At 32.0% G+C, this 66,511-nt stretch overlaps 3 protein-coding genes across 8 annotated transcripts; all 3 read right to left on the reverse strand.

Annotated features, from left to right (window-relative positions):
• Positions 1-974: 974 nt before the first annotated feature.
• LOC123691188 (serine/threonine-protein phosphatase 2B catalytic subunit 3-like) lies at positions 975-3,978 on the reverse strand. The gene has a single exon (XM_045635473.1). It carries the CDS (start codon positions 3,748-3,750, stop codon positions 2,263-2,265), a length of 1,488 nt encoding a protein of 495 aa, XP_045491429.1. The 5' UTR covers positions 3,751-3,978; the 3' UTR covers positions 975-2,262.
• A 4,658-nt stretch (positions 3,979-8,636) lies between these two features.
• Positions 8,637-16,989, reverse strand: LOC123691189 (protein RER1). The gene is made up of 5 exons (XM_045635474.1): positions 16,747-16,989; positions 16,336-16,440; positions 15,759-15,855; positions 14,887-15,110; positions 8,637-8,822 (listed from the first exon to the last, which is right to left on the reverse strand). The coding sequence occupies exons 1-5, from the start codon at positions 16,819-16,821 to the stop codon at positions 8,739-8,741; spliced, it is 585 nt and encodes a 194-aa protein (XP_045491430.1). The 5' UTR covers positions 16,822-16,989; the 3' UTR covers positions 8,637-8,738.
• Positions 16,990-18,422: 1,433 nt separating this feature from the next.
• On the reverse strand, positions 18,423-40,883 carry LOC123691173 (TOX high mobility group box family member 3-like). Of its 6 annotated transcripts, none has more exons than XM_045635447.1 (14): positions 40,709-40,862; positions 25,169-25,243; positions 24,868-24,996; positions 24,361-24,470; positions 24,047-24,263; positions 23,631-23,708; positions 23,327-23,457; positions 23,105-23,240; positions 22,954-23,034; positions 21,487-21,759; positions 20,912-21,142; positions 20,400-20,678; positions 19,933-20,051; positions 18,423-19,770 (listed from the first exon to the last, which is right to left on the reverse strand). In XM_045635447.1, the coding sequence occupies exons 1-14, from the start codon at positions 40,772-40,774 to the stop codon at positions 19,701-19,703; spliced, it is 1,995 nt and encodes a 664-aa protein (XP_045491403.1). In that variant the 5' UTR covers positions 40,775-40,862; the 3' UTR covers positions 18,423-19,700. The 6 variants fall into 6 exon arrangements, with proteins under 6 accessions (XP_045491403.1, XP_045491404.1, XP_045491406.1 ...); XM_045635448.1 differs by lacking the exon at positions 40,709-40,862 and adding an exon at positions 31,709-32,012; XM_045635450.1 differs by lacking the exon at positions 19,933-20,051 and having other exon boundaries at positions 40,709-40,883.
• Between the last annotated feature and the right edge of the window lie 25,628 nt (positions 40,884-66,511).

Here is a 66,511-nt window from a genome sequence, read left to right on the forward strand (position 1 = left end):
CCCCTAGTGGGGTAAGGGGCAGATGCATTATGCATACATCTGTTTCACTGATCGATTTTCTTTAGGGACAAGTAGGTGATCAGCCTTCTGTGTCCTGCCAGACCGAGACATTTTTTTTTCTTCGTCTCCACCGGGAATCGAACCCAGGACCCCTCGGCTCTACGCTCACGCGTCAACCACTGTACCAAGGAGGCGGTCAGACTATTGATAAGAAGGTATGTATTGAATTTTTCAGAATTTATTATAAATCATCTTTCACTGTGCATATGAATGGAATAGATTATTATTGCTTTTGCATAAGTCGAAGATATATAACTGAAAATATACGTTATGTGTATGAAGGCAACGTAATATCTATACCTAAGCGAATGTGTCACTTAATTACATGTTTTTATTTACATAAACATATCTGCGTTATTTCTGTATTTATAGAACCAAGTCTTTTAGGAATAGAATGGATCATTGCATCTTACGGATCATGTTATTATATTATGGTCGAAGAAACAGTAGGTATTATAGGTACCTACATGACACAAATATAAATAATTAATAAGTAGATATGTTATTTGTAAAATCCTTCCTTTCTGATAGAAAATAACACAGATTTTTATGCGTGTGTTTCCGTTGCTTATTATGTGTCAAATAACTACTTCAAATTCTTGTATAACTTTAGTAAAATAATTTTTAAACATGCAATGCTGATCGCATGTTACAAGACATTTTTTTTGTAAGAAAGTAGGGTAATACATTAAAAACTAATAATATTTTAAATTGTGTGACAATAATTAGTTATTACTTACTCACGTTACAATTATGTATAATATTGCGACAGGCGACCATTGCGGCATTGTTCATTCACTTTGAATTCTATAAAATAAGTACCAAATATTATTGTTATATTATGGTATTTGTGTGAATGTCGTAACCTTCATGCCTTAATCTTTCAATAAATCAATGGGACATTGAAACTATACTTTAATGGAGCTCAATGTTAATATATTTTATAAGGATAAAACAACACTTCCCATGATTAGTACAAAATAAAATTAAATATATTGTTAGTTTTACATAGGTAGAATTTATTTAAAAGTACAGAAACATATGAAGGACTACACACCAAATTGAGATAAAATACGTCTTAGTAACTGACTTTGAAAGTTATGTAAGCCACTTGTAGTATTCACAATGTTAACTTATTGCATCAAGAATATTTGGCAGACCAAAAGAGATTTTCCAACAGTGCATAGGTCATTAAACCTTTATAATTATTAATAATTAAGTGAAATATGAAATAGAAGCTGTAAGAAAATCTGCAATTAGACTAGCCGCTACATCTTATATACCGAAACATTATGACTAAGAAACTTTAATATGTGATGTTCCAGCATACAAGTTCAGCTGCATGCAGGCAACAAGGAGCCAGCATACATCCAAATATAAATTAATTTAAGTATATTTTAGATAGTAATTTAATATATTTTGTACAATAAAATACAATTAAGTACAACTTGTAGCAAAGATATTAAAGAGAGTAATATTTATCTCAAGTGTTAAAGCTGCAATAACGTGTGTGTACGCACAAGGCATATTTACACAGCACACACGTTCGGCAACAATACACCATGTGCTGAACACTATAGTACATAATTATTTATTACTTAATAGATTATAAAGACACGCCCAAGCTGAGAACTTCACCACTTACTTTACAATTTCAATGCATGATTAGCCAATGAACATGCCTGTACTCCCCTAGCAAATTGCTATTAAATAATACATTGATCTTCGCTTAATATCACAGCTAATTATGCTTTGAAAATTATAGACATGTCTAATTTTCACTAATGTAGATAACAATGTAGAATATAAGAAGATAATCTGAATAAATTTATATTACAATATCATGTCTTTTCATATGAAAAATTTAAAATTACATTACCAAAAATTAAACAGTGCAGCGCATTATAAATAAATGTGCAACCTTATTATTTAATTGACTAAACAAATTTGTTGCCTGCAGATCTGATATATTTTAAATATCGAAAGATAATATCTTAAGAGAAATTTTAATTTTATCTATTGAAAAAAAGTTAAATCCAAATTTTAAAATATTTAGTATCTATGACAATTCCCTTCAAATCCACCTAGTTATCATGAAAGTGAAATATCATTCCAAAGCTTAAGTCTCCTTCACACATATTTCACCACCACTCCTATTGTGGACAAACAAGTACGGATCGAAGAGAAGCATCAAGGAGCACTTCACGAGTGTGCATTGCTGTTAACATGTGGTTTCTTGTCCTGTACATCTGGTGTGCGCTGACCGTCACGCCGCGGTGGCATACGCTCATTAATGGCATCCAACCCTTTAGCCTCAGCAAAAGAGGTAATCTTGTGGTTAGGAGAGAAGCCCTGTAGAGCATTCTTTAATGAAGTTTTTCCTCCAGATAGGGCTCCAAGAGGTAATGCACCAGTAGGTGTGAGCCCTTTAAGCTGGAGTACAGATTCACTTTCTTCACGTAGCACAGAGAACACATGAGCCATCTTTCCAATGGCACGAATTTTGTTACGTATGACTTCTTTCCTGAGATTGGCTTCCTCCAATGCATCATCACCTTCTGACATAAGCTCATCATCAGAACAAATATTTAAGACATTGACCAGCATTTCTGTAACTTTCTCACCAACAAATGGAAGAGACCAGGTAAAAACGTCCATAAAGTTGGGTAACCAATATGGATGGGGTGAGCAGTTAAATTGCCTGATGTTCATGACATTATTCTCATACTTGAGAACAGCAGCTTTGTTATTGTAAACATCCAAGTAGTTAGGAGCAGAGAAAATGGTGATAAGACTTGGAAAGCCAGTTGTTTGGCTTTTACGATACATTCGGTAGCCAGCATCTTGGGCTTCATGTGCACGGATGATAGATAATAAATTATTTCTTTGGAGAAAATCACAACAAGCAGCATAGCTATAGAAATATGAACAACCTCTCACAGAGTTGTGCGAAAAATGTTCAGCATTTTTCTCATTTCCAAAATCCTCCAAAGGATCTGACCACAGCAAATCACACATAGCTCCAAATGCAGGTGGTTCTTTGAATCTATCTAGTTTACGAATATCGTCTAAGCTGTTGATTTCTGGAGATAGCCCTCCATGTACACATAGGAACTGCTGGTTCATAAGAGCAGCAAGAGGTAAGCAATCGAAAGCCTCCATACAAGCATCGTACACTTTCTCTGAGTACTTGATTTTACATTCTTGTTTGAAGGTAAAATATTCTGTCAAGTGTCGACACTCGTGATTGCCGCGTAACAGAAATAATGTCTTCGGGTAACATAATTTCAAAGCCCAAAGGTAGAGTACACATTCTATACTAAAATAACCTCGATCGACATAATCACCTAAGAATAAATACTTGGTGCATGAAGGAGAACCTCCCACTTCGAATAATTTCATCAAATCGTAAAACTGGCCATGGACGTCCCCGCACACGGTCACCGGTGAATCAATTTCGATCATAGTTTTTTCTGATCGCAAAAGGGTGGCACCATCTTGAATAATTCGTAAAGCCGCATTTTCCTCAATCCTACCCTCTAAGATAAAATGTTGCTTCAGTACATCTGGTAGAGGTTTCCCAGTTTTCTCATCGAATACTTCAGATACAGTGAGCTTATGGCTGGGAGGGAAAGCAACACTTTGGATCATACGCTGCGTAGTCGAAACTTTTTCATTGCTCCCGGACATATTTGTCACATAAAAAACACTAGGTCTAATCCATACACGCCACTATTTTCAAAATGGCAGAATAGATATAATACTAAATCAGAATCCCGATTTCACGAGAGAGAAACTACTGCGCACTGAAAAACAATGCGCAAACATCTGGCGAGTGGTCAATAAAATAAACAGGGATATCGAGCGCGTTTTATTACTTTTGAACATATCACTGAAATAGTAACACTGGCAAAATCAGGTAGGTGTTGTTGCCAGTATTTTTGCAATAGAATCAATGTTGCCATTTCATAAATGCTTATCTAGGTCGAATATAAATGTTTTACGAAAATAATTTAAATAAATATTATATCTAACTTAAGTACCTACTGGTTTCTTAATAAATTTGGTAATTAGAGAGCTGCACATAGAATATTTGTATTTTTATGAAATATTAGAACGTAAATTGTGTAGAGAATTCAAAAAAAAGTTATGAATAAGAACTAAAACTATTTTAAATAGTTTTTATGTAAATTAACATTCACGTTAAATGTGACCTTGAACTGCGAACAGTGAAATTTATAGTGTTTCTCCTTTCTAGAACATTTTATTTTCTACCTCATATGTTTGATTATATTTTTTATTTTCACGGCGTTAAAATTTATAACATTATGGGGAAAAATCATGACTTAAGTAAGTAATAACAAAATAATAATTTTATTCCTAAAATATTAGGTGGAATATTGCCTTAATACCTACTGAATGAATGAATGAATGAAAACGCTTAAATTTACACCATTATATCATTACAAATAGGAAAAAGACATACATCCACGAATGAGAGAGACATGCACAATTGGCGGACTTAATTATACCTTTATTAGCCATCTCTTCCAGGCAACTATACACTGTACGTTTAATAGATACCTAGGTAATAGGCATGTAATGTAATTAAAAATTGCAATATCTCAGTTTATTAAATAGGTAATTTATTTTTTATTTTTACTAGGGCTGATTCTTCAATCATTGGTTATAACTTATTCATCGAATAACGTATTAAACTACGATTTCAAAAATGAATTGTAATTGTCCGTAGTCAGTTTACAGGTGACATTTTAAAATGTTCGTGTAATACTTTAATGGACGGATAAATTTTAACCAAGGATTGAAAAATCGGCCCTGTCGTTAAACATCGTAAACAGCTTATTACAACAATGACTCACTTTCATGAAATGTATGTAAAATTTTCTTTGCGTAGGTATTTTGTAATTGTTATACCTACCTTACCTCAGATACCTTACTTTCAAACTTTGCTGTATTAGTAACATTACAATTGTAAAGGTGTAGAAGTATTTATAGCAGTATGAAGTAATCATTGTAATTTATAGCACATGAATATGAAATGAGGCGGGAAAAGAATAATACGAACGATCCACGGATGAGTTCACGAGTCACGACTCGCACAAATAAATTCAGCGTAGATATACTTTTGTCTTTTTAAAATAGGTAGGTTGGTTGGTACCGAATAACAATTATAAGTATGTATTGGTTTATAGGTACCTAGTCTCTGTCTACTCTTTCATACGCTGCAGCTATATGTAGATATTTGCCATTTGGACAGTATTTTTGAGGCCCTAAAGTGGGTCAAGAGAGATTGAAACTTGTTTAATTTTTATTATTGTTATACCTTTTTTCATTAAATTTTAAATCATTAACAATGTGTTCAATAGGTACTAACACAGACTAATAATAATATACTACGTATACAAGTACTAACTATAATTACTTGGAGAATAAAATTCCCTTCTATATTCAGATGAACTCCTTTTGAAAACAATTAATACATACCCATGAAGGAAGGTTTTATATGGAAATTACATTACAACTAAGTACATATATACATTACTTTTATTTGGAATATTTCTTGAACGATTGGAAGGTAACTGGAAAAAATGGAATTCCTGCACATGAAATATAAAAATAACAGATTTTTAAAAATTGCATAAAAAAAATTTTGTCTGTCTGTTTGTTCCGGCAAATCTCAGGAACGGCTGGACCGATTTTAACGAGACTTTCACTGACAGATGTTGTTAAAAGTACCTATATTTCCGCAGCTTTTGAAAAATATAGGTAATGAATGTATTGATCTTTAGTTTTTTGCAGTGAAACTTCTTAGGGTGCGGTAAGAGTAAAATTTCAAGGTCGCGTCATGGCAGTAACATCACGTCATGGAGCAAGGCGACAATTTTGGTATCTTTGAATCTTGCCAAAGAAGTTTCACTTCTGACACATGTTCTCGGTACCTACGCTCTTTTTTGTACAAATTAAAGCGTAGACTAACGAAATTTTACTAAAGTATCAGATTGCACAACTATCCTATAATTATGTGAATGTAAGTATATTTAACCGCGGTTTAGCAAAGCAATTATTACCCTAGAGTTATAAATAGCCGCTAAAGATAAAAATACTACACCACATTGGACGACGTATGATAACGCTAACAATCGTGGTTATCATAGGAAAGATGTAACGGAGCGACAAAACATCTCTCTCAAATATTTGAAAATCTTATCTTGTATTGTTAGCTGAGCCAAGTAATGGATTTAGTAGCCTTATTTTCGATCATTAATAGCAATATGAATACAATGTGCATGAAACGTGTTTAATCGTAGAGTGATTTTTATACTTAAAGAGAAATACCAAATGTATGCTACTTGTAGGATTATTGAAATTTAGAGGTTTAGGCGGGTATATAAGTTAGGTACTAGTATTTTATAACGATGACTGTTGTCGATATAGTCACGAGCTTGGTGTTTTACAAGAATCATGTCCATCCATTGGATATTCTCTTCTAATGCACGTACTCTTGCTTCTTAGGAACCTGCTCACTCACGGTTTTAAAAGCTTTATATTTTCGTCTTTTTTGAATATATTTTTTAAAATTAAAAGAAATAATTATTCGCTTGAAAAGCGACCGCAAGCCAGGTACATACCTAGATTATCTTTTTCTTGTAATTAATATTGTATGAATTATTTATTTTTATTGTTTTAAGTAGTTTTCACTACCTGGGTCACCTGGATATCGTCCGCGTCGTCGTCAAAGAATATCTTATCCTAATAAAATGTTTTGCTACCTATTTCTATTTTGAACTTCAGCATTATTATCTGGTTCAGAAGAAGAAATAAGTACAAATTGTAACAACTCAATAATTTATTTTTATAACTTAAGTACCTACGTATTATTGTTCTCAATGCATAAAATATTTGTATTTTCGTAAAAAAATCGACATCCGCAATTATTATTAAATAGGTACATAGTAACTATATAATAAGTATACCTAACCGACTTATGATGTAGATATATGCTTATAAGGATTATTTTGTTGTCGAGCATATTATAGTGGTGCATCGTGCACACACATTATAGGTACCTATTTAAATGGCTATGATTTAAAACAGAAGTTGTATATTGTAGTAGTATTGGTATTTAAAAAATTACCTCTAGATTAGAACTGACTAGGTAGTATTCTCTGTGAAGTATTAATTTAACCAAAACCTCTGCTATGGCCACGGGCTTAATACTAAGTGCTTAGTGCTTGGCACCGACTTCAAACCTATATAAATAATTAGTAATTAATGATATCAAATCTTTTTTATTTTTTACTTTTCCGTTTTTGAAGTCGGTTGTTTTTAACGTAGACTTTATTTTTATTTAATACTTTTTAGACTTTTTAGTGTATTTTTCAACACGAATCAAACGATCCTTAACTCGATTAAGTTGAGTCAATATATTACTGAGTTCCTATGGCCACCTTGCGATTCCATTATCAAATCAGCTCTATGTCATGATAATGTTTCATCGCTATCCAATTTATATACGTATACAAAATTTCAGCTCAATCGGTTACTAGGAAGTGAATCAAAGTTACTTGCTACATTTCAATTAAGTCATCGAGATTAGACAAAAATGCTCCTAAAATAAAAACTACTGGCCCTATCCGAATAAAATTTTTATGGGACCATTTCGACACCATCCCGCATCAAACAAAAAAAGAATCATTTACGTGACGGTTCAGAAACCTTGAATAAAAAAAAATATACCGGCCTAATTGATAACCTTTTTTTGAAGTCTGTTAAAAATAGCACAAAATACCTACAACATTAAAATTATGAACTTCTTAAAATCGATTGATAATGAAAGCTTATACCTATGTACCTATTAGTTTTATTTTTGGTCAGGTGACCATTTTCCCTTGTTTCGGTTTTACACATGAAAAAATCAGGAAAGATGTAGGTACAGGAAAGATATATAGGACAGGGTGAGCATGTAAAGGTCAAACTGTTGCTCCGCATCTAATTTACGCATGATTTGAAACCACGCCCATATATATTTTTATATTAATTAGTATGCTTTTATAAAAAATATCGTTTCTAATGTATCCAAACAAACTCTTATTTATTTAATAATGAATAATGATATTATTTTATCTACAATTTCCATAAGTAATGATTCATTCGTGTCTTCGTTAGGCGTTTCGTGTCTAGATGACTTCGTTATTTTTTAATCTAATCATAATACTTCCATTTATTTTATAATAAGCAATAACAACATATTAAGTACCTAGTTAATAAAATGCTATAATGAGTCAACATGAAATATTAAAAGTATGTGCAGATCTTTAAAAATAATACTCAATTTAATGGAATGCATGTTTTCATTTCTTATTATTTTGCTAAAAATATTCTTCTTTCCAACGTAAAATTATAATAAAATATTACAGTAACATTGATTTACAAACACAATATAAATCTTAGTTTAATATATTTATCTATATTAAGCTATGATATTCGACTTTTAAAATAAACCATAAATCATTGTATATAAAACTAATAAATAATAATTAAATTAAAAATGAAAAAACATTACAATATAAACTGTATTTCTATAAACATAAGTCGGTATACAACAGTTTCAAGTAACTCAACTCGCGGCACTGTGTGAGGAGTTCGGATTCACGTCGTCAGTTCACAGTTACTGTTGAATCTACCGTTTTGTATTTGGGCTTGCTGTGGGTGAATGGCAAGTAGCGGTACTTGATCATGTGCTGTAAAATAAAAACAAATCAATAAATTGATCATATACAACCCTATTGAAATGGTAAGTGATATAAAGAGAATATAGAATTATATAAGACCAGCTGTTTCCCGCGGTTTCACCCGCATTGCTTCGCTCCTGTTCGTCTTATCGTGATGATATATAGCCTATAACCTTCCTCGATAAATGGGCTATCCAACACCGAAAGAATTTTTCAAATCAGACCAGTAGTTCCTGAGATAAGCGCGTTCAAACAAACAAACAAACTCTTCAGCTTTATAATATTAGTATAGATGTATTTATTCATTGAACATGCTTTATTATGAATTTATTTATGGATGTGAAGCTGCACTGGGTGAGAGTTCAACTCTATTAAGAATCGGTTGTAATTAAGAAGTTGATACTTGAAATATATTTTTTGAAATTAAACTAGCATTCCACCGCCATATCCCGTCATCAAAGGAAAACGCGCATATTTCTCGTTCGGGATAAAATTATCCTTTATCCTTTCTCAGTTCACAAACTATATTTGGCACACAATTTCATAAAAAAACGGTTCAGTGGTTGAGGCGTGAAGAAGATGAGACAGACAGATATACAGTTTATTACGTTTTTATAATATAAGCGGGCATAGTTATGTTTTACTTGATACTGATAATACTACATATTTTATTTTCCATCATACGAAAAAAGAATGTATCTAACTTTTTATATATCATTAATCAAAGTATCTTCCGGACTTCCGGTTCCGGTGTCCATACTGTAAACAAGTGCGTCACGAAGCTCCGTAATTAAACATTTAAACTAGTGGTAAATAGTGATCGAACAGTTGTGCCGAGTCACAAAAGTATCACAGAAACACAAATAAGCAATATCCGCAAGTGAAAAAAGTGCAAAGTTACAAGTTTGGGCAAGAAAATATCAAATTTCATTTGTCAACACAACCTAAAAAGTGATAATCACGATAACTTCATAGACAAGAGACGATCTGTCATCAAACTGTCAAACGTCATCGTCACTTGTGAAGTTGCCAGTAACAAATTCCAAAAGCTACCAAAAGTAGTGTGGCCACATCAAGAAATAAAATTACCCCAAAAATGGATGCAAACATAGAACTATTATTATTGAAAATGGAGGAAAAGATGAAACAACAAACTTTAGAAATAACAACAGCAGTGACGAAAAGCATTATGGAAGGGATAGATATAAAATTTAAATCCCTAACAGAAGAGAACGAAGTCCTGAAAATTAAAGTAGCAACTATGGAACAGAAAATTAACTTGCTTGAAAAAGATAAGAGGAAGAACAATCTAGTATTCTATGGAATAGACGAATCAGGCAAAACAGAAAACGAGTTAGTAGATTACTTAAAGGAAATTATAATCGAAACTGGAATACCTATGGACAGCCAAGAGATAAGCAATATATATAGAATAGGCCAAAAGACTCAGAACAAAAACCGCCCGGTCGTTGCTACAGTCACAACTATTTGGAAAAAACATACAATACTTAAAAATAAGTCGAAACTCCCACCAGGAATTTATGTAAATGAGGACTTTCCTAAGGAGGTCCTAGAAATAAGGAAGCAACTGAAGGAACAAGTAAAGGAAGAGAAACAGAAAGGAAATATTGCCTACATTAACTTTGATAAACTGGTAGTGAAGAAACCTTCAGACAAAAACAGAGAAAAAAGAAAGCGAGGTGAGTCAGCCTCCCCAAACACACCAATACAGAAAAAAGTGACCCTGGAAAGTGAACCAGTATTACTACAAGCGGGAAGCTCAGCAAAGGAAGTGATAAAACCTAGCATACTCAAATATATTAAGAATGGAAGAACAGCTTCACCTACAGAAATTCCAAAAAACTAATGATGGGCATAGGCACCCGGAACCAAAATATGTCAAAATGCACAAACACGTCAAAACAAACAAACAAAAATCGCATCCCAATCCGGCCGGTCACCGTGGGAGAAGCAGACCAAAACCCTCCAAATACAAATAGAAACAACAACATATTATTATACAACTTAAAGACACAAACACAACAGAATACAATCCGAAATGGACCTGTAGTGTCACCAGCCCGACAAACCAAAAGATGCGAAGTATTCAATGTAGCAACCCTAAATGTGAGAACCCTCAGGACAAAGGAAAGCTTGATGGAGCTGGAAAAAGCACTAGAAGACATAAGACTAGACATATTAGGCATAAGCGAAATGAGGAGACTAGGCGAAAAAATTGAAGAGCATAAAGATTACATTCTATTTCAAAAGGGAGAAACGCCAGGCCAAAGAGGAGTGGGCTTTATAATCAAGAAATCTCTAAAACAATATATACAAGAACTAAATGGTATCTCCGAAAGGCTGGCATTGCTGATCATCAAATTCCCAGGATACAAGAAGCAATGGGCAATAATGCAAGCATACGCACCTACAGAACAAGCGGAAAAATCAGCAATAGATGCCTTTTACGAGGAAATTTCACTAGTAGTAAAAACCAACTCTGACAAACACATAATTTTAATGGGAGATTTCAACGCTCAGGTGGGTGGAAGGCAAAACAGCGAAGAACATGTTCTTGGAAAGTATGGACAAGGAAAGAGAAGTCAAAACGGAGAGAAGCTAATCAACTTTTTAATGGAACACAACTTAACTGTGATTAACTCAATTTTTAAGAAAAAGATAAAAAATAAGTGGACTTGGATCTCTCCGGATGGATCTTACAAAAACGAGATTGACTACGTAATAAGCAGCTACCCAAAGGCTTTTACAGATACCACAGTTATATCTAAGCTCAATTTCAACACAAATCATCGAATGGTAAGAAGCTCTCTCAAAAAACACCCAAATAAAACTTCCCGGACGCATATTAAAAATTCTGTGATAGAACAGCTGAAAGCTGACTACAGCAGCTTTAACACAAATTACCTAGAAGGTATGGAGATCAGTGGTGCAAATAACGTGAGAGAAAAATATAGTCACCTTGAGAAACAGCTACAGAAATATGCGACCACAAACAGAAACCAAAACCACAACAAATATCAACTCAGTGATAAAACTCTAGAACTAATCAATGAAAGAAAAGAACTAATATCCAACCAAATAGGGAAAGAAAACATAAAATTTATAACAGAACTAAGCAAGAAAATAAGAGAGAACATAAGGAAAGACCGAAAGATGAAAAGATTACAAACCTTAGAATTCCATATATCAAGAACAGGAGGCGTTAAAAAAGCATTAAGTGAATTAAAAGAGACAGGTAAAGAGTGGATAACAAGACTGAAAAAGAGATCAAAGACCACCTCGAAGCGAAAAACTATCAAGGATGCAGCAACAGATTTCTACCAACAATTATACGCAGAACAAGAACCATCCAAAGTTAGTAAATGTTGCAATATAGATGACGAAGAAACTATTCCTAGCATCTTACAGAAAGAAGTGGAGCAGGCCATTACAAGCCAAAAGATGGGAAAAGCACCAGGGCCAGATAAAATAACTAACGAATTAATAAAAGGAACAATGGAAGAGTTAGTACCAGTTCTGACCAAGATATTCAACGAGATCCTGACAAGTTGCTATATTCCAGAACAATGGACCAAATCCCACATAATATTATTATACAAAAAAGGAGATAAGGAAGACATTGGTAATTATAGGCCCATAAGCCTAATGTCAAATGTATACAAGGTTTTTGCAAAACTCATACTAAATAGAATCACCCCAATGCTTGACGAACAGCAACCGATTGAACAGGCGGGATTCAGAAAAGGTTTTTCAACTTTAGATCATATCCACACAGTCAAGCAGGTGCTGGAAAAATACAATGAATACAACAAAACCTTATATATAGCCTTTATAGATTATGCCAAGGCCTTCGATAGCATAAAACACGAGTACATATGGGAGACATTAAAACAACAAGGAGTACCGGCAGTATACATTAACATCATTACAAAAATCTACTCAAACAGTAAAGCCAGAATCCAATTAGAGTCTCTAGGTAGAGAATTCAACATAGAGAAAGGAGTGAGACAGGGCGACCCGCTCTCACCCAAACTATTTTCCGCAGTTCTTGAGAATATTTTCAGAAAATTAGACTGGGAAAATTTCGGTCTAAATATAAACGGAAAAAAATTGAACCACCTCAGGTTTGCGGACGACTTAGTCCTTTTCGAGGAAAATCCCAAAAATTTAGAAGTCATGATTCAAGGCCTAAACAATGAAAGTCTGAAAGTCGGATTAAAAATGAACGCCGAAAAAACTAAACTTATGACAAATGACCAAAAAACGAACATAAAAATTGGATATAAACATCTCGAATATGTCGAACAATACACATACCTGGGACAGGTTATTTCTACCACGGAACAAAATATAAAAGAGATAAATCTGAGAATAGCTATTGGGTGGAAAAAGTACTGGGCCCTAAAAGAAATAATGAAGTCTAAAGACCTTGGAATGGCGATAAAAACAAAAACTTTTAACACATGTATACTGCCGTGTCTGACTTATGGCTGCGAGACCTGGTCATTGACCAAATCGCTCAGGGAAAAACTAGCCATATGTCAAAGGGCAATGGAGCGAAGTATGACAGGCGCACGAAGACAGGATCGGATTAGAAACACAACCCTAAGATCGAAAACGAAATTGATAGATATACTCGAAAGAATAGACAAACAAAAATGGCGATGGGCAGGGCACATGATGCGTGACAAAAATGAGAAATGGAGCAAGGCTACAACAGAGTGGTACCCAAGAGATGGAAAACGAAATAGAGGAAGGCAAAAAGTAAAATGGGAAGACGATCTGAAACTGACGGCAGGTGCAAAGTGGAGAAGGGTGGCAAATGACAGAAACCAGTGGAAGTTTTTGGAGGAGGCCTATGCCAACAGGCACACTGAAATTAGAGACATATTGTAAAATAAACTAAAATTTATTTATGTATAGTGTTAGATTATGTTGAATTGTTTACTGATTTCAGAATAAAGGGCTTTATTATTATTATTATGTGTATCTCATCCATAATACTCGGGTACCATCATAAGGAAGGTACCCGGTCTTTTGGAAGGCTTACGTGGGGACACGGATCCAACACGCAGAGGCCCTTTAGAGAACTTTACTGTGTTGTGGGACACCAGCCGCAGCCTGCCCATGACTGCACTATAGAGATACAGTCCTAGGCAGTCCGCGGCCGATGTAGGACTATTTCGAGATATGGAAAACAAAATAAACTGGGCTATGGAGTGGGATGTTAAATGGGCCTGTATTTGGGGACTATTGGAAACTATAGCACCTGCCTTTCTACTAAAAGAAAGTAAAAATATGTTGGCAGGTGGTGACTCGCCCTCTCACTGTATGGGCCCCCGAAATAAGTCGCTGCAACAGTGCGACAAGGGGGCAACATATTGTGAGCAGCTAAGGGTGGAGAGGCGTCCCTGGACTTTAAACGACGATCACGCGCTCCCTGAGGGTCCAGCATCACGTGCCCACTCGCCACTTACGCTTCGCATCCACCCTTCGAGCTAAAAGCTCTCGCGACTCCACTCTGGCCGGCCGGTTAAGGCAAGCCAGAGGTGGGGGTCCTGTCCTCGTCAGGCTTCACTCCGACCGGCCGGTGAAGGCAAGCCGGAGATGAAGACAGGGGCCTCCCCCGGGAGCACTCGGTTCCCGCGGGGTCGCTACTCCCCGACACCCCGCCACAAGGTGTCCTGCGGGTTGACTGATTGCACGGGTGGAATATCTATTATCACGTAGACAATAGATATCCCAACCGTGGGCGATGGGGTCGTCACATCCCTACGCCCTTATTATTATTATTATTAATCAAAGTATCACTGATCAATAACTAATAACTTGTGAAAATGTAACAGAGATAAAAGAGATAGAGATACTTTCAGATTTTGATATAAGAAAGCACAGTGAAGTTGTGAAGTTGATTAGTTTTTTATGACTTCTTAACTCAAAGGTAATAAGTTTATTGTAATTTAAAAAACTGTTTTCATTAGGTTCATGCATAATTTGATAGGAACTAAATTGAATTAATTATGATAATATTTTTATCAACAAAATTTCTCACCTTGATTTGCCTCTTCATTGTAATACAAAATAGAGTTATGAAATACATAACTAAAATAGGCCAGAACACTGGTATATTAAAGGCATCAATGAATGTGCATCCAAAGGCAAATATGGTACTTTTGGTTACAGATAGCCAAAATTTAAACTCAGGTAATCTTCGGATAAATGGCCGAAATTCTTCTGTGGATCTTGTCGGTAGAGCTGGACCATTCTCATCATCTCCTGAAAAAAAGAACATAAGACTGTAAACTTTGTTTTCCACAAAGTCTTTAAATATCTTAACCCATTGAGCCCCCAGCGGCCCGATCGGTCCACGACACATTAGATTTTCTATTGTGTCTGTGATTCCGGGGGCTGAGTTATTAATTATCATTAAGCCATTTTAAATAGTTCGTTTAGTAATAATGTTCATTAGTGTTCTAAAACAGTACTACAGTACAATCATTACTATACAATATACATTATTACTATCTAAGCATAAAATAATTTTATTGATAAATCATGTATCAACTGCCATCCACTTGCTTCTTGTAAGTGTGAATAATTTCAATTTTGTTTACAACTTTATCTTTACAGATATCTAAAATTTTAAATACTTCATAAAAAATCCACCAAACTTCAAATAAATTATTGATGAAACAGACTTAAAATACTATATGCAGTTGAAATACTCACATAATAATATATGCAGCAGGGGCAATATTGCGATTACACCCTTAATTGGCTCCTTATGTGTATAGGTAAGCAGGGGCAATTTAGAGAATAGCTGAAATTATTGCTCCAACCGCCGTGCAACCAATATTGCCCCTGCTGCAGGTAGTTTAGTAGCCAGCTTAATTATGGGATGCATTTAATAACACAATAACTTACCATCAAAATCCATGGCTGGATCAATCTTTGGTGTCAAAAATGCAATAAATAAATTTAAATGATAGATTCCTAGTGCATAGGTGACTATATACCATCCCTAAAAACAAAAAACATAATATAAATTATAAATATCAAAGTTATGCAAGGTCCTTATGTGTTCAGTCTGTATACTGATCAGACTGTGTTCAGTATCATCTGTTTTTGTGGTGGGATTTAATTTAATTTAGGAATTTTTATTTTTTGTATTGACTAATTCATTACATTACACGTTGAGTAGTGTTATTATGTATATTTCATACATCAAATAACATAATTTATGTAACAAGAAAAAACTGTCCTCTGTATATATGAATTACTAACTTGTCCCCCAAGACGGAAGACCTCACCCACATAGTAAAAGAAGAACCCACACAGTTCAAGTTCCCGTGGGATTTCTGGAATAAAACCTATCCAATTTATTTTCTCAGGTCAAGCTATCTATACACCGAATTACATCTAAATAAGAGACAGACAATAGAATGTGTATAAAATTTTCCACACAAGTTGAATGTTTATGTAGAATTGCAACAATACTCACTTGTTTTAAGAATACTCTGAGAATGAATACTAATATAAGTAGAATAGCTGCTGCCCATCTACTTTTTGTATGAGGTGTCCATTTATCTAACAGCCCTTGATAAATCTGTAATACACAAATTAATAAAATATAATTAATTTTTTAACATTCAGATTTTTATTTTTATAATCCATGTCAAAGTATCTTTGAAGGTAAGTAAATAGGATTGCCTTTTTACTCAAAAACAATAAGCTATAATTTAAAAATTCTTAATGTCCCAAAAGTTGAACAATTATAACTTACTGAAGTAAGTACAGAAAAGTAATGCTGCTTGCTATCACGAATCTGTTTGTCACAGCTATTTCTTAATGAAATATCTAACATTTAAAGATATTATTGATTCTTCTTTAAATATACATAAATAGTAAAAACCTGTGAAATACGCGTCCATCCTTGCGATACAAAACCTCGTCTTGTATCAGACCCTAAATCATTTCCGTCCATCATATTGTAACTCTTACTTTTGAACCCTAGCACTGCATACAATCACATTAATTTAAAGGTTTTTTTCTGGAGAATAAGATTTCTATATAATTTCTGTAAAGACATACATTTATGTGCCAATTAAAATCAAATTTATCGAGGACTCACGATTTGACAAAATACTACACATCACACTTTGATAATTGATATTGAATGACATTTGATGTTTTTAAATTTTATAAATCGATGTAGATACAAGCAAATTGGTCGTATAGATTTTAAAAATATTTTAATATTCTATGAAATAAATCTTTATAAAATTCTAAAATATGTTTTTGATGAATCGGTATTGAATAAGAAGGTATTGAAATAGGATACGTATAGGCGTATTCAGAAAGAAAGCTTGAAACTTATAAGCGCTTATTGGCGCTTGTCAACGCTGGTTCGTTCTACACAAAGGAAGCAGGTTGAAGCAGACCAAAACAAATATTATATGGCAGCGCTTATCGGCGCGTGTTCATATATTTTCCTGCGCAGGTTACCAGCGCTGACAAGCGCTGATAAGCGTTTATAAGCGCTTATAAGTTTCAAGCTTTCTTTCTGAATATGCCAAAAATATTGTAATTAGTGAAACCTCTCGCGCCAAAATATCCTTGTAGCACTATAGGTAGGCGTGATGTGGATTCTCCTGTGGGATCCTCCCTTTTTCTGTTGAGCAATAAAACCTTCTATAAGCCACGACGGCGATGCTCTTTTTTAATTTCTATGCATTGGCACTGGAGATTGCACTATGAACGTTGACTTGTCACGGGAAGGTATGACCTTGAATGACGCCTGTATGTTTTTGTCCCTTTCACACCTAACTTGGCAAGTTGGTGTGAAAGGGATGAAGGACCATACAGGCGTCATTCAAGGTCACATTTTCTTGTGACAGGTTAGTGTTCATACTGAGGTCTCCAGTGTATTAGATAGGTATATGCTTCTTGATTGGATCTCAGACACAGTCTCAGATAATAAACCAAAAGTTTTTTATATGAGTCCTCGTATCATCTCAAGAACAGATGATTCGTGTTACAAAGACATGATTAGGTAAAAATATTTCCTGAGATTTAGACCAACGGTAAAAAAGGGAAATCTTGCTATTCCTATTAATATTTATTTTCACGGGAGTATCTCTAGTCTAAAGTCTGTCTATCTCTTCAGGCTTTTTCATTCTTCTATTCCTAATAAACTGCTTATACCCATTTGAATGGAATTTGGTACAAAGACAGTTTGAAACCCGAGAAAGGATTTATGCGAAAATAGTCTTATCCTTACTATACCCTTATTTGACTCATACTACATAAAGATTTTTTCAATAGAAGTGATATTTGACGCGAAATTGAAAAATAAGGTCACTGACCTCTTTTTAGATAAATAGCATTGCCATAGTGGGTCAGACTACACTTTACCGGCTATTTACTTTAATTAGATATTTCTCCACTACTATTATTTTCCTAAGTTATTTATAGTTCTCTTGAGACTATACATACATATATAGACACTATTCATCCAATCATTTGTGTGTTGCGTTATGGGTGCAAGGGATAGGGATGTCTAGGGATTCAATGCATAAAATACAAAAATTGCTTAAGAAATTTTAATGAAGTTCTAGTTATATAATTTATACATTGTAATTTTACATTTTAATAAAGATAATTTCCACTTACTAAGTGAACTAACGGGACTACTTAGGCGAAACACAACACGATGTATCGTGAGCAGTCCTAGAATATTGCTATCACTGCAAATATTTATTTACATTCTTTGTTTAATTATCAATGTACAGTAATAAAACAATACCTTAAACATATCATTGCTTTGAATATAAATGACATTTTGGTCCAGCTAAAACCTATGCTAAGCACAACTCCTAGAGGAATGAGTAAATATTGCCACCGTGTACATAGGATTATAATTATCATAGTCAATTTACAAGAAATAACTACTAAATGTATAAAGAATGCATTATTTTTAATGTCATGCTATTTTTGATACATCACTTATTTAGTCCAATGTTAAACATCTCTATAATATTCTACAATTCAAATCTAACTTCACATAACATTGCGATAATGCTTTTATTTCACATAGGAGTTCACCTATATTTTATATTAATCGCGACATGTTTAAGTCGAAATTTTGTATTGTTGGCCTAATAACACTTAAAAACTATACTTTAAAACTAAGTATCTTAATGTTATTTAAGGCAAAAATGTAACTTGTGAATATCAATTAAACATGATTTTTGAATAAGAGATTCTACCTATTAAAATAAAACAATATTATAACTTACATTTAACTTAACAAGGTAATGTACTTAAATGTCAAGATTACATTATTAACAAATGACTGAGAATAAAAAAATATGAATTTATGTTATCACTAGTCACAATTACATTAATAATTAATTTATCTATGATGCAACCAATAGTGGACTACACTGATATTATTTGGACTTTCAAAATACCATCTCTTTAGATTTATTGACAAGATAAATTACAAGTTCAAGTTACTAAACTTTTCATTTTGATTTTTTGGAAGAATTAATTTTTAAAGTATAATATGTAAATTTCATGTATTTGTTGTGTTCGTTCATAGATCTTATCAACCTATTTAATAGTTATTCACAGAACTACATATGGCTAAGAGCTAAATTACAACATAAAAAGTATAAAAAACATTTGTTTTATCTGACTACTTTATACAAAACAAAACAATACTGATAACTTCGAGGTATAATTTAAAACATAACAATCTGTTTGACAAAATGATTTTATTTTGTCATTGTATTACATAATGTTGTAATGTTAAAAACATATAAAATATACTCCCTTAATACGATTAATTTTGTGATATGCATTTTACTTCACGGCAGAAAAATTTTGCATTTGGTTGTTCGTGTTTGATGCGACCCAAGAGCTGAAGACATCTCTGAAAACAAACAAATATAATTCATTAGAAAAAAGTTAAGATTTAAATAAAATAATACATATAACAATCAGTTATAGACCTAATAAAAAAATGTATCTAATTGATTAATCTACAAATACATTATACATATTTAAGTTGTAAAGTTGAATCGAGACAAGTTACCTGCAATGGCTGACTACACATTCATTAGAGCAATATTCATTTTCCCATTCACTGTTGGCAATGGCAGGATTGGTGCAGCCTTGCCTTACACAAGATGTTGTTGTATTTGTTTCACTTTGCTGCAAATAACGTTTTGAATTTAATTTACTATTTTATATTTTCCAAATTTATATTTTTTTATTGTTACATAGAGAATAGCAATAGGGAGATTTGCTGTAGTCATTATTTATATTTCTACATAAAATTCTATTAAATAAGATAATGTATTTGTAATATATTTCTCTCAAAATGTAATGTAATATGAGTAGTTGTATTATAATTATATCAAAGTTTATCCAATTAATTTTAATGAATTAAAAAGTACACAGTAGTAAAAACGCCATGTCTTTCTTGTCTAGTATATTTAACAGCATGCAGCATAATTATTATTTGTTTAACAAAAGTGATAATTATCTATTTGAAATTACCTCCGTTGATTGTTGTGGAATACCGGAAGCAGCATTATTGTTGTTTGTATGAGGTTCACTTTTTATTGCTTGGTTCTGTGCTTGCTGTTGCTGCGGTGACTGTTGTTGATGTAATTGTTGTTGCTGCTGTTGCTGATGGTGTTGTTGCTGTTGTTGCTGATGTAGTTGTTGCTGCTGTTGCTGGTGTTGCTGTGGGTTCTGATTTTGTTGTTGCTGTGTTTGTTGGTGGTTCTGTTGGGGCTGTTGCTGGTACTGCTGGACTTGATGTGCTTGCTGCATCTACATAAGAAATTCAATATTCAATAATGTCATACATACTTTATTAAGTCAATTAAGAATGCTGTTACGACAATAATAATTCCATTAGTGACAATAATCAATCTATACAAACTTATAAAGAAATCATAATGATTAACAAGTTAATAATGATTGTGACATTTATTGTATGCAAATTTAGCATGTGCTAATTTGTTCAAATAAAAATTCCATTTTCAATATACACTAAGTTTTACCTGCTGACTGTGATGATATTGCATAGCTGCATGCACATTAGCCATTGGAGGTGACTGAGATTGCACTTGTCTGTAGTTAGGCGGGGACAGTCCCGCATTTGCTGCGTAATTAGGGGGAGATTGGGTAGGTTGGTAGTTCCGAGGGGACTGCTGAGTCATGTTTGGTTGACAGTTTTGTGGGGACGCAGCTGGATTCACTTGATAGTTTTGAGGTGGCTGCCCAGGTACACCCTAAAAGGAAATTGTTTGAATGAATGAATATTCCTTAGTGTTCACATGCAATAACAAAAAAGGTTATAATATGTATTACAAGGCACAAAATTGAACACTAGGTAATCTTGTTTTGTGGCCTTATTATATGGGTCTTGAGAATGTATACTTGTTGAAATATTATTTGTTTATTTGTAGAAAAACACTAATGTCCACTAAATATGTACAACAGTGTTAGTGAAGCAGCAAAACCTGACTTTAATGACAATTGACAAGCACATAAAAAAAATAAAAAAGTAAAAAAAAAAATGTATCAACAAATAAGAATAGTCGGTAATAATAACGTTCATAAAATTTTAACATACTTGGTATGATTGGCCTGGATGTCCTATGTTTCCTTGATAGTTTTGAGGTGATTGTTGAGGATTATTCGGGTAGCCCTGAGGTTGTTGTCCAGCGTATGTAGTTTGGGGCTGCCCACCAGGATAGTTTTGTGGAGAATATCCTTGAGGAGTCGCATTAGGTACAAAGCCTTGAGGTGAATGGCCATTACCGTATCCTTGGCCCTGATAATAATTTCCGTAATTGGTATTTGTATTATTATGATTAAACATCACTTGATTGTCTTGTTCTGATCCCTATAACAAAAAAAAAAAACAAGATTGTGAATCAAGTTTGTATTCAAGTGTGCAAAGCTTAAACAAAGAGCTTTCGACGCATTGTTGCGTTAGTAATTTGCGTGGATAAATGATAATTCCGACATAACTGTTAATAAAACGTACTATATCAAAGTCGTCTGGATTGAAATACATCGTGTAATCAATTTTATTTCAGAAAGTAAAGTATGAAAAATGAAAATTTAGTTTAGTCCGACTTTACTCTTTGGTCCGACTCAAATATCGGCATTTCACTAACGTCAGTCGTCAAGTGAGCAAGTGACATTGACATTTAGAGAGCTTTAAGTTTGTTACCAGAGAGTATAGAGTACTGTAAAGTTGCCAGATTTAAAATATTTTTTTATATATATTATTTGATTTTATGAGTTGTAAATTTTTGCATTGCAATATTTTTTGCCGCATGATCATGAGGCGAAATATTGATTTCGTTTAGGTGCATTTAAATATTATTTTTGACTATTCGCGTGACGATATTATGTTCGACGAAACCAAACGAAACATACGTACATAATTATTATGTCGAGTGTGGACGCGAACCAAGAAGCGAACCACACTCCAAAGTCATTGATACATTCGGTGCCTTTTCGTAACGGTTTACGATGCATTTACATCAAACGAACATAGAGCTAGAGCAAGAACATTGTTTGGTGATCAGGTGAACGAAAACTCGTATTCAGTGTTGTTCAGTATTGAACATTGAATAGAGACTTAGAATCTTTTCAAAGAATTTGACATAGTGGGGTTAGAATGAGTGTTTGATGTAAACACACTAAAATAAAATAGAATAAAACAAACATTAATAACATTAACCAAATGAATCACTTAGCAGTTTGTTCAATGATTAAGCACGAACTTTATATAGATCATCCATTGATTTATGTATTTTGTCATGGTTTTTAAATTGTTCAAGTATATTTGTGTCCTTAGCGTGAATACTCAAAAAGTTAATGTAATTCATATCTCTTCTTCTTTTTTTACACTGTATTATCTTTGTAACTCCCCCACATCTCCCTTTTTTATTTTTTAAGTGGGGAAATCTTAAAAAGATACCCACGGCCTGGGCTGATGGGCTGGCCCTTTATGATTGTTTGTGTTATACACTTGATAAATAAATAACACACAAGTTTTATTCACAGATAATTTTATGATATTTACCTTTGACACTAGGCTGGCTCTATATGCTGCTAAAGCTTTCAAATACTCTTTTTTGGCTACTTCTGTTTTTTGCTTGTAAACCTGCAAACAATAATTATTTTTAAATGAATAATACTGAAACTTAGGCCAAAAAAAATTTCAAAATACTTACACTTTTATGTTCAGAATCTAATCCATCCCACATTGATGCAACAATCTTAGAAACTTCACCAAAGCTTGCATTTGGATTTTGACCCTTAATAGCAGCTTGTGTGTCGCGAAAAAATAAGGCATATGCTGAAACTGGCCTACAACAAAACAGATATATGTTTAACTTGTAACAGATAATTCTTATTATAATATGTATACTTGAATGAAAAAAAGTAGCACATACTTCTGTGGTTCATTTGGATCCCGTTTCTTTTTTTTCTTTTGTACTTTTGGCTTTTTCTGCATTTGGCCACGATTGATTCCATTATCCATAGGTTCAGGTGAAGACCTTTTTACTCCCATTGTCATATTCATCTATAGAAAATATACATAATGTTAGGAACACTATTAAAGATTAAAGAATATATTCCGAATTGATGTATTTGATTAATCATAGGAATAAATTTGATAATTCATTGGCAAACACACAAAAGGGATTCAAGTACTGACATAGATATAGATACTAAACTAGAAAAATTTGCCTATACCTGATGAAGCGCAGTTTGTTGCTGCCGGCTCGCTGAGCAATAATGTATAGGCAGAAGGCTTTCCGCATCACCAGGCAACTACCAACAAACAACCAATTCATTAGATTTAACTACACTTACATACCATAATCTCTAATTACTCGTGTATATGCCAATGAACTATATTATCAATTAATACAAACTAGTCACTTAGTACAATTTTAAATAGTCTAAAACTCTATAATAAGTGTTGTTAGATCGTAAATTTTGAAATAAAATTGATTATGGTTCTTTTATTATTTGAACACGATAAAATTATACATTCATTAAGTAGTTTGAAACTTAACTGCTAACAAATAAACTATTTCATATCATTAAAATCATTTATTAATAAAACTGAAAGCTAATATAATTATATCATTAAATGTTGAAAGTACCTGAGAATGTTGTGATGGTACACTGTCATCAGAGTCATCACTAGTGGTGCCAGGTGGAGAGGCTCTTTGAGGGGAACCATATACTGGAGCCTGCTGCGTGGGTGTGCTAGGGGTTGGTGGGCCACTCATTACTTGGGTTGGTTGCAACATTAATAGCTGTTGTTGACCTCCTGGCTGCTGCTGAATCATATAATTCCCGGAAGGCGCTACAGCACCACTGCGAGAAAAGATATTACTGTTAGATATTATGTAAAATCTTAATTATTAATCCCGGTCAAATTAGGTATATCACGCTTTCAGAAGATTCCATTTACCTGTGAGTTGTTACAGGCGTGTGCGGTTCTTGCAAATATAATGGTTGTTGATAAGACGGTGCACCGCCCGGCGGAGCTAGACCATCTTGAGCAGGATTCATCATACCAACCTTCAATGATAAGATATAGTTATCATGGTAATTTCGTATTTAAAAAGTTCTTACAGATATTTAACAAAAAATAAAGGAAAATTTAAATTCAATGAATATGTACAAAAACAACTACATTTTTATCATTAGGGACATTGACAACTGACAAATGACAAGTGACAATTTTAACATTTGTTTTTTTCTTATTCATTCGTGGTTTTTTTTTTTAAACCATCAGTGACGTCTGTCAAAAAGGCATGGGACGAGATTCAGTCAAATTGGGACATAGCGCGAAGTGGCTTTTATTACTTTGTACCAAGATCTAATCTTTGTACCCAGTGTACCTAATATATTTTATGAGTATATTGAAGGTACGTACTTTACTTATGTTTTTTCGTATTTTTCTTTTATCACATACCTGAGGTGCAGCATGGTGCATTTGTGTATACTGTATGTGGGAATTCTGTGCACCTCCATTATTTGCGTGTTGTCCATGTATCAGTGGTATATCAAACTCTTCATCGCCAAAGGATGGTGTGTGAAATGTCTGTGAGAATTAAAGATAAGTAAATAAAACTTCGTTATTTTCCCTTTTCTTCGTTAGTTTAGCACGTACAAATTTATATTTTCTTTTTGATGCATTACTTTAAATCTACACAGATTACCAAAATGGGTAAAAACAAATAATTGGTATTAGAGAAAAAAAAATCATAACGTACTTGGTCACTCATGGCGTACAGACCAGCTTTGGCGCTGCGGGTATTTGATAATGAGGCGTCGATAGTTTCAGTCCGCTGTAAAAAATAAAACACAATTCAACAATGTTTTAGGATCAATCCTTGATCAATCAATAAATTGCTTTACAGTAATAGACCGGGAGATACTGACACAAAATTTCGAGTCATTTGTAACAGGATGGCGGTTCTACAGGGGTCTTAGTACGCAATGACAAAAAGAAAAACGATGGTGTGAACGCTGGTACCGGCGGCTTAGTCGCGTGGGCGTTAGTCGAACTCGTCGGAAAATAGCGAAAGTGTCAGTATCTCCCGGTCTATAACTAATGGTACGGGAGCTAGCAACGTTTTAAAAAAAGTCATTTTAGTATAGTTGGGTTTTTGATATACTGTTTCTCTTGCTATTTCGGTTAGAGTCCGGGCTGTCTGGCTGGCGGTAGTCAACCACTACCTACCGCGTTTATTAGTGCGCACAGGAAAATATACTTAACTTTAAAGTCATTTATTAACGCGTAATTTTTAATCTTTTGCCCTTAGATAGATTCATCAGACATAATTTTTTTATTGCAAGACGTTTTTTTCGTTGTTAAAATAGGTGCCATACGCAATTTTTTTATTTCAAAATAACTAAAATGTCATCAATTAAGGATATTTTCCTGTGCAGATAAGATGCGCACTAATAAACGCAACAACTGCGGCCAGCCAAACAGCCCGAACTCTAACCGAAATAGCAAGAGGAAGAGTATATCAAAGAACCAACTATACTAAAATTCTCTCTTGTCAATATTCTAGGAGGTAGCAACGTTGACAAGTGAGCATTTTAGTATAGTTGGTTCTTTGATATGCTGTTCCTCTTGCTATTTCGGTTACAGTCCGGGCTGTCTGGCTGGCCGCAGTGGTTGCGTTTATTAGTGCGCATCTTATCTGCACAGGAAAATATCCTTAATTTAAAGTCATTTTTTAACGCGTAATTTTTAATCTTTTGCCTTTAGATAGATCCATTAGACATACATTTTTTATTGCAAGACGTTTTTTTCGTTGTTAAATAGGTGCCAGACGCAATTTTTATTTCAAAATAATTAAAATATCATCGAAATAAGTGAAATTCCATCAACATGAGTCCCAGTGAAGGATAAGTAATCACTGTGTTACTTATACTATATATAATATTCACTTTACTATTTACAGTTTTTTGCAACAATCTACCATATCGCCTCCTTTTTCCCAACGAACCTCAAATAGGACGTTAATGTAAACTTGATAAAAACCAAATATCATCAAGAAATTAAAGACTTTTTAACGGATTTTAAACGCGATTTATTCATTGTATTATTTTCCCAAGTCTTTAATTTCAAAATGTTTAATACTCGCGTAAAACAAAACACTAGAAAATACAAATATCATCAAATTCATATTTATACCCAAAAGTGTAATAAATATGAAACCATCTATTAAAAATATTAGTTTACTAATTATTCAATATAAGTATTAAAAAAGGATAATATAATATAAATAATAAAGTTATTACTTACCTTTTAAGCGGACTCATGTTGATGTAATTTCACTTATTTCGATGACATTTTAGTTATTTTGAAATAAAAATTGCGTATGGCACCTATTTTACAACGAAAAAAACGTCTTGCAATAAAAAAATTATGTCTGATGGATCTATCTAAAGGCAAAAGATTAAAAAATGACTTTAAATTAAGGATATTTTCCTGTGCAGATAAGATGCGCACTAATAAACGCAACCACTGCGGCCAGCCAGACAGCCCGGACTCTAACCGAAATAGCAAGAGAAACAGTATATCAAAAACCCAACTATACTAAAATGACTTTTTTTTAAACGTTGCTAGCTCCCGTACTACAACGTTGCTACTTCCTATACCATAATAAAAAATATCAAATTGCACTGTAAGTGGTAATTTTATGTGTTTAAATTAAGTTGAATACTTTTTTATTTAACGCATTAGGTACATATTGGAATTGTTTTATAAGTTTTGTTTTCAATTTTCCATCACATTCTGAAAAATTACCTTAATACAAATTGTTTTGAGTTTTGAAGTGAAACTTCTTTATCAGGGTTGGAAAAAAACACTAGTTTGCACTAGTCTTGTACATGCACACATTTTTTTTATATCAATGCCTTGCTTGTAGCTATTTTTTCATCATGTTATGTCATCATGAGTTATATTAAAATTTTCTTAAGAAAAAAAGCCTAATCATAATCCGTTGCCAAGTTTTAAAGATCTAAGCATACTTACATATTACACACATACATACATTATACGCGAGACACGACTTTGTTTTAAAAGCTTATAAAATATATATAATATAGTCCGTTTTATAACATGGGGGTGGGGTAACATTTACTGTGATATAGGTACCTAATTCTGTACCTATAAGACTAGCTTTCCCCCGTGACTTCTCCAAGAACTGTGCAATTCACTGATGAAATCAGAATAAACATTGAATAGATTGTAGTAGGTAGGTACTAAGGTACCACAGATAATATGCATTTTATTATCTACCATAATTATCTACCGAAATAAGTATGTATTTTTATTACCTACGATTTTTTACTAGGTATGTAGGTACCATGCTGTAGTAGTGTATTAGGTTTAGACTTTAGAGTTTATCGCGAATAGACGGACAAAAATCTGCAGTGGTTTTTGGTGGACTTTGTTTCTAGCAAAGTTTTGTAATACCTACATAATATGTTTGTAAGTAGTGATCAACTGACCCTGTATAACTGGATTATTGTTACTAGTAATTTAATTTGATCTTGTAAATTCAATATCTACGTATCGAAAAATGACTGATGTTTTTAGGATATAATTCAGTCGATATATTTAATTAAATATTGTTATGTTGTCAAAAGTGATGTTTTGGATATCTTTATCCGAGGATAGTACGTATCCGTACTGAAATAAATTATTAATTTTTAAGTATTTACTACAGGTCGATGCATTACATTCTATGCCTTGAAATATTCGATTTTACACCTGTCCAACCGTCCAAGCAAAGATAAACCGGTTCATTAAATGGGCCCTAAATCGTAAACGTTAATTTTTACAAAAAAGTTTACCTACGGGATGAAAAATGCTGTATTTTCTACAAAAAAAGGTCTATATAATTTTTGCCCTTAGATGGATAGTTTCCGAGATATCACCCAAAAATAAGCTTACGAGCGTAGCTCCATTGGTATAAGTTACTCCTTATAACATCAGCTATATGCTATATGTCAATTGTCAGTGAAAGTCCGGTCAATATCGGTCCAGCCGTACCAAAGATTAGCCGGAACCAACAGACAGACAGACAAAAATTGTAAAAAAAAGACGTGTGGCACTCGGGGACTGCCGCGGTAAAGCTATTGCATAGCATGCCTTTAAGCCACACCTCCGTGCACGTCGGAGTGGGGAGCGTGAGGTTTTTTCGTTACGGAATTTCTGGATTCGGTCCCCGCGCTCAAAGCCCGCGATAGAAGCTATGCAATAGCTTAAAAACTATTTCGGTATTTGTGCATTGAGAAAATAAAGATCTGTATCCACTATCCGTTTTTAACTTGTGTCTATTGAAACTAAATGTCCGCGGATATACATTTAACGACCCGGCACATCACTAGTTGAACTATGTCCTATATTAAAATTTGATCTACAATTAAAATATCTATCAAGAAAATAGCTTTTCTTCGTTCCTGACCTTCGTTCCTAGTCAGTTGCTAGTTTACAAACCAACATCAAACTAACTGTGATTACTGCGCAACAACATCGTTAACTTTCGACGTGATACTTAAGATCAATTTTATAAAATTATTCAGCAATTATGTGTTATAGCAAAAACGATTTATCTATTTAAATTGAAGGCCTAAAATAATAGTCGATCTACAACCAAGGCACTTAAAATAATTAAGTGTACATAACATAATGCATTATATTATAAAGGTTTATAATAGATTACAAAGTAAACTAAAGTCGCTTTACATCATCGTACGTATTATCTTTCTAGAGGTTTCATGAAATGAATCAATAAACTTTTCAATATTGGTAACAAGCGCTATATTATGGATAATATTGTAATTATATAGGGTAATTTTTAAAAGATCAGACTGTACTTCAGAGAAATATTTCTCATTTATCTATTTATAAAACTATATTATTAACTTTATTTAATATTTTGGACTTATATCCATGTCGAGTATTTCCGCAAAACACTACCTATAATACAAGTAGATAGTTCATTATAATATTATGATAGCTTATTAATTCTTTATTTGAATAATGATATTCATTGATCTTTTATATTGCATTTAAAAATATTGTATCGTTATTATGGGCTTATGAATTATGATAAATAAATATGTAAATACAACGATTGTATGATTGATGAAATGTATGATTTTTTTAAACAACATTAGTTGTATATACATAATTAAATCGCAATAAGTTATATTATAAGTATGGCAATAATGTTAATTCCACTTCCACGTGGCAACAATTAAAATTATCGAAGTTTCAAAAATCAATTGATCAGTATTGTGTAGCGTGTACTGGTTTGACGGCAAGTTGGTCTCATTCTCCTCAGACCGGTTTGTGGCACACCGGCTGCTGCGGACCCAATGGATCTGAACATTACATACCACTATCGAGTAAGTGAAAGGACACGTTAATTGCTATATATGATATACGATTTTGCAATAAACTATTTCGATCGAGCCGAAACATTCATGCTTAGGTGCCTACTCGAAATTTAGGATTTGCATTTGATACATTTTTATATGTTTTTTTTATAAATTTTAAACTGTATTAGTAAATATTTAGACTAAACCATTAATTTAACTAATATCAGTGTATTTTAAATCATTATAATTGTTTTACATTCATCGTTTACCGATCTATTTTAATTAAAAAATTATTATTATAACGAAGCATCCATAATGATTGTGTTTCTAATATGTTTTTAGAGCGTGGAAAGTAGAAAGTTTTAAAAAGTAGGTAGCTTTAATAAACATCGAAAAGTGACTTTATATTACTTATATTAAAAAGTAAAGTAAACATATTGGACATTTTGGATTTTCTGAATTAGGTAGGTAAATACGACGCATAAATATTGTAAATACATAAGAAATAGACTTACACATACAGAATACAGATATTAGGTAGGTACGAGATTTAAAACAATTCATTAAAGTATTCCTTTCTTTTATAGTCGGTACCTATATTACATTTTTAAACGCTTACCTACTTGTTGTTAAAAAAATCCACGCATGACTTTCAATTCGGAAAACATGTAGGTAATTGAACTATAATAAATATAACAATTAGGTAAAATAATATTTGATTACGTAAATATACATACAAAGAAGGATATTAAAACTTTCGGATTTAATAAGCCTATAAAAGTAAGTACTCTCACATAATATCTACTATCGATGTAGAGTTGTGTCAGCTATTTAGAACATAATTGTAACGGTCAATGACCCCATTTAATTCTTCCCACTAAAATAGCGTTAAATCAATTGATGTTAATACAATTGGAATGCATTTCTCAACATAGCTTGTCTACAAATTTGAGGGTGAATTCAAATAGAACATAAAAAATACGAGCAGGTGAATGTTTCAGATCACGTATAAAAAATGTAGAGTCAAAGTCGACCCAGCGCTTTGTTTACTTTTTTTCTTTATATTTTTGTAGAGCTATTGGTTATGATTGTTTATTTAGGTATTTCTTTGAATTTAGATTGTTATAGAAATAGAATATACCAAAACAAACTGAAGTTAGTGTGTATTGTAGACCATAAATTTGTATGTAATTTTTATAAAATAGAAAATAGAGTTTTGAAAAAAATCCTTTATAATAATATTATGAATATGTGAATGAGATTTTCTTTGTATAATTATTGAAATTAGCAATAACTCGTGTTTGAAATTAGCAATAACAATAGTGGATTATATTTAAAGATAGAGAAATTTGGGCCCCGTAGAGCCCCGCATAATAGGGGTAAAGCGGGGCAAAAATAAAAATAAAATATTTTATGGACGCATAGTAAGTTAGAAGATACTTATTCATAATGAAACTCATAAATATATCATAGTATTATATAAATTCTTATCTTTATATCACAGGGTATCTCTGTCCCAGTTTGTGCCTACTCTGATAATATTTTATCATACCTATTTTGTATTTAATTAGCAGTATTTCTAATATTTATATATTTGAAGATATGAGAAATATAATAATAAAGCGACATAATAAAGTATAAGCATGTATATTGTATATATGTATTTAAGCATGCAAAGATTCAAATAACGTAGGTACTTAAATATTTCACATCTGCAGACTTCATTTTTTTTTAATAGAATATATTACATATATTAAATGTTCATACATTATATGTTAATGATAATGAAAGTGACGTACAATTACATGGAATGGTTAATACATATTATTAAATTATTGCGATAACACAATACTAGAACGTATTAAGTATAATAGAATGCATATACAACCGCCACGTATACTTACTTCATTCATAAAGAACGCTTAAATCCAATTATTTACGTAGGTAGTCCGGCTTCATTAAGATTTGATAAAAAAATTGAGGAAGTAAAATTGAAATAATTCCAATTTTAATTGATAGAGCACTTTAATTCCACAGTACACAGTTCATTGTATAGTTCGAGTTCACATCAAATGTAGGTTCACAAAATGACATTGGGCAATATTTACTTTTCTTGAAATATTATCGAAATCAGCGGAAAACATTTACGGAGTTATGTGTGATGCGCTAGACACACGTGCGAACCGCGCGGGAAGACTGCGTGGCGTTCAGACCGCGAGCTGCGGTGGGGCGCTGGCCGCGTCGCTCCGCGCGTAATCTTGAGCCACCCGCTGTAGTACCCGTGCCCGCCGTCATATGCCGATGGCGCTAATATAGTCTTCATAACGTTTTCGAAGCACTTTAAACTTGCCTCTGTAAATTGTACGGTTAAAAAATAACCTGACAAACAATTTTACTTCTTTTGAATATATGTATCTAATGGACCAAACAGCTATAAATCTCATATAAGAACAAAACGTTTTGCTCGTATAAGAACAAATAAAAACTCTAACATTTTTAAGGCATTTGGAGGCAAGTTTTTCTATTATACAAGGACAATACATCTATTATTACTTCGAGACTGCATCATTATGTACTTGAGAATGTATATTACTTTTTATTATTTATAATACATAGGTCTGTTGAAATAAATATGACTTGGAATAGACTCTACATTAGCGGCTCCAAAAGTTATTTCAATCATAATGATCTAAGTTAAATTTAGTTGTCTGAATTTTATTTCAGTAAAATATTATAAATAATTTTATGATAACATAATATATAGAAGATAATCAATTTGAATGTTACATCACACGTGTACATCTCATCACAATACTATTATGTAGGTATATAGCAGATAGCTCATTACAAGCTATTTTCGTATAAATTCCAATGTTTAATTTTTATAGTTTTCATTATACGTTATTATTGGTGGTAAGCTGTACTCAGTCTGGTTCTGTATAATTTTTGGTACAAAAATATTTTTTTTTAATTAGGTATCATCGGAAATGTTGTATTACATATGTAGAGTTTTTCAATAACTTCATTTGTCAAATTATTCTTAAAATAAATAAATAAATAAATAAATAAATATTATAGGACATTATTACACAAATCGACCTAGTCCCACAGTAAGCTCAATTAAGGCTTGTGTTGTGGGTACTAGGCGACGATAAATATAATATTTAATAAATACATATATAGATAATAACACCCAGACCCAAGAACAAATAATTGAGTTCATCACACAAATATTTGCCCTGACCGGGGATCGAACCCGGGACCGTCGCGCGTCGGCTCAGTAGGCAGTTACTTTACCACTGCGCCAACCGCGTCGTCACGTTGATTACGTTTACTTCGTAAAAACGAAGTAAACGTAATCAATACTTAACAGTAATAAGAAGGTTTAAAAAATCATCCAAAGTGTGTACAAAGTTTGTATTGTCCATTTAACTTTGAATCGCTGGTTTTGGTGACCTTGGTTTCTACCACAGATACAGATAATATAATATGATAGTAGTTTCTACTAAAATAAACCATTTATTGATTTTGATTCTAGTCATCTTACACTTTAAGGTAAGATAAAAAATAAAAATGATGTACCAATTTTTGACTCTACATTGAAATATGTATGAACAGAGAATATTATTTAACGATTTTTCTTTATTAAATAGGTACCTACCTATTTTTTTTTTGTTTTTGAATTGCTTGAAAATCGAAGCTATCAAAAATCCTGTATTTAAACGCTGGTGATTTTAAGAGACATAATTTTTATGTGAAAACATAGAGCTCGCTCGCTAGAAATTTTAAAAATAAATATCACATAATTTCCCGACACCTAGTAGTATAAAAATTACTAGAATAAATAGACTAATTAAAAATTAGTAGATTTCAAGCATATTTTATACTTATTTTATAATGTCTACTCGACGCGACGTGGTGCTCCATATTAAAGGTTTTTTTTTTAATTTTCTCAACATCATAATGTGATCCCTCAGATCCTTTGCTTTGTCATTTAAAAAAGACAAAAGAGAAATAATTTTCCAAAATTGAATCTTATAATGGTAATGATGTTGATGTCACATTCAACACAATTGTCGATCAGTGTATTTTGCAATTGAACGTGTTTCCTCTCTGTTGTCCTCTGTTTTTTGGAGTGCTCTTTTGTGGTACTGGTGATTATTTCTTTTCTCGTAGGAAATATGATGTAAATCCCACCAAAAATATAAATGAAAAAATTGGACCCGAGTTCAATTGTTGACTTAATTTGCCAAAAAAGAAATGAGATCTAAATGTGTGCCAAGTTCTGTAGACAGTCCAGAAATTTATTTACAAAGATCTATTAAGTTTTTAGGTGAACTGAAAACTCAATTATTTTATTTTCCCTTAGAGAACAACGTTTATTCTAAAATATGATTTTTTTTTTTTAAATTATATAATTATTTTCACAAAGCAAACAACTAATGACCTATTGAACCTCGTAATTTGACTTGGCTAGTTTTTAGAACCTCACAAAATATAAACAGAATATAACACAAAATATAAGAAGAAGAACTATCCTCAATCCTCATATCATCAAGCTAAGACCAACAGGAGCGGAGCCACGAGGGTGAAACCGCGGAGCGCAGCTAATATAATATAATATGTAGAACTTAGAAGGTGTGGTGTAATGAATAGATAACAACATGTTAATTACAGGTAGAGCACATAGTGGCAGTTTTGAAAAATTAATTTTGTGTTAAGAAAAGTTCGTCGATTTTAAGATATCCAACATTTCCAAAATACAGAAAAATAAACTCTTTGCTTCTCTTTCCGGCGGTAAGATTCCAAATATTAACTACTTTTTCTACCTGTTTGCTATTATAATATTAAACCATAATTTCAAGAAGTCCATTTGTACAATGTACATTATGTAGTTCTTTATAAACAAAGATGTAACTCAAATTTCATATTTCGCTAATTTTTCTTATTAAGTTTAATCTAACTTCCGAAATTCCGATATAATTTGTGTTGTATTTTCAGCATTAATTACATTCCCATTAAATTACTTATGCAATGAGTTGAAAGCCAGATTATTAAAGAAAAAATCTTATTTAATAACTGCGCTAAGAGAAGATTACAATTTAAAAAATATCGATTATTCAATTTAATTTTACAAAAGGTGTACAAACTCGCCCTTCAGCTCTAGCTGCTGCTTAGGTACATTATTATACTTATTAAATTAATATACTTATTACATTATTAAACTATAATATCTAATTATTTTTTTTCAAACAACCTAGTGTTATGTCAAACGGTGACTTATTAAAAAAAGTGCCGAACTTACGCACCGAGGGTTTCGTAAAAATCTGTTTTGTTTATATTTAGATTTTTGTAACTGTAAATTTAACTGTTTGTTCAAGGGTTTGATCCCCTTGCGAATGTCGAAAATTTGCTGTATCTTTTGATTGCTTTATTTATATTATATTATTTTATACTAGCTTACTGCCCGCGGCTTCGCCCGCTTTCTCTAAAACGATTTGAGATTTAAATTAACCTATCTCTCAAGTTGGATCGAACTGCACATGGTGTGCGAATTTTATTATAATCGGTTAAGGGGAGTCCTTTCAGCGAAGCGGAGTAAAATTGGTTTGCAAGATCAAATTTTTCATGTATTTGCAATTATATGACGCTTCTAGAAAAAATAATCAATACACTTCAAGATATTTCCTAAAAAGTGTGCTAATTTGTTACACAACCACGTGTATTTTGGTCGATCATATAAAATCATAAAAATAGGCTAAAATAAAGATCGAAAACGAATTATTTATTAATGAAATTTCTGATTTTGGAAATAATTTTTATATAAGGATATGTATTTTGATGTACTGCAGAAAACGTGCTAAATTTTGGTTTTCTACTGAAGCCCTGTAATTATTAAATACATATTATATCTCAGAACTTAACGTTGCCCAGCGTTTTCTTTACAAACCGCGCTGCCCGCTACCCCGCCAGTCCTGATCAGGCGCTTGCTAACGTAGGACCTGTGTCAAATTATCTCCGCTCGATTTTACGTTTTGAGTAACGATAAATTATTGAAAATGGGTAACAAAACAAACAAAATTCGGAAGAAAGCAGTGTCAGTATCAAAAAAAAGAGTAAACTATAAGAAACGGTATGTAAATTGAGTAATATGATAAAAACGTAGTTACTTGATGACACAGAATAAAAATATCAGTTGGTCATAAAGTTTCACCTCGTATGCTTTTATTTCAAAACGATAAAAGCTGCGTTACTGTGAAATAAGAGTTTAGTTTATAATAATTTGTTTTATATATATAATACTAGTGGTCCGCCCCGGCTTCGCCCGTGGTACATATTTCGCAATAAAAGGTAGCCTATGCCCTTTTTCGGGTATCAAAATATCTCTATACCAAATTTCATGCAAATTGGTTCAGTAGTTTAGGCGTGATTGAGTAACAGACAGACAGACAGAGTTACGTTCGCATTTATAATATTAGTATGGATTATTATTACGTAATTGGTGTATTATTTGCATAATTTTGGGGTATTATTATTAATTACAGTTGTTTATTTTAAGGAAAAAAACAATAATGATTATTAGTTAAAAAATAATTGATAATAGTCAAATAATAATGATTATTGACTTATAATAATTATTAATCACTACAGTAAAAGTTCCTTATTGGCGGGGTATATGTTCCATAAAATATATGCCTCGAATACAGAAACCGTAATTATTATATGGGATTATAGGTTCTACGTTATACGTTCCTAGGTGACGATTGAGATTTTTTTCGTGTCTCATTTTTTTTAGTTGACATTATAAACTAGGAAGAGTGCAGTAGACGTTACTCGATCACAATTTTTGTAACGAATGTGAAAGACGAAACAATAAAACACGCAAAGCGGCTTTTACTATAAACGGAACTACATTTAAAAATGTACTTTATTTATTGAGTTATAAGGTTGCTTCCATTCTGTTTGCTCCTTCTATGTCTCGTTTCAGCACCATACTATGCCTGATTAAATAAATAGATATTAGATAATAAATACAAGGGGAAGTGGGAGGCGGACACGCGCAGGCTCGCTCGCGCACCCTTCGCACACCTTACTGCCGCCACGTGATCGTAGTGATGTGACTTGACCAACGCTGTACTCGATAGTTTACAAGAAAAACTATATTTTAACATATTAATATTTGACTTTAATATTAAAACTCTTTTAAAAATATATTAAAAATAATTTTGTGTTGTGTTTTGTATCATACACTTTCTAATATTATGAATGCGAATGTATTATAGTGTAAATGTAAAGTATGTAATGTTACGATATTATATTTTAACTGCTAAATTGATTTTTGAAGGTTTTGGTAGGTATAGAATTGATATATATTTATATTGTTTATTATTTCATTTTAAATTATTAATTAATTCTTATTTTTATTTAACATTAAATACTATTATTATTTGATTTATTATTAAAAAATAGTACTAAACCCGATCTTTTATTTTCTTAATTTTAATAGTTAAGAAGTCCACACGTTTTTTCAGATATTTCAATTATACATTTTTTTTAAACTACTTATAATTAATAGAAGACTTTACATTATTATTTAAAATTACATATATTTATACTTTCTTCATACATTTCTTCTTTAATAACATATTGAACAATATATTTTCTTATGTTACATATTTATTTACATAACTTATCGATAGCTCAACACGCAATTGATACCTACCCATCCCTATTTGTCACACACACATTTATATAGTATCTATAGCTCATCTGCCTTCGATGCGCACTAAGCAATTTGTGCAATACACGCGCTCTATACTATTCTAATATTATAATACTCTAAGCTTCTACTGGTAGCAGCAAGTAATATTTATTAGTTACACCAAGTACTTCCTTTATGTTGTGCTAATTAATAAATTCCTAGTACCTACTTATCTCAGTTTATAAAGTTGTAAATGCTTACTTTATTTACTTTTATATTTACAATCTGACACAAACACTTTTACATTGCTTACATAATAAAAATTGATCACAATTTACTTTTGATATATTTTACACTGTGGCATAGCGCACGTTACGAAAAACAAACGACGCGAGGAGCGCGAGGAGCGCGAGTCACGCGAACGGCCCCCCACACTTCACATCCTAAAATCTTGCCTCGCGTTGAAATACCTCGCGTTAAGTGGTTTAGGAGTCCATTGAGGACAAACATTGTGACACGAGATTTATATATATTAAGATGTTTATATTGACGTATAATTTTGATTTTTTTCACAGCTTCAAGGAACGGTACTTAGACCTAAGTATTCAATAATATATACGCATTTCAGTTTGATAGCTCCACGCGCTCCTGTGAAAAAGGACCTTGACGGACGGGTAGATCATTTTTCCATTTGATGGTTCGGATCCTAATTAATGAGAAATACCAATAGATTAATAAAAATATATATCATTAATCATAATATCATAATTATCATAGTTTTTAGTTATATTGATAAATTATAAACGTTGATAACCGAGTTCCAACGCGACAGTCTACGGATTCAAACTCAAACTCAAACATTTATTTATTCAATTAGACTTATTTTAGAAGCACTTTCGAATCGACATTAGGTACATATTTTTAACACTTACCACCGATTCGGAAAGCAGTATCTATGGAGAAGAACCGACAAGAAACTCCATTGTTGCTCTTTTAAAATTGTCAATATTACAATTCAATTTTACTGTTTACATAATATGTTACTTATATCTAACTACATAATACATTCTAATATTATAAATGCGAAAGTAACTCTATCTGTATTTCTATTACTCAATCACGCCTATACTACTGAACCAATTTGCATGAAATTTGGTATAGAGATATTTTGATACCCGGCTACTTTTTAATAGGTTTTATCCCGCAAATCCCACGGGAACGGAAACTATGCGGGTTTTTTTTGACTGCGCGGGCCCGGGCGAAGCCGCGGGTTGAAAGCTAGTATTACATAAATTTACAGTTATACTATTCTGTTTACGGATTTCTTTAAGCCGAGATATAAGGTCAGTAATTGATCGACAATTGAATAAAATAAATAGTAGCAATGTTTGTAATGTGACTTTAGACACAACCAATTACGAGTTATTATCGGTTGTGTTATCTATTTATATTCTAACCGCCCACGTAAATAGGTAAGTGGTTATATTTAGTTTAACATGAATAATTATATTATGTTTTCCAAAACGGTAAAACTAGGTTGGTAGTTGGCCCTCAGCAATGATTAGTGGAATTACTTAGACACAATGGTAGCGAAAATAGTCAGCTTTCATCTGATGAACATTTTTTATATAATACTAGCTTTCCACCCGCATAGGTTAAAGAAAACATAGTTAGCGTTACCGTGGGATTTCCGGGATAAAATCTATCCTATGTCTTTTCTCGGGTCTCAACTTTTATCTCTGTACCAAATTTCTTCAAAATGTTATATAAATGCGACGTAGAGACAGACCGGCGGACAGAAACTTTTGCATGTATAATATCAATTAATAGGGATATACAATACAATACTTTATTTAGGGTTAAAAATGTAAGTTTAATGCCAGTAGAATTTCCTATTTATATATTGTCTAGGAGCTTTCATTGAATTATATTTCTTATATAAATGTATTTTTTCTTTAAATATTTTACTTAGGTAACTTTATAATCATTAGCAAACAAAAATTGTGCCAATTTTTAGATCGCTCTTGTATTTTACAGGCTACAAACAACCGTGTCATTAACCGTCAAGTTCTATGTTTTCTACAATTATAATTTTTAGATGCATTCGTTTCTTTTTAATTAAGAACATATTATAAAGTGATTAAGAATTTTAGTCATATCAATAAATTCTTTATTTCTTAACTTTCTTATTAATTCCTTCTGGAAATTAATTAATTCTTCCTCGCGTTAAAAACGTTTTGGAAATTATTTTGTTCGTGAAGAACTTACCAAGTTACCACCATGTATAGTATGTCGTAGCTCCATAGTTAGGTACACGCTGAAAATACCGAGGGGTATTCTTGCTCCGCCTTGCCCAATTAATATTTTTACATATTATATGAAATAAATATCCTAAAAGTATATGTGTTATATAACATTTATAAACAAGGACTCTTCACTAGCTTCGATATATTATGTCATTTATTGCACAGTGGCGAAATGTTTAAAATAATATAACATTATAGATACATATTAATGTGTAAGTATGGAACAATTAGGTAATAATAATAATTTATCATATAAAATGTCTTAATTTAATATATAATAAAAAAACAAGACATTTCTTGGTTATTTGTTTATACTGAAACGACTTAACAAAAATCTTATACATATTATTTTATTTTTATGCTCTAGATTCAGACGGGTGAACACGGGACAAGCGGCTAGTAACTGATAAAAATCTTCTGCTACAGAAAAGCGATATCTGAATATGTACTTACTTACTAGTGTTTTGGAAAAAAATGAGATATTTCGGTGTTTTATTGTCACTTTGAACAAAAATATACAAGCAAATTAGATTTCTGTTATCGCAATGTTTATATATATAACCGGATCTTGTATTAGTTGTACAGGAGATCAGGTTTAGAATTATTTATTTACTTCATCATAAGGGAATTTAGTTGTAGGATTCAGAAGTGTTTTTAGTGCGATACATCGTACTAAAACATCATAGATGGCTCTATGATGTTTAATTTGTCGCTCATAAAAGCAGCGTTAAGCAGTAATATTAAGTCTAAAATACAGCTGAAAAATAGATAGAAAACCGTGATGAAGAATATTAAGCTTTCTTAAATTATTCGAATGATATAATTTTGTTTTTTTTCTCATATTTCATATTACACCGTATGAAGAGCTTAAAAGGCTATGGAGATTGGAGACTTACCTTATACATATTGTATATTTTGTACGTGTGTTCACGATCATCCCCAGACGTTTGAATAGGTTCCATACTGTGCTATTAACAGTATGGGACACTGAAATTATTGTGCTACGGTCCATTTACTTTATATTAACTAATTTACAAACTTTAAATTGAAGTAAAGTGTATTAAAAGTAATAACATAAATATAGAACTAATTGTAGCTATGAAATTAGTGGTAATTAATACTTTTATTAGAATAATGAATGAGATAAAATGAAGTAGCAGATCACTGTAACAACTTTTATGGCGGTAGTCAAGGAAGCCGGCATCGAAGTGTAATCCGTTGTAATTATGTATTATCAATGGAAAAGGTGCGTAAGGCGAGGTGTAACCGTCAACAGGCAAGCGACGAGCACGTGGCCAATACGGGTTGCACGGAACCCGATGCGGCGGGACACTTGCGAATTCGCGAGGGAGCAACCGCCGGAAACCGAGGTGTACCAGGGCTCCTCGAGTACAGAGAAGTGGCGGCCCGCGGCACGCCCGCTCCGCACCCCGCACCCCCCACGCCCCGAGCCCCGCATGCACTCCGAAGCCTCCACGCCACCGCTCACCCCGCATTCTATACTCGCCTTAATCGCAAATTAAACTTCCAGTAATGTTTTCTGTTAAGCTTAGAGCTTAATTTGATGTCATTCATTACGTTGGATTAGGAAATTGCGTAACTGATTACTTACATTATATTTATATCCAGTTAATATAGTGAACGTATATCGTTTACTCGGTTAAAGCATTTCATGAAATATTAAACATACTTTTAACTTGAATTGCTTTATGTATTTTCGATTATAATAACACAGAAGTGACCATATGTAAGTATAAATTGCATTAATATTGCGATCATTGACTATATACCGCATAAAATGCACTTATAATAATGATATTACAGGAAATCCCTACGCCAGACAACAAGGGTGGCATACCCAGACATGCCATAATTGTTTGTGTTCAAAGCATACGCATTGCAATCAATTGACCCGTCCATCCCCTTATCGGTGCCCTCGCTTTATTGTCTGCAAAATTTTAAACGAGTATATTTTTTATTAGAAGAGGTTTATCTAATAAAATACTTTACTTTTAGTTTATGTATCATTTATCATATCATTTAGATATGATATAATGATAAATAAAAATCAAAAGTCAACGATCTGGCTCACTCATTATGGTAGAATAGACTTTCTAAAACATTGGTCGTTTGACGTTTCTAAGAGAGATTATAATATATTTCAATACATTCAGGTTTAAGTAGCTCAAGGTTTGAGTCCGTTTCATTGCAATGCATTTTTAAATTTTTGGCATTATTGTTGGAATTTATAAGCAATAAACATTTTATAATGGTTAATAGTTATTTGGATTGACATTTTACGGACTCCAATTTGCAAAGGTAATGTTGTTTTTATGTTATAGGAAGAAGTCAATACATATTGTGTATGTTAACTGAATGTGAATCTTCATACTTAGTACTTTATATCCAACACATTCACAATTTTGACGACCTTATAACTAAGTGGCAGGAATTCAATGAGAATATACGATTTGAGATTAATGGAGTGGGTCATCAAACGCTTCTTCATATTTGAAATTTATGTGAGTCGTGCAAGTCGGTGCATATATGTACGTCAGTATAATAGATTCTGAACATATGTAAAGAAGGCCAGATAAGGTGTTCCCATGTTTCGTCCAAGCACATCAAGCAAGAGGCCGTTGGTCTTCTGACCTCTTTAAGCGATGTATTGGTTGTTTTGAGTGGGTCGGTCTATTTGTGGTGACAGGAGAAGCGTGGGTGCCGCGTGTACTGAGCTGGAGTGGCAATGACCTTGACACTAAGCGAGTGGCCTTGGGTAGCACGTGGCGGCTGACACCCGCTGTCTGTTGTCGGAACGCCGCCGCCGCCTTTCCCAAGGGAGCCTGATGTGGATACGCCTTGCAAACTTTTCTAATAGATATCGAATCCGATGAAGGATTTATTTCTCATGGTATTGTTCTATGGTTCGATTGTTCGTCGACTGATGATAGTAGACATTTTATTTAATTTGAATCTTATGATATTTAAATCCTCAATCGTCAAATGTTGTAATGTGTGCTGTGAGAAAATTGACAACTCTACCTAAGCTCTACCTAGATTGAAGAGCATTGAATATACGAGTAAGTAGTACAGTTGTATATAGAAAGACAAATAGTTCGTTGGTCTTCCTATTCCATAAACAATAAAATACAAAACATATAAATTACCTATATAATATATACAAGGTACACCGATATTAATCGAATTTAAATAAAATGTAAAGAATTCTTCCATACTGGTTGTTTAATACTTACTTATTATTTTGAATAAAAATTAGATTTGCGTTTTTTTTTTATAATTGAAAAATTGCAAGGAATATCCATTCTATGATATTGTGTGAATGGGTGCGATTCAGAGCCGGCGACGTGCGGCAGCGTGTCGAGTGCGGTCGCCGCGGGGCGAGCAGTAGCCGCCCGATACGTTTACGAGCCGGCACTAACTTTAAGTGACCCCGCCCGCACTCGTGCGCTACACTGCTTGTATTTCCTCTCAATGAAAATAAGGAAACGACCTTTTATCTCCGTATGACTGATCATTGTTGAGCTTTAACGGGGAATCCCCTAAATGGGGTCTCCTTTACCTGAAAGTTGTCAGCTATTGTGTTACACCGAGGCCGAGGCTCTCAAGAGGTTATCAGTAATACAAGACAGTTTACCTTGGGGTCAAGGTCTTTGGCAGGCATTCGTACAATTTGGGTATTAATGCTTTGATGTTTTCTCAATAAGAAGATTTGTTTATCTGTAAAATAAAGATCTTCGGAGAAATGTGTTAAACAAACGTACTAAGAAATAAGTAAAGTAAACTGCGAAGTATCTGCCATCAACAATCCTGATACAGCCGTGCATGCTTTAAAAGGGTATGGTGATTAAGCAGTTATTTCATTGAGTAAGTGTAAACCCACTGTAAAGGCAGTTTGTCTGCTTATCAGCTGTCAAAGAATGCGTATGTCGTAGCACGTAGCGGGCGGTGCGTCGCGTGGCGTGGGCTTGCCGTCGGCTCTGAATGAATGAACGTGCCAACGTTGCTTTTTATCGTCGCTTTGTTAAATGTGACTCCAAACACCTGTGAACTTTATTTGTTTGTTTACGTCATCAAATTGCATGTAGTGAAACATACGTAAATAATAATAATTAATTATACTTAATGTAAAACAATTAAAAACACGCTTAAACTCATGAAAATATTGTATTGTCACCGATTCTTTATAAGTCTGCAATGTTTGAATTAAATCTCTCCGATTAAAGTGGGTCAAAATCGAGTCTAAAGGAGTTGGTTACATTCAAACATACAAGTAAAACTAAGTACCTGTAATAAAAGCGTGTCAAAGTATCGCATTATTATTAGGTAATTTACTCGAGATAAAAAGCAAAGTTAAATTCATTTGTGCCCAACGAGTAACACCATTATATTGTATTGGTATATACTTATGTATATCAGTTTGTAGTTATCTAGTTTTATAAATTTCAGGATACAGTATGTGATATTGAGTAACACCATTATATTGTATTGGTATATACTTATGTATATCAGTTTGTAGTTATCTAGTTTTATAAATTTCAGGATACAGTATGTGATATTTTTTTAAATTCATTTTTCTGAAAATGAGAGGTACATTGAGTCTTCGAATCAGATGAAATGAACGGCCGTTTCCAGTAACGCTTGGGTGCCATGATCATTGATCTTTTTAACTCGTTGTTGAGTCTTCCTGAAAAGGCCATACTTATTTATGGGATCTACTGACGTAAAGGCCACCGCCACCTCAATTATCATATTTTCATTTCACAATATGGCTCAGATAATCCTTGACAGCTCCTCCAGTCCATCAGTCCTTCATTGAAGTCGGATATTGTTCACGTTATACTCTGGTGACTCATTGGGAAGCTTCTATAGCTTTGAGCATAAGCTCGGTTGTTCTGCTTGTTAAAATATATCTAAATAACAACAATTTCCTTGTCAGTAAATATAAAGTTTATGTTACTTATCTTATTGTACCGCGTATGAAATTCTTTTGACATTTCCACACTATTCGTTTTTAAATTATCAGTTAATGACCAAGATAATAGCAGTTGTGAGGAGCTCAGACTTCAATGCTTAAAAGCGATAAGTCAGGAGCGTGTAGGAAATAAATAGATTTTTCTATAAACTGCGCATGTTGGTCAAACCACCACTGCTCGAAACGGTGAAGAGACGTCGTAAGGAAACCGACGTGCAGAAGAATCAAAAAAAGTTCGCCGACATGTGATATCTACCAACTCGCACTTGGTCAGCGTGGCCGATTATGACCTGAATCTTCGTATTAAGCTCGTGTTCCTGCATTGGGAACATAATGGGCTGATGATGATGATGAAACTCTTGCAGGTTTCAATAAAAACGCGACATGGTGCTATAGTTATCAATTCCCCGACATAAAATCTTTTGATTTCGGACATTAGATATTACCTACTTTGAATTACATATTTCTTTCACTGCTTTGATTGCCCTTTTCGTACGAACATTTGTTTGGACGGATAGATCTTTTTTCTGTTTTTTATAATATATTATACATTCGTATCTTATTATCAAATCCAAATACAAAATCTAATTCGTCTTAAAAAAACAGTTTTTAATTTGTAGGTAGGGCTCCCTAGTAACAAATTATTTAATTTGTACTTATATGTTTCTTTAAAGTCTTCAGATTCTTATATATGGGGATTTGTGTGCTTTATGGGATACTGATTAGTGATTATTAACCGAAAACTATCGATATTTTTTTCTAAATGTACTTTGCTTTTTAATTTTACGAATTCAGCGTTAATATAATTTATTTTAGTATTTTATGGAGAATATAATTTAGGTAACACATTCTACAATTTTTTAATTAAATAAATCATTGAAATATAAGTAAACCAGTGCATCTTGTAGATTTAGCTTTTTGTAGTCATCATAATAAGTCAAGGCATATAGTTTGACCAATAGTAAAGAAAGGCTCTCAATAGAAAATTATCGTTCTCTCAGAAAATCGTTCTCTCAGAATTTATCTCGGGAGAATTTATCTAGTATATTATAACTACCATAAGTTATAATTTCGTATCTTTTCGTCAATAAAATGGGATGCATTAGCAATATGTCGAATTTAAGCTAATACACGTCACATTTTTCTCTATGACTCTACTTAAAAAACATTATAGGTGTTATAAAAACAAAAGAAAAACTAGTTATGTACTCGGTTTAGAACGTTTGATTGCCGAGGTTTCTTTTCATTTATACTTATACCTATTTGGCATTATTATGCTCTCCATTCTCATCAATAAAATATTTATCGCAAAATTTAGACCTTTGAAGTAAAATGTAAATAAAATAATATGTATCGTATGTATCATAAAAACTGACAAACGTCAAGTTACCTTCACTATTTATATTTCTATCGTTTATTAATATTTAAGTCTAATTTAATGTATCAATTATCCTGCTCAAGGATTTCAACTATTACCGTAGATAACTACTTTCATTCTAAACTCAAATCCTTCTAGTATTTTCAGAATTTGTCGCGTACATAGGGAAAAATAATAGTAACTTTATTTAAGCATCAAAATCACTAAACATTGGGAAACAATGTATAAATTTAAAAAAAATTAAAACGATTTTATTATTTGTAAAGGATAGAAACAAATATAATTACGTAGTTATTTCTGTGAAAATAGTATACCTATATAGTTTTAATTCACTTAAATGTTCTTCGAAGTTCGTATTATATGATGTCAGGAAATTGTGATCTTTGCAATGTGATTGAGTTTAATATTATTCTCTACAACGTCGAGCGCTTTCAATTTAATTATGTCCATTTTCAAGGATTCGAAAGGAATAATGTATTGAACGAGACGATAAATACACATGTCACGTGTTCACATATAAACTAAATAATAATTCAATGTGTGAATCGAATTCTGTACCATAGAGTTTCTTTGCATGTTTTCATGATGAAATTCTGAGCAATCTAAATGCGATATAGATAATATAATAAAATAAAATTGCGATGTGAATTCGTGAGAAAATTTAAATAAATGACTTTTCTGTTTGCACATAAAAAGAAATATATTGCGGCACAATGAATGTTAGGGGTGGTGTGGGGTGTGGGGACAGTCGTGAGGCGGTCGAGAGACGGCACCGGAGAGGGGAGCGGGGGCGCGAGGGGCCCGGGGGGTGACCCACTTTAACAGGACAAGTAATATTACTTTTTACTTTTAGGTAACTATTTCACATTTTATTACTATAATAACATATAACGTTCATCGACAAATTTAACAATTAAGAGAAATTTCTTAAAACATACTTTGAAATGCGTTATCATTAATGCCCACCTATGTACCTTTATATGCAAAAGCTTTTAGTTATTGGATCTATACAAACAGTGTTTTTTATATTTGTGAAATATCCAGTGTATCTTGGTTTTATTATCAAAAATGATGAAAATTATATAGAGAACCTAGAACAATTTTATATTCAATATCTTCCATAAAAAACAGCTTAATGAAATTCTGAAATACAGGTTCAATGTACCTTTAACATACATGAAATCCGCAAACTGATCCAAGTATACCTACTAGGCATGCATACTTTTATTATCGCCGTAGTTTAGTCGTAGGACGTCTACATACAAGAATTTAAATTTGTAACTGTTTAAAAATCTTGCTTACAAGAATATTTTAGTCAAAATTTATCAAAATATTATTTGATACAAAAACCGCTTTCCTATATTTTATTTTGAAGCACGGATTATAAATACGAAAGTAATTTCATTTAATTTAAAAATGTCATATCTTTGTTATAACCGACCTACCCAATTTCAATTTAGATGGAGCTTTGAAAGTCAATGAGGAAATATTTGAATATAACTTTGAGAATTTGAAGCTTTTAGTGAGGAGGGTATGGAATGATTTATAAAATATTTGTTCAATTATATTTCTTTATTGGGTATATTTGTGTTATGTAGAGTTTGTTATTAAATATACATAGTATGTTAAGATAGAACATAATCAGTAGGTCGTTAGTTTTTCTTTTAGTTTTATGATCTTATTTGTATGTTTTTCGGTGATTGAGGTAAGATTAATTTTAATTTATGAATTATTAAATATTAATTATTATCTATATAATATTATATCAGTTACAATAACGAATTTTTATTTAAGTATTAATATGCTTTCCCACTTTATATGACGTTAAGCTGTGGATTAGAAATAATGTCAATTGATTTGGTTTTATCTTTTAGGACACCAATGGTAATAGTGGTTGTGCGTTGTGTCTACATCCTATGCTACACGAAACTTAAAGTTTACAAACAGTGCCCATATACTTAGGCAATTTTAGAAATGAAACGAAGACGAGTGCTCGTTTATAAGCGTGATTTAACAACTCCAGCATATTGATTTTTACGTCGCCGTGGGCCACCCCCTCCCCGCGGGAAGAGTTGTGCACGGGGGTAATGCTAAAATGCTTGTTCCCCTATTTGAGAGTACATGCTGGAGGGATGTTCAATGTTGGCCAATACTAAACACAATTTTTATTTATAATTTTTAGACTATCTTTTTACCTATCGTATTTTGTTTACGTAAGATTTACGACCGGATATGGACTCATTCAAACGCGAATGTGACACACTTTCTATTTAAGTCATAGTCTTATCTACAAGGTATTGTGTTTATCATAAATTTTCCAGCTTAACACACGCAGGACCTAAATAATTGTTGAAATTCCAAGAAATATTTTACAATCGATAGTGCAATACGAAAAAAAGGGCCATGAATTATTGGAAAACTGTATTTTAACATATGAATTGGTTTATTAACTTTCTTATATTATAATGTACAATACAAGACTGTAATTATATTTTTATAGATTTTTAAGATATAAAAAATAATATAATATTAGAGGGCGAAGTTGCATGTCCCCGCGAGTTTGTTCAGCCCCACCCGCGCACTTTTCAGTGGGCCGCCTCGCGCCGCACCCTTCGCTGCACCCCATGTGTTATTCTCCGCTCCGTCCCGCGCTGGGACGCTCCTTCATTTTACTCCAATTTACAACTGAAAAAATTTAAACAAACATTTCAGAAATTAAATTTTAATTTATAATCAATACAAATATTTTGTAAATATAATGTATTTATAATATGAAGCCTTTATGGGGTGTGATTTTAGTAATATATTACTTCTACAAAGCCTTCATAATATATCTATAATAATCTACACGATATTAGCATTGTTAATAGTATTCATAGGTAATGAATGTAATGACGATTTTTAAAATGTCCTATTACCTAATCATATTTTGCTCTGCTGCTTCAGGCTTCTAAGGAAATATGATTATGTAACTGTTAACGTTACTCTTAGTATATTAAGTTTACAAGAAATCTTTATTAAAAATTTAAAAAAGCTCCTTACTCGGGACATAAAAACAAATTGGTTTGTTTCTAGGATGTGTGTTTACATAAAAATACAATTCTTAGAATAAATCTACCATCAATTTTGGTAACAATGAAATTTAAGAACCTAATAAAATATAGAAGGGCGCGACCCCAACTTGACTGCGATTGAATCAAAAGCTTTAAAAGCTTTTTGTTATGTAATTAGTGTGTTGTATACATAACATAAACTCCAACATTTCTTTATTTTCGAATAAAGTTCTCATTGATATTATCACAGGTAGGTAGTAATTATATTTTATATTTTACATATATATAAGTTAATGTATTCATTCAATTATCTTTTTTTTTCTCCAGCAGAATTGAAGTGTCATATTAACGATAATGTCATATGTGTGGTATTTTTGAAGAGATAATTACGCATAAGATTTGATTTAAAATTCGTAACTCAGCGCTAATGGTTACATTACATTACATACATTAGTTATATCAAAATTTTAGTTGGCAGTAACTTTCTATTTTCATTGCATTTAGAATTATAAAAAAAGTGGTTAATTAGTAAACTTATAACATTTGATGTTATCGTATTGTTTTTATTGGAGATTTATGATATCACAAGTAAACATTAAAGAAATATAGAATAATTAATTGCCTACATTGATTAAAGGTAGGTATACAATGTAATAGTATAAATAAAAGGCTGACAAAACAATGCACGACTCTATATCAACAATAGGTACTCAGGAACCAAATAAAACCTGTATTGAAAAATTGTCTTATGAATACAATCAATAAATTATAATAGCATACATTTTCTTTCATCATGAATATCTCATGGGCCATTTAAAGAAAAAGGTTTTTAAATTGTTTCTCGATGTTAATAAATTTTAAACAGATAAACCTGTACATCTCGAGCTTGGGGCTTAAAAAACGACTATGGTGAGTATAGAATCCAGACGAAAAAAGTAGTCGCGCAACATTTCACAAGGCACAACGGCCCGCTGCACGCGCTTTGTGCGCCCCAACAATATCCACAGACCCACAGAACGATGCTATATTACTTATAATAACATGACCGCGACGTCACTTAACGTAAATCGAATAATCTATGTGTACTTAATTGACAAGTTCACTCAACTTATTGTTGCCTAATGGAAATAATTGGTTGGTACTTGGTCTAGTATTTCGTGTCTCTATAATATTTATTTGCTTTACGAAGAAGAATCGAAAGTCCAAACGAATTTATTATACAGGAAAAATATAAATTATGTTTTTGAAATATAGTTACTTAACAGGAAAATAATTAAAACTGAGATATAACGGAATTTGAATTTATAAATAGCAGTTACTAAATACTTGTTTTGTATATATGTATCCTTTTACAAAACAACCTAAATTATAAATAGAAATAGAATTGAACATTTTACAAACAAATATAATTCTTTCGATAGGTCAAAGCTTCAATGGCTGTAAGGCTACGTCCCGCAGGGAGGGGTCGCAAACAGGTTATGACCCCGACAAGTGACTCGCTTAGAGAATGTAGCCAAATTAAAAGACCTTTCACTCATCTAACAAGTTAAACATTTTACGATATTTACTTAGGTCAGGATTGTAACTGAGGGACCAACTTACACTGGTGTAATGTTTGATTTTTTCCTTTTATTTGAACCAGGATAAGATTAAAAATTTTGTCATGTATAGATGCAGGTGGCATTCATAAGCTCTAAACCTGTTTTGGTCACTTTTCATTCATTTCAATACTAATTATTATTGGATTAACATGTACATATGATTAGGTCTTAAGATATTATACCTAGGTATCTATTTTATATCTAGGCGTAAGTCTAATCTAAAATCATAGTTTTTTTACTACTTTGATTCTGAAACTATAACGTAAATATAGACATGGCTGAGGCCTGAGAGCACAAGCTCCAAACAACAGTACCTACTTAAAATAATATAAATTGTCTATGTCTTCAATATATTGCGGTCGATGCATGGCCATAATAATATTTAAATGAAGGAGTCGTTTTACTCATGTATGGGCTATAACAATACCGCGATTTGTTTAGATACTTTTTTCCACGCATACGTAAACGTATATATTTCCACTATTACCACATAATACTCCATTGTTCTTCACTTGGTTGATATTTCTCCTTTTTATCTTTAAATAAAATTTTATATCGAAATGATGATAATTTGAATCAAAGACTTTTATTTGATAACTAGCTTCCGCCCGCGACTCCGTCCGCGCGGATGTCGGTCTTCGCGTGGATGGTTTATTTCTTCATTTTGAGTAACTCTGACAATGATATCATATAAATATATATTGGACCCAAATACGGCTAGGCCTATAATAATACGCAACGTGTGTTCGCGGTTCTACAGAACAACGTCTATGGATAAAACTGAAAAGATTAATTTTTTTTCTACGTATTTTTCCAGGATAAAAAGTATCCTATTATACGCCCAGGATAATAAGGTATAATTATACCAAGTTTCATCGAAATCGAACCGTTAGTTTTCACGTGATGGCTGAACATACAGACAGACAGACAGACAGACAGACAGACAGACAAAAATTTTTTTAAACACATATTTGGGTTTGGTATCGATCCAGTAACACCCCCTGGTATTTATTTTTTCAATATTTTCAATGTACAGAATTGACCCTTCTACAGATTTATTATATGTATAATTGTATAGATGTATTGTTTCTCTGATTAAAGCTCTGAAAAGAGAGATTTATGTACTTAAATAATAGTGTTTAGGTATGATTAGGAAAAATAAAATATTCTACGATTGCAAATCTAAGACACTCAATTCAAATTTCAAATTCAATTCAAAAATAAAATCACTGATATGACACTATATGATATGATAAGTTACCTACTATCTTAACGTAAGTAGGGCGACCATACGTATATAATTTATATATGATAAAAATTTCACAAATACCTTGTGATTGATTTGCTTCAATTAAGAAAAACAAGTGCAAACACCTGACCGCTACTCGAATCAAAGTTTTTACCCTGTGTCAGGTGCTGGGAAACCCCTCAAGTATTTCAATAGCCATTTAAGCATTTTAAGTCGAGGTGCGTGTAAAAATTCCGAAGCTAACGATGAGGGTTGCATGTTTACTGTACAGAGTAGGTACACGGGAACGTGAACATAACACACGCCATCTGTTGGCAATCAAAGTAAATAAACTAGTACTTAAAATAAACAAATGTCTATATTCGAGATAGTTATTTCTGTTTAATGTTAAGTTTAAAACTCATTTAAATTTAACTTGACATGCGTACCTGTACATAAAAGCTTAGCAATAGAAATTACACATTCTAAGTTATATTTTTTAAGTTATTTGATTCTAGTTACTGTGATTAGTGAGGTTTCTTTTCTTTCAATAATTAGTTGAGATAATATAATATTTTTACAATACGATATTGGTATTTCATACATGTATTTTTATGATAATTCGCTAAGCCTACGATTTCAAATTGCATCAAAATCCGTCCGCAAGCGTAGTTTTTGTGTGAAAGCTGCCGGACAGACCGAAAAAATTTTCAAAATGATTTTATTCGATTTGTATTATTTGTATAACTACTAGGGTACTACTGTGAATTAAATTAAATACCTACTTGTTTTGTATATATGTATTTGCATATAATATGTATTCATTCATTGTAAATAGGCAAAACTAACAAAGGCACACAAAATAACGTTTTTTGAGTTCTTCAAAGGACTAACCAAGAAGAAAATTACTGGAAGTTATCGACGAAATTTATAAAAAAGGATAAAACACTTATTTATAGTTTTAGCTCCATAAACAAGGAGAAAGCGGAATCTTTTTTTAGTACTAATTGAGGAGAAAAGTCGCAATATATAGGCATTTATTTATAAACCAAGTGCTTTGATATTTTTGTTGCATTGAAATCGTAAAATGTATATTTGCAGAGGTGGACCTCTGCTTATGCGTTTTAAGTTATAGTTTTTCATATTATAAAAATAACATCTGCCCTGATGGAGACGAGATAGTCTCACGAAAGATTAAAGCCTAGGTCAACATTTAAATCTTCACTGAAACTGAAATCGCAATTTTCGCGTATGATACCTAATTATTTTATTAAATTATAATGAACGTTATGTTGTATTGCCTGAACCGAAGCTTATGGGTTTAGGTCTATAGATTTATCTTCCATTAATATAAAACCCTTGATTATTATTATACTCGGTAGAATATTTTCCTAAATATTTTCGAATCCGCATAAAGTGTATCTACTACCTAATCTGTGAATAAGAGGAGAGGAGGAAAGTGCATCGTGTCATCTAAGGATTTGCAGACAGCGCCTTCAAGAGCGGCGGAAACATACTTTTATTAAGATGTAGAGTAAGACTGAATTTTTAACGGTTCTTTTTTAAATGTATTTTTGTATATTTGATACTATTATTTAAAGAAAATAATAAGATACAAGGTTTTCAAGAATGTAAAGATATGGTCATGATTCTGGGGTGGCAGTTTTTTTATTTTTGTTTAGTTTTCAGATGGCATGTTGCATCAATCTTTAATCTAGGTACTGTTTATTTTAATCTTTAAAAATGAAGGAATGTTTTCTTTAGTAAAATTATCATCTCTACTATCTCAAGGATTTCCAGTACTACTAAACTAAATGTGTTTTGTGTTGAACACAAAGAAGTTCAACAGGAAAAGGTTAAACTAATACCTACCATGCCTGTACATTCAGAGCTTAGCTTTCCGAAATTGTTGTTCTTTGCAAAGCCTTAAAAGATTCGACAAAAATATTCCACCCTAGCTATCTATCTAAACAAAGAAAGTCAAGAGTTGTTATTTCATATTAAACAAAAGTTAATCTCGCAGAGGCTGGCATTATAAACATTGTTTAGTCTCAGCGTCGTGTATACAAAAATGAAAATAAAAAGAGACTAAAAATTGTAAAACCGGTCGCGGGCACCGTGGCTTGGAGATCGTCGGAGGAGTGACCTCAGTTGGCCTTGACAGCTGCGCTCACTCCGGCCAGCGCGCGCCTCGCTGCTGAATCAACCACTAATAACTTTACTTCATTATAATGAAAGTATGCGTTACTATTACGAAACTATTGTTTAGTGCGTTTACTTACACGTAATTTCATATGGTAGAGATTACGAAAGACGATAACTTTATGACGAGCCTGTCTAGACTAACATAGGTACCTATCATGGCTTATATTATTATTTTCCTCCATCAATGACAAAAATGAAAAAATATATAAGTATTTAGATAACATTTAGTGATATTGTAATGCCTTTGACTAAATTGTCACGCAAATGCGTGATTTTGAGGTTTGCGGGCTGGCTAGTGTGCTACCGTGGGGTTCCAGGAATTATCTATAAAAAACACAAGAAGTGGCTATAATTTGAATTTTATCAGATGAGGTGTTTATGGTTTCGCCTGGATTGACCCGCGAAAAAAAAAGATATTAGTTTTCAGATGGTCACGTTGCCACTTGCCGGTTGCATCAATATCACAATATGTAATTAATAATATTTTAATAATAGCTGCTCCGCGCAGTTTCACCCGTAGCTCCACTCCTGTTGGCCGTAGCGTGATGATCTATAGCCTATAAGCCTTTCTCGATAAATGAGCTATCTAACACCGAAATAATTTTTCAAATCGGACCAGTAGTTCCCGAGATTAGCGTGTTCAAACAAACAAACAAACAAACTCTTCAGCTTTATAATATTAGTATAGATATAGAGAGTCTGTAAACTTTGGTGCCCCCTACAAACATACAGAGTTAGAAACTTTACTTCTTAATAATATTAGTATAGATTATAGAATATATATAAGTATATGTATTATCGTTGACGTTAAAACAAATTTAATAAAATATATAAAACAAAATTAATTTCTGCACAGTGTAGTCTTTTATGTGTAATTTCGTCTAGATCTAGGTCAATCCATTGTATACTAGTACTTATGTTATAGCAATTAAGTAATAATCCGGTCTTGTTATTTTAAAATTACGCCATGAATATAAAAAGTTATAGTATTTATTGAAATCTACAATATTATAAAGCTGAAGAGTTTATTTGTTTGTTTGTTTGAACGCGCTATTCTCAGGAACCTCTGATCCGAAAAACTCTTTCAATGTTAGATTTGATATGTAAACGCTAATATATCGCGTAATATATTTTTTTAATTTGTATTGTGCTGTTAAGTATTTTACAATCACAATGTTGATTATTTCTTTTATACAAAACGTCTCTACATAGATCTTATCATGAGATAAATAAATAATTTTATTTTTTTATCTAAATACTAAACATAATACGTACACATCAAAATAAAAATTATCGAAAGCGGTATAGCCGTTCAGGCGTGATGGATTGACTAAGGGAAATAGGGATTCATTTTTATATATAGAGACAGAGATAAGAGATACTTCTTACTAGTTGTTTATGTAACGTGAAGATTGAAAACAGTAAAAGGGTGAAAAGCTTCGATATTTTCTTCGATAAAATGTAGTTAGGGAATGAACAAACGAATATCTAAATGTAAATTAATGTCTAAACGAATAAATAGTATGTAAAGCTAATTCTCATAAGCACCACCTGTCTCTTTATAAACGCACCTCTTGCCTATAAACTTTCACTGTTTTTCTTTGACCACCATTTTGTCTGGAAGAGATCGCTGTCTTAGCGATAAGACCGTCTGTTGTGCTGAACTGTGTCTTTTTATATTATTTACTATAATAATTTTGGTGCAAAGTATTTTCGTTTGATTGTTGTTTGTTTGTCTCTTATTGCATGCCAAACTTTCGTTAAAAAATCTTTTTTTTTTACAAGTAAGTGTGTGTAAGTGTGTAAAAAAATAATAACTGTAATTAACATTATTCAAATCCACAGGTAAACAAGCAAGCAAAAACTAAGCTTTTAAGCTTTAGAGACATAAAGTTCTAGATGGAAAAGTGTGAGAATTTTCTTTTTAAAAACTTAATTATATCTGTCGTTACTATAAGAACGAACATAGCTATTATCTTATGAAATAACCAGTTCCAACTCATAAAGCTTACAAAGTTAGTTTGTTCAAACTAAGGAACCGGTTAGCGAGAGAAATTGTTAACTGTACTTAATGAGTAAGTAAGTAAAAATGATTTATAATTATTAATTATTATTTTACAAACATTTATCTATTTGAGTAGTTAAGTCTGTTTTTATTAAAATGAATGTGAAAATCTTGATTGATTGTATATAATTAAGTTTATATTATACTAGAGGTCCGCCCCGGCTTCGCCCGTGGTACATTACAGTAAAAGGTAGCCTATGTCCTTTCTCGGGTATCAAAATATCTCCATACCAAATTTCATGCAAATTGGTTCAGTAATCAGTAGTTTAGGCGTGATTAAGTAGGTAACAGACAGACAGACAGAGTTACTTTCGCATTTATAATATTAGTATGGATTATATCTACTTCTGTAATGAATAATTATATAAAAGGAAAATAAGTATCTTTATTTTTATTTTCTTATTTTTGATGTCGTTTTAATACCTACCACCGTTTAGCTTCACCTGTAATCTGTTTGTATAAAAACGACATGTTTGAATGTAACCGACGCTTTACAATCGATTTGATCCACTTTAAACGGACAGATTTAATTGAAACTTTCTTCGTTTATCAATCGATTGGTGTTGATACAATAGTATGTTCTTCTCTTAGTTCTTTAACTATGTTAATTTATTTCTGTATAATCAGAAAGGAGAAAATTATAAACATTAAAGTGTATATTTCATAAAGGGGTAGTTTTTTTATTTTATTAAAAGACTAACTAGCAAAAGCAGGTAATGAAAACATCAGAATCATTAGACGCTGTAACTAAACGCTAAGCTATTTAACTACAATCTAATAAACTTTCAACTGCATGGACATTGCAGCAATATAAATGGATGAAGTAAATAATTACTTATTTATTTAATTATCGACGCAGAAATTTAATATATTATACGAAAACCAAACGAAAACTTAAAAATGTTATTGATATTTTAGATTCAAATGACAATATAGAAAACTCTCACAAGAAACTTTATTTTGCCAGAACCTCATAACAGATGGTAGTGTTGTGTTTTATCAGGTTTTATCGGATATTACCTCAGTTGACAGATATATTACTTTATAAATCAAACGATAAAATGTCAGCTCACCCTCTTGAGAACTCTCGATGCGATCATCTGGACATGTCAAATAACAACTGTAGCGATTTTCAAAACTACACGAATTACATATTTCCGCTGATGGCCCATTTTCGGTTTAATTTACTCAGGCTATAAAATGTTTCGATAATTGACCAATAATAAACTTCCCTGTATATATTTTTAAAATCTCCTTCCAAAAACTGGACTACATTAAGTATTTACTTTTTATAAATAAATAAGCACTTGCAGGATTTGACGACATTAAATCTACCATCAGGCATCGACAGCTGCGGCTCTAAAACTTGCTTTAAATTCATGTATTTTTTACATTATTTACTACAGTGCCTGTACTTACTAAATACATTTTAAAAGATAAAAAAAACTTAATAGATCTAGATAATCTAGTGTCTGCTTCTAGAATCTGCTTATTTTATAAAGGTTTGTCTGCATAGATTGATTTATATACTTGTGAATCTTTAGAAAATGAATATCTATTGCTCATGATAGAGTATACATTATTCAAACTGCATATCAACTGCTTGATAAAACTATCAAGCTTAATAATTATTTTTACGCTGTAACGTTTTAACGTGTTAACTTTTTATGATACATCGGGGATATTTCGATCCCATGATTTCTTTCTAAATTATATTATAAACTAGCTGTGCCCCGTAGTTTTACTCGCAACGTTCTGCTCATGTTGGTCTTAGAGTGATGATAGATGTGAGCTCAGAGCTGTACTCGATAAATGGGCTATCTAACATCGAAATATTTTTTTAAATCGAACGATAGTAGTTCCTGAGATTAGCGCGTTAAAAAAAACAAAATAATTATCCTAAATCATATAAAATTCTGTGTTTCATACTACGCATTTCTCATAGATTTAATAAAATAATATTTGAGTACTTACAGCTTCAATTTTATCCGTGGAATTTAAACCTTTTTTTCCTACATTACTACCGCTTACTACATGTGATTTTACTACATTTATTTGCGATAGACTAACTACCTACTCAAAAAAGGTCTTGATATCAAATTAATATAAAATCTTCATTATTGAAACTTCAATGAGAAAGAAAATATATTATTTGGATACGGATGGTGTTCTGATCTACGTCCCGATCAAATCGCGTAGCGAAAATAAAAGTTTATAAATCAGAGTAGAAAATTATTATCTAATACTTAATCCTACTTATTTTATAAATGTTAAAGTTTGTAAAAGTATTTGGATGTTTGTTTTGTTTGTCTTCCTCGCAAAACATCATCGGATTTGTAGTTACATAATTTGGTGCAGAGATAGACCATGAAATAATTTATAGTCCGGAAAAGCTGACTAAGTAGTTTCTATCACGTCGATAAAGTCAAAGGATCCAGCTAGCAACGAAAATATTTAATTTCTTACAGGAAAAAAAAAATTAAGTCGAAAAAAAAACACGAAAAATTTTAACAAATTAAGTATCAGTAACAATATAATCTCCTCGCAATCGAACGTGTCGAATACCTATGAATACTTTTTGTGTGATTTAATATGATAAATAAAAATAAATAATAAGCATTTCAAAATATAGTATTTATATTTACGAATTATTTATTATGTAATAAAAATAATGCAGACCAGTGATTTAGTACAGGTTTTGCTCGCGCAGATCTATATTTCTTGCTTCGCATTGAGGGAGGACGTTATGACTGAAAATTAAATGTTTAGAGTCTCTGTTATGCAGTAAATATTTTTTATGCTGTTTTCGCAACTAGGTCCAGTCCGCAGTGAAGTACAGTAACATATACATATAATCAATCCATAGCAAAAAATGCATATTTCAAGGAAAAAATGAATAAATAGAGCCTTAAGAAAAATAAACAAAATATTATTTATAAGCCTTTGCGTAGAGTATAATTGTCTTCCTATAATGAAAACCTATTTATTATACGTATTACGAGTGGAAATACAATTGGGTCCAGTAAATAGGCTTAAAATATATGTATATGTATGTAGGTGTAGTAGGTTCTATGTATATTATGTAAAACTGGTATGTTATCCATTATTGAATATAAATTATAACAGGCAAAATTAGGTCCAAATAAATAAACAACAACATAAGTACATATTTGTGTTGCATGTTCTTAAAATAATTTTCATATTCGCATAAATATTTAATGCCTCTAAGGCTCCCCTGTTCCGTCGACAAAAGTAGGTTTACTCACACAAGGGTAAATCCAATTCGCCGTGTCGTGCACATGAACGCACACAGAGACCTGTGACTTGAGGGAAAAATAAAATTTCTCGCTAAGTTTATAATGGGAAAACTTTGAGAACCACTTAATTATGTTAATGTTTGAAACAAAATTTCGAAGAGACGTTAAAACATAGCAATGAGTCAATTTAAAAATGTAACTATAAAATAGGTATAGAGTAATAGTTTTGCTAGCCATAGATATCTACAGTTCGTCGTAGACTTCTCATATATTATTTAAACAATATAAACGTAACTACATATATTTAAATCCACGTTATCTATAAATTCCTCATCAAGAGATCATTCAAAGTTAGTATAACAAAAATAATCATAAAGTTTTAACATATTATAAATATGTAAATTACAATTAATGATGCTCTGATGAATATGGTAAAATTTTGTTGTTCAAAAATCCTTTATCAAAATGTAATAATCTAAAATGTTTCGGCAAGCGCCGCGCCGTAGCGATGAAGATTTTTTTCACATGTATAATATTGATTAAAAATTATTTTAATGAAAGTTTATTTTTCATTTTCTACAGACTGTGTTTGAAACGCTTACATCTATTTGAAATACGAATTACAGAGTAATTTACAGTTACATAGTTTTATATTCGTATTTTTCAGATTTGTATGTGTCTATTTTTATAAGAATAAAGCTTTAAATAGCTTCATGATATTTCTTTTTGATAAAACATTAGGAAATGTAAATAGTCATACTCATTTCAAAGCTCTAATTGCATTACTAAATTAGCTTCAGTAAATTAATACCTCGAACTAATCAAAGTTTCGTCGGTGTTTCTGAAGCCGCATACTATTTAGCTCTAATAGAGTTTTCCTGATGATAAGCGTCAGACTTAAAACAATCCTATAGAAATGCTGTTTGTGTGTGTATTATGGATTCAAGTAAAATACTATTTTGATTTTATGAATAACTTTTGAATTTCCTATGTTAATTCCTGATGGATTGATATGTTATGAAATATGCAGCAACACTATTTTGCGTCTGCGACGCGGACGGTGACTTGGCCGCTAGAGTATAATATAAAAAAATTGAGAGATATACTTTATTATAAAAGGATCGTATTCACCACAACTTAATAAAATTAACATCTAAACTTTTAATGGTATTAAGGTAAGTAGGTACATGGCACGTATTGAAGTTATGATTAAGAAAAGTCCTTGAAACAAAAGTGATTGCAATTTAAAACTTGTTTTGCTCTACATGTGACAACTTTAGATTTATAAAATAAAACACATTCAACTTACGTTCTAATCATTAAGCAACACCAAAAAGTACATAATATTATGTTGTATTTATGCAAGCATAAAGAAAATGAAACAGAATTGCCCTTTTGATTTTCCATTTTGATATTAAATTATGTTCTTATTCCGTACCAAAATAATATTACAAGTCACAATAAATACGATTTACGACCCAATAAAAGGAAAATAGATCGCCAGGAATTCCATTCCCTTAAATTGTTGCTAATTTGATATTTGTGTTCGAACATTTCTCTCAATCTTTGATTAGAGTTGAATATGTCGAGGAAAGATGAATCATAAAACATAACCTCATTTTCATTTTAATGAAAATATCATTTCCTTCCAAGGAGGTATATCCAAACTTTACATCCGTCATTTTGCATGGGCCAACGGTCGAGAGCAGTGGCAGGGGTGCAAGGGGGTCGGCGCGGCGGGTGGAGCGGTGCCACCCCGCGAGCAGCGAGCACCCCTCCGCCCCGTCGCGGGATCGATACGTCATTTGAGCTGGTCGCCATGGAGACCGCGAACGGAGCGGGGCGGCGGCGCCGCGGCTTCGGGATGGTGGGTGCACGGGACTCCGAGGAGCCCGCGGCTCCGCTAACCCGCATTTCCTAGCCTAATCAAAAAATGTATTGCCTCATTTCCATAATTATTGGTTATCACTATATTGTATATTTCAATATACCTATTTTCGTTGATATGACTGTTTGAACATTGTATTGCGAATGACTAGCTGTTCGTGTAAAAGTCCCTAAATGATTATGTAATTCTATGAGGATGTACCTACTATAGAATTTCCGACAGACGAGTTTAAAAATCTCTACATTAAAAGTTTACACCATATTTTTTTTTAAATAGAGTACCTACTAATAAAATTATAATTTAAAATAGTCAAACAATATTCATTTGTACACTAATTTCCAGAACTTGTTATGATTTCAATCTTCCATAAAAACAAAAAATCCCCTAGTGTCTTTCCTGTATTCCATCTCAAAGCAAACCTACCTTTTATCTCTCTATCTATCCTGTTTGTTGTATTATTACAAATGACTGGACAACTTTGGGATAACTAGGAAAATCTTTAATTCTGATAGTAACTATAAGAAAATCTTGACCTCTAGAGTAAGCACAACACGTAAATAATAAAAATATACTAGTTATGTATTATTATATAGGTAGATTAAATTTATTATCAGCAAATATTATTATAGTTATAAATGTGTGTAAGTCAACTATCAAAATATAATTCATTCATTAGCGCGTTCAAACAAACAAACTCTTCAGCTTTATAATATTAGTATAGATCTAGCACCGAAAGAATTTTTCAAATCGGACCAGTAGCTCCCGTGATTAGCGCGTTCAAACAAACAAACAAACTCTCCAGCTTTATAATATTAGTATATTTATAATATTACTATATTACTAGTAATGTTATAATATAACTTAAGTTTAAATATATTTTGGTGGTGGTATAAATATAATATAAAATGTTTATGATAATATGTATAATGAGTTACCTACATTTTAATCAAATTAGAATTTTAAATTACCTAAATTGTATGTTATTTTAAAACTAGCTTACCGTCCGCAGCTTCGCTCGCTTTGCCTAAAGCCTAATAAACTATATACTAAAACCTTCCTCTTAATTCACTCTATCTATTAAAAAAACCGCATCAAATCCGTATAGGGTTAGGGACAGAGAAAGCGAAGTGAATAACAAATTCATTCAAGTTAGTGCTTTTTGTATATATATTAATTGATTAAATTATAGCACAACATTTTTTGTATAAAAGTAAGTTTTTAACAATGGATTCATTCAGGTCAATGATTGTCCATAAAAATTCATCTCAAATGGTCACACTATTATTGCTCGTACTTTATGGTAAAATGCCAGAGGATAAATAACATTATTTCGCCTAACTACATATATATTGTTTTTTTGATAAGATATTTTCAATGAGGATGGCGATATTAGCGGCTTAGGAACGACGAAATCATAGGTTTTTTTTACTGGAATAGCTTTTGTTACCAACAAGAATGTTGCCATTTTATTTGTTTATTAGGAAAGCCTAGATAACGACTATTAGAGCCCAAAGAGAGAAATATATATATTTTAGGGACAAATATTTATCGACAAAACTGTACTACTCTTATACCATCTATGAGATTCTTACTTACTAGGTACCTATTTTCATGGTACCTACTTTAATTAAGTTCATAATAGGATCTGAATATTCGATTAAAAATGACCTGTGTTAGGCATAATATGATTTAATTATTAGATCAAATAATAATTTATGCAGGCTTTCTCGATTTTAATAAAAAACGAATGAAGAGTAAGTACGTAACTTATAAACACAGTCAAGGATTCGTAATTGTGAAAGGGTCAATATAATCAAACTCAAACATTTATTTATTTAATTAGACTTCTTCTACAAGCACTTTTGAATCGTCATAACAGTTTTAACATTTGTCACCGATTCGGGAAGCAGTAGATATCTATTGAACAAGAACCGGCAAGAAACTCCATAGTTGCTCTTCTATTTATTATTTCCTATTTTCGTCAACAGCATGATATTACTGTAATAAATACCAATAGGCATATAGGTATGTACCTACTAATTTTTTGTTAGCAATAAATATTGGTAAATGACATTATTTACTAGATCTATTAGGATCATTATTGTTCTGAATTTAAATATGCTTGTGAAAATGGAGGGTGGTTTGTTGTTCGCTGATGTTTTATTAAATTTGTATTCAATAATTATATATCAGCGAACTAACTCACAAGATATCAACCTACCAACCTATATTAAAGAAAAAGTATTACCTACATAGGTAAGTAATAAAAAACTACATAACTCATTTGTACTTTTATATAATTTGGTAATAAAACGAATAATCCAATTATAGATTGAATCAAATACAACAAGCACCGTACAAAAGTATCTAGATATTATTATACCGGGTTATTATCGTAGCAACAATACAACCAACAAATATACAAACTTTCAAATACGTGTATTTGCTTATAAAACAAGAAAGTTAGCGAACAATATAAAAGTAATGGGATAGAACGGGACAGATAAAATACACATTTTCGTAAGAGTGAGCAAGAAGGGCTTATTCAAATTGAGGGTACATATTTCTACATAGGTAACAAATAGCCGGTTGAGAAAAGATGGATATGCCAGTCATTGCACGAATAAACATCTCAAAGATATTAAACAAAGAATCTTTTAAAATAAAAGCCAGTATGGCTTTTGATATATTTAATCGCATTGTTATTTAAAAATATGTACCTACCTACTTACACATAACATGTAGGCTTACATGTAGGTATATATTTTTGATAAAACAGAACTTATTTTAAATAATTAAAATAAATTGATATCGACCCTAAAGGAACCTAGTTACTTATAAAGATTTTAAATTTTATAACCCGTATTGTTAATCTAAGTAATTAGAGTGAAATAAAAATAAACAAATAAAAATAATACAAAAGCAATCATTAGATGTAATTCAAAGTTTGTTAAACGGTATACAATAACCCTTTTTTACTATAAAGTAATCATATGGAAATAGAATAAAAATGGTATTTCCATGTTATGATTATTGAACAAAAAGTAGAAAAGTTGAAGAGAGTTGCAGGAGCAACTTTATGAACAGGTATTTACTCTGTTAGAATCTGTAGATTGTTGGGTAAAAAAATATATTTATATACCTAAGTACTTAAACACAAATTATTGAGATCGTTTGATTTACTATCAAGACAACTGTCGTTTATTTACTATCTTTAATTATAATAAGACAACTGTGTTGTAATAAACAGGGTGTAATCGTTATGTGTGCATAAGCGATTATTCAGTTACTATTGCAGACATAAAAATACTTTAAACTGATATCGAAAGTACTTAAGCTATTAAGTAAAATGGCTATAACAAATTTTTAAAAATAAGCCATTCTATAGACATTAATTATATCGAAACATTGATTTCTATGTTCTTGTCTCGTGACAATCTTGAGATATAATTCCAATCAATACTTATTCAATGTTTAACTTTGAATTATCTTAAAAATAAGATTACTTAAATTGCACTAATTAATTATTAAATTCCTTTTATTCTTAGTTGTGATTTAAAAACTTTTGGGTATATTTTTAATTAAATTTATTTATTTATTTACTCTTAATTGTACACACTTGGATTGGTTTTATAATATAATAAGAAAATAAATTATATTTCAAGTAGTTTGAATTATTTTAATCTTGAAATAAAACTCGTATTGCAAATATATAATTCAATGTATGTAAAAAGTGCATACCCATGCACCATGGTGCATACCTATATGATTTAAAATGTCTGTGCTAAAATGTCTAGTAAGTATGTTATTATTTTCTTATAAAGCTTTAATATAAAAGAAGGTAAAAAAGTGATTTTTTATAAAAATAAAAATAAAGCGACGATAGACAATTTAATGTATGCGCCATCTATAGGAAGTCAGTAGAAGTTATTTTGTTTCAAACCATTCTTCGACTGAGTCGAGAGCTTCAATATTATAACACAGTATACAGTGTCTATAAAACTTTCGTTATGGTCCGCTAGGTTCGAAAGAAAGCTCACCGGAGTTTAATGAGCGCCTGTGTAATTTTAATAGCAATTATTGTTTGAGCAATAAATTTAGAAAAAAGTAATTCACTTACACACAATGATTTTTGCGAAAAAAATTGCTTTCGATTTGCTCTATCAATTACAAAAATAATTATTAAATTTGAAAAACATATGTTTGCACAGTTGACTACTAGGTGTAGGCGCAGTATTTTTTTTTGGAAAAAATATTCTAGTGAATATTTTTCATTCTACTGAGGGAAATCAAGTTTCAGCTAAGTATTGGATTTATTTTTTAAATTAACTCTAAATAAAATAATATAAAGTGGAGCAATGACTGATTCTGATGAAGCATTTAAGAAGGAATTTTTTGAGAGATATTATTAATTACATAAAAAAGAAAATAACTTTCCGCGCTAACTTCTTTCCGGTTTTTTGTGGGGTTCAGATTGTTATTGGGTGGTCAATTCGATAAATGCAAATAATTTATCGTTTTTTGAATGTTTTTTTGCTAGCTTTACGGAAAGTTGGTTCCTATCAAATTGTTTAATTTTAATAAATAAATAAAACTACTACTATCCTTATTTTAAGCGGGGACAAAGCCAACAGACCTAAAATCATTAAAATCCGTGCAGCAATTTTTATTTATAATACCAAAATAATTTTAGTAAAAAAATCTTTATCGCGCGTTCGACATGTGAATCTAAACCATTCTTGAATCCATCTGAAGAAACACGAATGCTCAGCTGTTTAGAAGGAGTGATCAACACACGTACGGAACAAATATATAAATCAATAAAGTCTAGGGATATTTTATATTATTATACAACATAAAAACATTACATTTGTGTTACATGGTTATTTTATCTCACCAAGGTGGAAACTTGGTTGATAAGTAATAATATTCGTTTCTTTTCAGAAAACTATAAATTTTGACCATAATTATCAAGTTTTTTAATAAGTATTGTCAGTATCAGAGTTGTCAGTATTTACATTTATTTACCAC

This window comes from Colias croceus, chromosome 4 (assembly GCF_905220415.1).
Source record: "Colias croceus chromosome 4, ilColCroc2.1".
Taxonomy (NCBI): domain Eukaryota; kingdom Metazoa; phylum Arthropoda; class Insecta; order Lepidoptera; family Pieridae; genus Colias; species Colias croceus.

Coding starts and splice junctions, on each gene's coding strand:
- LOC123691188 (XM_045635473.1), bottom strand. CDS start 3,750: ATGTCCGGGAGCAATGAAAAAGTTTCGACTACGCAGCGTATGATCCAA.
- LOC123691189 (XM_045635474.1), bottom strand. CDS start 16,821: ATGATGGACGGAAATGATTTAGGGTCTGATACAAGACGAGGTTTTGTA. Junction 15,856..16,335: donor TCAGAGTATTCTTAAAACAA/GTGAGTATTGTT, acceptor TTTTGTTTTTAG/GGATGGTATATAGTCACCTA. Junction 15,111..15,758: donor TCCAGCCATGGATTTTGATG/GTAAGTTATTGT, acceptor TCTTTTTTTCAG/GAGATGATGAGAATGGTCCA.
- LOC123691173 (XM_045635447.1), bottom strand. CDS start 40,774: ATGGAACCTATTCAAACGTCTGGGGATGATCGTGAACACACGTACAAA. Junction 25,244..40,708: donor AAATATACAATATGTATAAG/GTAAGTCTCCAA, acceptor TATTTTTTACAG/CGGACTGAAACTATCGACGC. Junction 23,709..24,046: donor TACCATCACAACATTCTCAG/GTACTTTCAACA, acceptor GTTTGTTGGTAG/TTGCCTGGTGATGCGGAAAG.